At 37.8% G+C, this 71,344-nt stretch overlaps 5 protein-coding genes across 19 annotated transcripts; 3 read left to right on the forward strand and 2 right to left on the reverse strand.

Moving 5' to 3' along the window:
• Window positions 1-843: 843 nt before the first annotated feature.
• LOC116251032 (uncharacterized) lies at window positions 844-3,733 on the reverse strand. Of its 2 annotated transcripts, none has more exons than XM_031625085.2 (2): window positions 3,504-3,733; window positions 844-3,246 (listed from the first exon to the last, which is right to left on the reverse strand). In XM_031625085.2, exon 2 carries the CDS (start codon window positions 3,216-3,218, stop codon window positions 1,149-1,151), a length of 2,070 nt encoding a protein of 689 aa, XP_031480945.1. In that variant the 5' UTR covers window positions 3,219-3,246; window positions 3,504-3,733; the 3' UTR covers window positions 844-1,148. The 2 variants fall into 2 exon arrangements, with proteins under 2 accessions (XP_031480945.1, XP_031480944.1); XM_031625084.2 differs by having other exon boundaries at window positions 844-3,312.
• A 4,613-nt stretch (window positions 3,734-8,346) lies between these two features.
• Window positions 8,347-16,064, reverse strand: LOC116250510 (nuclear intron maturase 4, mitochondrial). Of its 6 annotated transcripts, none has more exons than XM_050076922.1 (4): window positions 15,738-15,750; window positions 15,131-15,257; window positions 11,945-12,259; window positions 8,347-11,112 (listed from the first exon to the last, which is right to left on the reverse strand). In XM_050076922.1, the coding sequence occupies exons 3-4, from the start codon at window positions 11,955-11,957 to the stop codon at window positions 8,582-8,584; spliced, it is 2,544 nt and encodes an 847-aa protein (XP_049932879.1). In that variant the 5' UTR covers window positions 11,958-12,259; window positions 15,131-15,257; window positions 15,738-15,750; the 3' UTR covers window positions 8,347-8,581. The 6 variants fall into 6 exon arrangements, with proteins under 6 accessions (XP_049932879.1, XP_049932877.1, XP_031480028.1 ...); XM_050076920.1 differs by lacking the exon at window positions 11,945-12,259 and adding an exon at window positions 13,240-13,421 and having other exon boundaries at window positions 15,738-15,749; XM_031624168.2 differs by lacking the exon at window positions 11,945-12,259 and having other exon boundaries at window positions 15,738-16,064.
• Window positions 16,065-33,227: 17,163 nt separating this feature from the next.
• On the forward strand, window positions 33,228-42,595 carry LOC116250574 (inactive beta-amylase 4, chloroplastic). 8 transcript variants are annotated; one of them, XM_031624292.2, is made up of 11 exons: window positions 33,228-33,539; window positions 34,369-34,497; window positions 34,694-34,943; window positions 35,504-35,724; window positions 38,063-38,140; window positions 38,218-38,377; window positions 38,648-38,901; window positions 39,016-39,124; window positions 40,226-40,357; window positions 41,970-42,118; window positions 42,228-42,595. In XM_031624292.2, exons 1-11 carry the CDS (start codon window positions 33,421-33,423, stop codon window positions 42,229-42,231), a joined length of 1,605 nt encoding a protein of 534 aa, XP_031480152.1. In that variant the 5' UTR covers window positions 33,228-33,420; the 3' UTR covers window positions 42,232-42,595. The 8 variants fall into 8 exon arrangements, 6 of the variants coding, with proteins under 6 accessions (XP_031480152.1, XP_031480153.1, XP_031480154.1 ...); XM_031624293.2 differs by having other exon boundaries at window positions 39,016-39,085; XM_031624295.2 differs by having other exon boundaries at window positions 33,229-33,539; window positions 39,016-39,085; window positions 40,289-40,357.
• A 1,364-nt stretch (window positions 42,596-43,959) lies between these two features.
• LOC116251194 (mitochondrial pyruvate carrier 1) lies at window positions 43,960-49,757 on the forward strand. 2 transcript variants are annotated; one of them, XM_031625309.2, is made up of 5 exons: window positions 43,960-44,200; window positions 46,414-46,538; window positions 47,717-47,771; window positions 47,862-47,997; window positions 49,399-49,757. In XM_031625309.2, exons 2-5 carry the CDS (start codon window positions 46,446-46,448, stop codon window positions 49,433-49,435), a joined length of 321 nt encoding a protein of 106 aa, XP_031481169.1. In that variant the 5' UTR covers window positions 43,960-44,200; window positions 46,414-46,445; the 3' UTR covers window positions 49,436-49,757. The 2 variants fall into 2 exon arrangements, with proteins under 2 accessions (XP_031481169.1, XP_031481168.1); XM_031625308.2 differs by having other exon boundaries at window positions 43,960-44,170.
• A 12,016-nt stretch (window positions 49,758-61,773) lies between these two features.
• On the forward strand, window positions 61,774-65,736 carry LOC116250776 (eukaryotic translation initiation factor 5-like). Its single transcript, XM_031624709.2, is given in 3 exon segments — window positions 61,774-61,891; window positions 63,821-64,568; window positions 64,571-65,736. Coding segments are annotated over 2 exon segments (1,326 nt in total). The 5' UTR covers window positions 61,774-61,891; window positions 63,821-64,126; the 3' UTR covers window positions 65,455-65,736.
• Window positions 65,737-71,344: the final 5,608 nt, after the last annotated feature.

A 71,344-nucleotide genomic window follows, 5' to 3' on the forward strand; every position in this document is an offset into this window, starting at 1 on the left:
CTCAGTAGAAGCCTGGAACTTGAGGTAGAATCAATTTCTATGAATTGCAGTAGCAGCTTCTCCAAATCCCTTTGAGTAGAAGCAAGTTATTCCCCTTTTGAAAGTTAATTTCTGTGCAAAAATGAGCATGCGTACTCAAGATAGAGATGGAGTTCAGATCCCCACCTAAATATTTAAGTCGTTTGTCATAGCAGCAGCATCACGTAGGAAGTAGGTCGAGGAACCAATTGGTAGAAATCCATCACACAGGCAGAAAATGTGGCAAAGGTGGAGAATGCAAAACCAAGAAATTTGTTACAGCAATACGCAGAAGCTTAAGATCAGCAAAAGCATGGGCATTTTCACATAAAACTGCTCAGCCAATATGTTCAACACTTACAGCATCAGTTTACAGGATTAATGGCTCAAAGTACAATTCACATGCCTATTACAAGATACTATCTTTGATGCTTGAGAGCTGGAATTTGGGATCTCATGGCAAAATGTTAGCGTACAAAAGATGAGTCTGAGAAACTCGAACAATTCGCATGCATGAAACAACATACTATTATACCAACAATAGAAAATTATGACAGAGATTCTCTAAATTTTAAAATGAGAATAAACCATATTTAAATTAATGCAACCACAGAAGAATGAACACCATGTATCCATGTGCACATAAAGCAGTATCTCCAACAAGAAGCAAATTTATTCAAGAAAGGAGAAAAATAGTAACATCGTGCACATGTACAAAAATCACCTCCAAAATGAATAATTTTCCATCATAGGGTCAGGTAACCTTCAGAGATGGTCATATAGCAAAACATCAATATGCAAACAGATACACCACATTCCCGAACATAAATAACTCAAATTTACTTGATTCCAATGCTGCCTTAATCAAACAACAAATGTTTCAGTTCTACAGTTATGAGTTTGAACAACAAAGAAGGGGAAACAAAGGAAAGAAGAAAATATGGAAAAAAAAAAAGTTAACTAGTTAAGGAAACAAAACATAGGCTTTAGCTGTCATACAAAGAGCACTAAACTTCACCAATTTAGCCAGATGTCAATTTTCTGCAAGCAAATTCAACAAATCCTAGCATGTTAGAATGCCAAGATGAAGTTCTACAACTAGAGAACGTGGACAGAAGAACACGAATTCATCATTCTCTACGTCTCTTCCCATAGTCAGCATCGCGTGGCCTAGATCGCTGCTCTTCCTCTTGCAACAGGCGTGACCTGCTATGAGATCTTGAAGACCGTCCTCTGTCCCAGTCCTCTTCATTCTCCCATTCACGATCCCTGTGCTTATGATGGTCTGCATACTTTTCTCTTTCATCTTTGTACCGGTCACGTTCCCTTTCCCTTTCTCGTTCTCTCTCTCGTTCCCTATCCCGATCACGATCTCTATCTCGATCCCGATCCCTGTCCCTATCATCATGATGTCTTCTCTCTGCCCATTCTTGATCGCGCCCAGCCTCTTTTTCCCTTTGCCATCCTGCATCTCTGTCATCTCGGTACCTTCTTTCAGAACTTCCAGCATAATCCCTGTCGGAACTCCTGTCTTTCTCCCGCACCCCACTGGACCTTGCAGCTCTTTCATGGCTTACATTGTCACCATAACCATGATCCGATGCAGCATCTTCTCCATAGCTTGTTTCCCCTGTCCTACCTCCATATTCGTCTCCTCCCCATCCAGCCATATTTGGATCTGGCCAAAGCCCAGTGGCATTTCCATCTACAGCACCTGTGGGCATCATTCCCATTCCATTAGTCGACATCCCTCGACCAAAGAAAGCAGGATTCACATGTGCAGCAACTCCTGGAAGAGGCATCGACCCAACAGGTGGAAAGGAGGGCAAAATCCCAGTGTATGGAGGTGCAGCTCCAGGATACCCGCCATAACCACCTACTCTTCCCATAGGTGCTCCGTAGGTGGGATCAAAACCTTGACCCATCATTGCTTGTGGATGCATCAGCGGAGGGGTCGCAAGGCCCTGACCAAAGAGACCTGCCCCACCATTGTTACCCATTCCACCATTCGAAAGCACACCTCTCCCCCCAGCACCAACCCTACTCTTCATAGGTCCGCTTTGTCCTCTACCCATCATCCCCTGACCACCCCTTCCCCATCCCATCTTCCCAACGTTTCTTCCACTGTCACCTCCCTGGTAATTCGCATTACCAGCAATGCCCCCAGCACCCCTACCACCGGCATCTCCTGGCCCCCTCCTCCCCTGTGCCTGCTGGAACCCTTGGTTTGCCTGATTCTTGTTCATCTGAGCTTCTCCCATCCTCCTCACGTTATTCGGAGAAGTAATGGCCACAACACATGGCCGCCCATTGAACACATGGCCGTTCATCCCCTCCTGGCAAGCAACTAAAGCAGCGGGGTCGTAGAACTCAGCCTGAGCAAACCCCTTTGATTTGCCGCTTGCCTTCTCCTCGTAGAACTTGACTTCCTTCACCTGCCCATACTTAGACATCTCACTCTCTAGATCAGCATCTGTAGTCCACCAATGCAGGTCGCCAATAAAGAGAACCATCCCACTATACGCAGAAGCAGCAGAAGCATTACTGCTGCCGCCACCAAGAACGCCCATACCACCACCTGCAGCAGGAGGGCCACCACCACCACCAACAACAATTGCGCCAGTGTTACCCCTACCAAAGCCACCAGCTTGCCTGACCGAAGTATCAACTCTGTTCACCTCATCAGGATTACCAGCAACCTGCCCACCCATCCCCGACTGCCTGAAATCGACTCCGATGCCACCGACGACAGCTGAGCCCTTCGACGGCGCATCCCCACCACCTCTAAACCCTAAGCTCCCGACCTGCGCATCCGGCCTATCCAACCTAGGCTCCGTGTACTGCCCGAACTTATCAGGAGGCCTAGAAGAAGCAGAGGTGTTCAATCCACTCCTTGCCTCCTCCATCCCAATCCCACCACCGCCACCCATCTGAACTAAGCCCGGCGGCACGATGACCTCCTCCTCCTTCTTCCGGGATTCGGCCACCACCTCCATCTTCTTCCCCTCGTTCTCATTATTGAACCCCAACTCGCTCCTCTGCAGGGTCTGATGAAATCCCTCACCAACGTTTACATCGTTGTAGAGGTCGTCGTACTCATCATCTTCATCCCCTAAGAACCCTTCGTCGGCGACTGCCGATATCGCCTCCTGCCTGTGGAATTGCTTCCGCTGCGCCCCTCCAAACTCATCCTCCTCCATTTCTTTCTGTCCCCACCAAAAGAAAGACCTTTGGGAAGGGGGGTTTGAGTCAAAGGATTTATTGGGTCTATGCTATTTGGCACCTGTTCGTGCTCTTGTGGGTGTTCCAGTGCAGACAAAATTTGAAACAGAAGCAAAAAGAAAACCCAAAACCAATCGAAAGAGACAGGAAACCCTAGAATGAAGGAGGACCAACTTCCTCAAAGAAAGAAGAGATGGGGAGAGACAGAAGCCTAGAAATAACATGAACCCCAATAAAATAAAAGGGATGAGATTCTCACTTACCAAAGCAGGAAGACGAAGACGAAGATGAGAGGGCAAACCCTCCATCCAAAACTCTCCTTTTCTCTCACTACGAGTGGGAGGAAAAAAGTTCACCCTTTCTATCTCTAGAATTTTGTCTTACAGACAAAAAGTTCTAGCATGTCCGGATTTTCCCAAATGCCCGTCTCCATGAACTGAAATGCCCGAGTTTGAAGTCCTCCTCCAATCCTTTCTCTGCTTCTCGTATCATCGGATGGTCAGACATAGCTAGCAGTACGTTGTACTTATATGATATTATAATTTTTAGAGTTATATAATATAAGTGTGTAGATGTACAAATTTTTCTTCTTAAGTTATGCATTTTTTACATTTTTGTAAATGTATAAATTTGTGCACCATTATTATTCATGTGTGATTTTTCATATCTTACCTGTAAACTGTAAATGTGCAACTTTCATGCCATAAATGTATATTAGATTTCCAAAACTTATGTATCGATTTTTACGTGTAGACTTTTGTAATTATTTACAACTTAAAATCCAAAAACTTTTCTCCTTTGAGGTAAACAGTGGATTTTTGTGGACGGTGAAAGTTGTCATGCGCTTGCTTTGGATGCTAGATGGGTATAACCATCGGGTTTTTTATTAGTGTTATAAAAGTCGAGAAGTGGATCGAATCGGCTAGTTGTCGGTTCAGTGGATCATTCAATTTTTGAACCTGCAAAAAATGACATTGTATTCATTTTACTAAAATTGTAAATAATTTTATATTACTTAAATGAAAAACGTGTGACATGTCGCCCTTCTGTATCGGTCGATGAATCGGATCAGCTTTTTAGAAACCGTTTTTTACAAAATCAGTTTCGATGGTGTAAATTTTGTCCAAGTTTGGAGGTCACGATTTTGTAACCTGAGATCTGTTTTGAGATTCGTATAACAGATTTTTTTTATCTTGTCAATGTGGAACTAGAAGCTGCAGAATTTTTCTTTCTGACTAACGTCAAACGTGAAATCTTTTTCTTAGTACAGACCTGTATGGGTAGCGAAATCTTGTCATTTTAGATCCTCCTATTCAAGGTCCCAGTCTCCCGAAGGCACCACCTTAAAGAATCTAGTGGAACTTTTTTTTTATTCTGGAGAAGTGATCAAAGTAGAGAAATAAAATGAAGAATGGTAATCCTCTTCTTAAATCATAATTAAGAAAGTGTTTTAGCAAGATGACGCGTATTTCAGAAAATTTTCTTTTTTTTTTTATCACGTTCTATCGAAGAAGAACTGCTTGGAATTTATTTGCAAAAATGGTGCTTCTTTTAGAGTTTTTCTAATGGCCAAACCCATTATATTAGTAAGCAAACAGATGTACACAACTAAAAATTAAAGGATTGTTGTTTTTTTTTTTCATTATGGTCATAATACCGTAACCTTTCTCGTAAAAAAAAAGAAAACATAAAATTGTTTCTTAAATCTGGAAAAACATAAACCCAAAAAAGGCCAAACCAGAAAAGCAATCCTGACGAGGTTCTTGAATCTTCAATATCATGTGCTAGTTTAAACATAAAATTTTATTTTTAAAATGGGATGCTTTAAATAGTTTTAGATATACTAATACAGGTAAGATATTTTTTCTTCTATTGGGTAGGCGTAAAATATATATTATAATTAAATTTGGATACCCGTTAGATTTTTTTAATATTTAAATCCAAATCATTAAGTAAAGCCTACGGCTAGCTTCTTAAATCCGCTTTAATGCTACCCTTAAGGGGGGGTACTGAGACATCAAGATCTTAAATTTCAAGATTTCAAATTCTTGAATTTTTACAGGGATTTTAAATCTATTATTTGAGACATAGATATATTATATTATGAATTTGTAATTTTTGCATCTTAAAGTCTATGCGTCTCAAAGTCAGAACCCTCTGTCCTCCTACTTGAGATCAGTGGGTTCTAATAAGAACCTTAAACCTATACTTCTCCTTCTCATATATCAGTTCTCGAATCATTGTGCCAGGCAGGGGGCAACTTAGATCTGTAGTTCTAAAAAATACAAATTGCTAAAGGAATGGTTGGCCCCACACAAAATCAAAGCCTCAAATTTAGGATCCATGAAAAGAAATGTCTTCTATCCTCTGATTTAGTTCAATATTATGATCCAACATTCTTATATGATCAAACTTTCCTTCACTTGATTTTAAATTAAACCTTTTGTTAGTTTAAGCAAAATGGAAATTTAAATTGTAAATCTTAAGTTAGATGGAAGATCCTTAGTTTGATTGATTTAAGAACTACAAAACAATCAAATGCCCCGGTGTCCACATTAGTCCAATCCAAATTTGGTTAGGATGAAATCTAGAAAAAGCTTCCTCAAGTAATTTTAGATTTCCATGGCAGCTATTGGGGCATTCAGTCCCTTGGATCTAAGATCTATAGTTTTTTTTTATCAGATCTGAGACTCATGGCTTCATGTTAACCTCGTAGGGTCGGATTATAAATTCGATTATTTTCCATTGTATCGTTGACCTCAGATTCAATATCAGACAAATGCGGGAAGTAAAGGGAGTAGGATGTGGACTCGGAATTTGCTTGTCTTGGCTGGCTAAATCCAATTTAAACCCAACTTCTTATGTTTGCAATCACCTCACAAAATCAGTTTAACGGACAATCAAGTACCTCATTAGGGGATTAAGAATATGAATATTAAAGAATGAGAACAATGTGCCTAATGAGCGTTAGACGACCTACATTTAAGGCTGGGCATCGGCCCAAGCCTAGGCCAGGCCCGAAAAATTGGTTCAATAACTTACTTTTAAAAATTTTATATATATATATATATAATGACTAATTATATTTAGATATTATTTTATATTAAAAATGTTTTTAAATTTTAACTGGACTGAGACAGGCAAGCCCGGGCTCGGGTAGTCAGACTGGGTCTGGGCCGTAGTAACGGGCTGTAGCCTCGCCTGAGCCCACCTCCTTATCCGGCTAGCCCGATGCCCACACGTACCTGCATTACTCCATGTATTTGGAAAAATACGATCATTCTCTGTGGTGGTTCAGAAAAATCACTTGTTCTGTTCTTATTTATTTCAAGAATCCAGATTTCTAATGTCTTGGAAAAGCCCAATGTTGAAGAACTTTGAAAATCTAAAAGAAACCCAAGTTCGATTTTTCCATGCACACAAATACACAGATTGACTTGTGTTGCTTTGGCTGTTCACAAGCAGCAACTAAAGAACTTGTGCATGCTAAAGATTAACATCTTTTTGCCCCCTTTTGAGGAAAAGGGGTCAATCCCAGGAAAGCCAATTGAGGAGTCCATGTGCAAGCAATCCGGAACAGGACAAGTCCAGCATCGGTACGTAACAAAGAATTTATACATAAACTGGCATTCCTCACAAATTGCAACGATGGTGTTATAGTGTGCAGATTGTAGCTTCTAAAAATTTATAGAAAAATATCCCCAAAGAGGCTTTATATTTGTAGAAGGAAAATCAAAAGTTAGCGAAAAAGGAGCACAAAGAACATAAAGTAAATCGACAAATGTCAGCTGATTAGATTGTCGAGTGCAGGATAAGAAACAACCGCATTAACAGACTCCTCAAGAGGTTTTATCACGGCCAACAAAAACACAAAAAGCACTTTTTATGAAAACAAATAATAAAGACCCAAATAGACAGTTCACCACCATGACCTTGCAAAGTGAAGTTCAGACTATAATCACAAGCTGAAAAGAGAAGCAGGGAAAAAGGTTGTGGCTCAGGACTCCTTTGCATATTTGAAGCTTCATATCGCAGCACTGCCTCTCAACAGATTCCTCATAGGATGTCATTACTCCTAGAAATAAATTTGAAAACTGCCAACATCCTATATTAATCAACAAGAAGTTTGATTTAAATGAAATCATTCGATTAGAGAACATCTCTGGCTTTCGTGGCCGTACTGTTTATTGCATCATTAACAGACATAATGTAAAATATCATGTTTGTCATTGTAATATGGAAGCTCAGTGACCTTCAGTATCTCATTAGATCCTAGTTCACCTGATCGTGTGGCCCTCAAAAGAGTCAAGAGTATGCTGAATGTGAGGTCCAAGACAATCTTCCTGTTGTAGTCATCACAAATCAGTTTGGCTGAGAAACGAGAAATGAGATATGAGAACCTTGATGAATAAAATTTTTATCCTCAACATATCCCCAGTTAGCAAATTGACCAACCAATCTGTCAATAAAGAAAATTGGGTCTTTCGGTTTAAGGTCAAGCAGATGAATGCACAAAAGCAGAGACGTGGGTTCACACAGCTTGGAAAAGAACATGGTAAATTAGGTACCAAGGCGAGGGCTCGAGCGGAGGCTGCCAAAAGCTTTGGAATAAGTGAATAAACATATCTAGACTACTGAATCCATGAAAGGATATAATTTTTATAAACGATTGGCTTCAAAAAAGTAATTGAAAAATCAAACGCAAGATGTTTAAGAAAATTAAGGGTAAACTTGCAAAGGCAACAAGGGGTTCATTTTAACTTTGTCACCTCTCACTTCTCTTGTTCACAACACGAAAGGACCTGTAGGCAAAATGTGACGGTACAAGCTAATCCTTACCACATCATTGAGAACAGGAAAGCCATCCAAAAATAAAGATTCAATTGTATGGTTCAGGAATATGAGCCATAGAAGTCAAGGGACTGAAAAGATGTAGTCCAAGTCACCTTCTAAGAGGCAGAAGTACCCGCGTCAAAGCAACCTGCCATGGTGCAGGTATTGGATACTGCTTGTCCTAATTTTTGTGTTTTCTTTGGCATATTTTAGTAGTTTTTTATCTTATCAGATATTTTTTTATTTTTGTTCAGTAGTATATATTTTTGTAAATATGACCCATGGTCACAGAAAATGTGTTTTATTAAGAAAAACAGGTTAAAAAATGGAAAAAGGAAAAAAAAAAGCCAAGATGAAAAAGAGAGAAAAACACACATTTAATTCTGACATGGTTTGGCCGAGTTCAAGTAGATGTATCCAAACTTTCAAGAAATTCCTTTGTCAATAAGACCACATGCTATAAGAATTGACAAAAAGGAAGCAAGTAAAAGGTGAAATAATAGAGAACTCATCTTCTCAAAGCTCCAAAGTCAACAGTTTGAAGAGAGATGTAACCCAGATACAGATCCCTTAGATGCTGCCTGCACAAGGATATCCGCTTCCCATTTAAGGCAGGATGAATTGCTGTGGCAAACCCAGTCCTCCATGCTGGATGTTTCCCCTGTTCCTTGACATGCAGGGTGTATAGACCAGATCCTACGGCTGAACAACATGCAACGTGACAAATAGAAGAACTTGACCTAGTCCCAACGGTAGCAAGAGAGAGCAAACAAAGTCCACTATTTGCACTTCCGTACATAACAGCCTCCTCACCTTCCTCGAACTGGAATTCTTTCAACATGATTACGTCTCCAGACTCTAGTTCCTGAGCTGATGGTATACTGCTGAGTTCTGTCTCAAACCTTTTCTCAATCTCCGTCTCTATTATCCGGTGCTTCACTGCTAGAGTTCTTACACAAGATTTTCTGATGCAATCACCTACAATGTTCATTACGTCTCCAAAATTTCTGCTGTCATTAAACCATCTATGCCACCGCCTCACTAATCCTGCAAACCAAGTTACTATCTGATGGTCATCTTGCAGGACAAGGGCCCTGACACCTTGAGGAAATCCTGCCTTGTTGACTATTCCATAACGCAAAAGACTCTTTGCTATCACATCAACTGGAGCAAATGAAGTTAACCTGCAATTTTTTGTATCTGCAGTGGTTGGTAATAGTGAACAAATAGCAGAGGTTTCTGATGAGATATACTCTTGGGCCTTCTGCTGAAAATTGTAAAATGAAATAATCAATTCTTCTGGTATTGCTGGTTCAACAATATATTTTGACAACACCTCTTCCTCATTGATTTCTGCTTTAGGAGACACGTCTTGAATCCAAACCTTGAGTAGGTATTTAAACCAATGGTCAGTTTTCATCCCAGGCTTCCGGAACTGAGAAAATTTTCCCATCAACATACTGCTGTTGTTTTCTTGAACACCCTTGCTTTCTTTGATTTGTCTCAAAGAATGACCCAGCCACTTTTTCCCAATTCTATAAATCCAATCATCCCACTGGTCTTGTTTCTGTGAAGCATATAAGTGGACTTTATCCTTTAGCTTGTGCACAGCGTGTAACGAACTACCTTCACTTGTACAATTTTGAACTATTAAACCAAGAAATTGCAGCTTCCACGTGTCAGATTTTGAAAATACTTCTGTTGCATCCACATCCAAGTGCAGTGATCCTTTAAGATAGCTCAGAATTTCATCCTTTATGCAAAAAGCAATTTCTCTACTACCATGAATGCAAACAAAAATCTCATCCATGTACCTGCACGCATGGATTCTTGGGAGAGTTTCTTCTCCTGCAACCACCTTGTCATGTCTCAGCTGTCGCCTGAACCACTCTCGCAACTTTGAGTGCTGGTTCACTTGAATGGTATTAGGATTCACATCCAAGCACTCATATTTCAGGCACATTTTAAAAAATTCTTGGTCAAAAAGATCAAGATATATGTTCATTAATAATGGTGAGAGTGCTCCTTCTTGAGGAAGCCCTTGGCCTTTTGGATAACCACCAAATTCAAGGTTCAGAACTTGAGCTTCAAACATCGAGCAGAGCATACAAAAGAGAAGATCATCATTGATCTTTTCTTTCATTGAAGAAATAATTTTCTGCAAGATACATGAATCAACTGTTTTCTTTGTGAACAACATAAAACACCAATCTGGATCCCTGATCTCTTTGCATATGTATCTCATTGCTGATTTTTGCCCCCTTCCATTTCTGTAACCATGTGAAATTTTATGAAAATGACGCCTGTATACAACCTCCACAACCATCCGAATTGCCTCCAGTACAATTTTCAACTCTAGATTGGGAAGCACCAAATATTCTTGATTTGCTGTTCTTCGTGAAATCCTATATGTGTTAGCTTGCACATCAAATACCCCAGATGCAAGTTGTTCCGCAATGGAGGCAAAACAGATACCGCTATCATTTGATGTTAACTGAATGTTTGAATTAAGTTTTATAGAATTATATGCATCTTCAAGGGTTTTTGGTTCTGCAATCACTTTTGCTATAAGGTCATAAAACTTCCCATCCAAGTATTGCTCTTTCACCCTCTTTTTTATGCGCTTCTCAATCAACCTTTTGAGTTCCACCTGAGTTTGGTTTTTCCTTTCCACAGAAATTGAGCACTCTTCAGTGAGAGAGGCTAAGCTCTTTGCCAGGGATACAGGTGAAACCTCTGTTCCACTAACATTTGTTTGATTTTTCCTTTCCACAGAAAATGAGCACTCTTCAGTCAGAGAGGCTAAGCTCTTCGCCAGGGATACAGGTGAAACCTCTGTTCCACTAACATTTGTTTGATTTTTCCTTTCCACAGAAAATGAGCACTCTTCAGTCAGAGAGGCTAAGCTCTTCGCCAGGGATACAGGTGAAACCTCTGTTGCACTAACATTTGTATTACTAACACTTTTAACATTGTCCCTGGATGCTCCAGCGGTAGAATAATAACCCACACTGATCTGGATACATTTGCAAGATCTTACTGTAGGAAAAAAGAAGGTTAAAAACTTTAAAATTTTAATAGACTAAAGCAAGAATTTTAGAAAAAAGAACAAAGAGGATAGTTTGCACTCTTGCAAAGGTAATACGTGAAGCACAAATATAACACTATTTACCAAAAAATATTACTTTCCTACATCATTCATGAGTATTGGGATACATCCGGAGAAGTCAATTAACATGATGAAAATTGCAGCTCCACAAAGAGCAATATATTATTAGATAGGGAGATTTAGCTAGAGATGCAGAGTGAATTACATCACAAGGTGTTCAATTTACGACGATCCATAACACATGTATCACTTCTAAAAATAACTAGGCATCATTGCAAATACTGTTCTCGGGCATTTATTCGTGAGATTTTTCTTAGGTAATAATCATTCTTTTTCTTACAGGAAAATATTGGAAACTCAAAAAAAATAAAAAAATAAAAAAATAATAATAATAATAATAGAAGATTTATGAAATTTGAATTTTTCTTCTAATTTTCTTATAAAAATTTTACAAAATTCAAAGCAGTTGTTAAAATGTTAAAAGAAACCTCAAAGAATCAAAATATCTTAAAATTCTGAAAGAAAACTAAAACACACAGAAAACAACGTGATATTTCCATTTTGGTGTTCTTTTGAAGTATCCTAGTTTCTTATCTTTTTTATCTTTTTTTTTTTCATTCTTTTGAAACAAACTACCGATACTTATGATAATGTAACCAAGATATCCAGTAAATATAGTGAGAAAAAGGCATAAGGCAGAGACTAATTTGCAACTGATATAATTCGAGAACACATAGAAGATGCAGGAGAAAGGAATTTTACCACATGATATCATAAAGTGTGTCTTTTAAGAGATTAAGCAGGTTATCAGTGTGCTCCTGTTACTCTGCTGACTGCAACCATAATTTTATTTCAGTAACCCCAGAATGGAGGCTAACAATCTGTTGCCCATCTGTCAAGACTATAGCAGCTAAGGAAATAGTCATCTGCTGGAGACGTAATTTGTTTCCAACTACACTTTTTCATAGTATCATTCAAAATTTTATGTTTTTCAGGATTTCCCTTGTAATCACATCCACGTGAATAGATAAGCATGCATAGCTTTCACATGAAAAGTTTACAGGATCTGCCCATATCCTGCAACAGAAAGACTATCATGTTCCTGTAGTTTAAGGGTGAGCATTATTAATAAGTTCTCATGCTTGATAGAGAACACGAACTATTAGTTAAACAAATGGAACAAAAGTAAAAAGGATAGGTAATGCACCTAGAGTTAAGAAAGAATAAAAGTGCAGCCTGTCTAAGTGACAGGCCTTGATCAAGTAGTTCATGGAAGGCTATTTTGACAATTTTAGAATTTCTTATTTTGCATTTGATTTTGGTGTGGTTATTGACCCTTACAATCAAGTCTACAGATGATATAGCAGCTGGAATTATGGAGCAACTAAGACAAAAATCCATGGATAAGGGAGCAGCGTTTAACAATATTTTCGCCGCCAAATTTCAAGAATTATCCACATGCATTGCCGGGGGAAAAAATAAAAAGGGCCTAGTAACAGAAAACAGCTAACAGAATAAAATAACAGACCCACTACTAAATCATGATACTTGTGTTTATAAACTTGGTAAATGATGGTGGGGGGAGGGGGGTGGTGTTAGTGGAGACGTCACGTTCTGGCAACTTCAAATGAAAGGGGAAAGGAGGTGTCTGTGAGTGTGAATGGATGCATACCTACAAATTCCACAAAAATGACTTTGTCAGCTAGTGTTCATGCATGTCACTTTAAAGAATGTGATTAAAAAGCTAATTTTGGTATCCACTGCCCTTATGATAGTTAAGGTAGAAGCCAAAGAAAGATTACATGAAGTAAACTAAGTGTTAACTCAGAAGAGAAGACAATGTTATGCAAGTTGCAGATGTTCTTTGGTTCATACACCTGAAAAGAGGTGGAGTTACTTGCCAAACCCTGTTACAAACTAATAATAAAGAAAAGTGTGAGAACATATTGCAGAATGTATGGGAGAAATAACTCCTACAAGTGGACTTTTATATGAAGATGACAGTTTTATCATCAAACAGCCTAGAAATAAGCAATGAAACTGAAACTACATCTCACAATGGGCCTCATGGTTGGGAATGCGATCATTTTTCAACAAGTTGCACTCAATGCTAACCGTAGGAAGCAAGTGAAAATCTCCTGCTGAGTGGTATCCCGTAGTGATCATCATGTTATATCCCAGAGTAATCTGGAAAAGCAGTAAGTCAACTTTTTGAGGAAGTTCTGCATCTCGAATTTATCTGATAACAAAGCCACCGTTGGCAGTGAGGGTGCAGCCCTTCGCAAGAAAGAACCTTATGCACGATGTGTTCCATAATTATACCAATACTTCTATCCATCAGCAAGTACACAAGAGTTCAGTACTATATAGTTGCACACATGCAGAATGGCCAAAGAGAATTCAAAGTCTATGGAACTATGAGCAAAATTTATCCACTCCAGAATCTCATGAAAGTACCTTGCCTTTTCATGATCCATGATAACAGATACAAACTGAACTCCGACTCCCACTTGTAATTGGTCTAAACATATTGAAAACAAGACGCACTTGATCTAGTGTTTGAATGGGCACGACTGGTCATCCCATACATGTTTAACTCACCCAAGTGCTACAAGTCATCCTTTACCATCTGCTCGTTGAAAGGCTAACTCTTGATTCATTCCTTAATAGAAGCCTAGTTGTAAGCCCAGTGCACCCATAAATATAAAAGATGGTTTGTATGAAAATCAAAATTTTATTTAAGAACAATCTGACTGCAGTACTTAAACCGATAGTTTTGTGGAACATCTGCAAAAATACTGGTATGACACATAGTTTGGAATGAAAATGGGCAGCTTGAGCCACTTTTGTTGGCCGTACCTCAGGAAAGGCATGTAGTCAATAATATGCATTCAAAATTTTTGAGCTTCCTGAATCATGGAAAGAACTAACCAGACAACAAGAGACTAGAGAAATTTGAATCGCAGATTAAAACTTTTGCAGCATAGGAATCCGACCACTTGTTCAAGATTCCTTCTAATCATTGGTCACTCTTCACAGCCGCCTTAGAGGAACTTGCATAGAACACATATCGTTGCATTATACTGGTGAAGGCCGCTTCAACAGCCAGAGTAAAAACGAACAGTTCATCTACTTTGAATCTATGTCATCTGGGTGCTTCTAAATGGCTGCCACACCCGTGTCGCACCCGTGTCGATGTTGGTGCTGGTGCTTCTCCAACACAAAATATTTATATGTAAATATAGATAAATAAGGCTACTAGATGTCCATAGCTACGTAACAAAGGACTTATCTACATATAGACACACACATATATATACATCCTCACTGCACCCGCACCTGAATTTTTTTGAAAATTGCGCATCTACACCTGCACCAGCACCCATGCCCGCACCCATGTGACATAGCTTTGAATATGATAATCATCTCTCAAAGCTTTTTGCATAATTCCATTTCATGTAGTCTTGCATGTATTCAAGAGACGCAGCACACAATCAAACAGATGTTAACGCATCAATAGGAGAAACAGTTACGAGACAAGCAAAAACGTGAAACGAAAGTGGTTCAGGATGTAGTTAACGGTTGTAATGTGCATTGTAAAGAAAACCCACAATATATGGGTAGAAACGATTGTACACAACCTCCTTAAAAAGAATGATAAAACAATAACTCCTCTCTCTCAGACATTTGTAGAGAGAGAGACTAGAGAGTTTGTCGTGGATGTAGGCAAGATTCAGCCATACCATGTTAAATCCCTGTGCAATCTTTTTCTGATTTTGTTTTACTACTGAAATTTGAAAATAAAATGGAAAGAAAGAACAGGAAGCTAACTGTCACCAATCAAGAACCACAGAAAGTGCAGTCTACACATAATATCATGTGCTGAGGTTGCCTCAGAAGTCAAAAGACAGAAATAAAACCAGAGCCATACCACAAAACAAATCATACCGCTTAGACGTGCCAATCTGAAGGAACTATCCCATAATGATGCAAAACAGCCAGAAAAGCTCCCAAGGAATGGCGTGCGCATCACAAAGAGTGCAAACTCAGTTCTGGAAGCACCACCGCGAACATACTACGCCACGACGAAGCAGGCTAAAGTCAGTGAATTAGTGAACCAACAAATATGAATAAAAACCCCATCTTACTAGGCCAGTCAGTACATTCAAAGGCAAAATTAGGAATCGATTAAACGTTTCCCACGATTAAGAAGAAAGGTACGCCAAAAGAAGTGTAAAATAAGGCTCACCAAGTACCAAGTAAAAATATCAAGAGGAATGACAAATGCAGAAGAAATAAATGTTAGTGGACGAAGGCTATCGGGTAATGATGGAAGGAAGAGGACCCACTTTGAGGTTTTGACAGTTTGAGGACTAAATGCGTTGAAATTAGATAAAAAAAAAAGTTAAAAAAAAAACATCGCGAGGAAATCGAAGTATTTCGTCAACTCGATTCAAATGGGTGGTTTAATCGAGTTTCGAGCTTCAGATGGAAAGGTGAAAACTCCCACGGATTCAACAGGGAGAGCTTGGGGATATGGATTGACGAATGGTACCTAAAGGCTAGAACGAATTTCAACTGAGCCTTCTAATTATATCCTCGAAAGGTCAGCTCACAATCACGGCCCAGTTCTCGCGACTGCAGGTGATGAAAGATCAAACGAGGAAAAGAACGGGAATGAGCTTCGAAGCCTTGAGGTCAAGGAGCGTCTATCGGCACATTCAGATCTCGACGACCACAGTGGATGATTCTCGTAGTCGATTCTTGCAACAATCACGGGGAAGACGATGAAGAGAAATGGGGCCGTGGCGGAGAAGAAGAACAAAGGATTTCGCGGGAGTTCGCGTGCGCGCGTTTTAGTTCGACTGCTTCCGTTTCTCCCTTTCGACGGCGGCGGTAGACTTGCCTTACCTTCCCTATTTTATATTAATTGGCATATTCATACCTATCTTGTAGCTACATGCAATAAGTGCACATTTTTAGCGAGCCATTTTAATTATCTTTTACTGATCAAATTCATTCGTAAAACATTTTCCTTTCATTGGCACTGCATGAGGGAAAAAGAGTAGGAGTAGGTGCAACCGAGCCGAGTCGAGCCCAAGCTTGCCCAGCTTGAGTTCGACTTAGCTCAAAGAGTTCAAGCTCGAACTTGAACTCGAGTCGAGTTCCCTAACACGAACTCGAGCTCGACTCGACTATACATAGTCGAGCTCGAGCGTTAAGTCTTATTTAACTCGTTTAGCTTGTTTAGCTCGTTTACGTGTAATTTAACTCATTTAGCTCGTTTAGTCATAATTTAACTCGTTTAACACGTTTAGACAGGAGGCCCATGAAACAAGTCATATAATATGAACTCAAGGAGCGGTATTGCACATCCTATAGATCTGTTAGTCATTACGCCTCTTCTTGTGATGATGTTGGAGGCAAATAGGCTGCTAAGGAGGATGGACATGGAGGCAATAAATGGTCCTAGGTGAAGTTAAGAAAGAGAAGGATGAAGCCTCAACAAGGTTTCAAAGATGAAGTGTTAGAAAGCAACATGTTCCAAGCACTTGGAAGCGAGAAGACACACATAGAGGCCGTTTGGAAATAGTAACTTATTATTATTGTTTCATGAATATGTCCAAAAAATTGAAGTATATTCATGGAACACTTGTCCTGGTGTTCTATGAATTTGCCCTATTTTTTAAGACAGGTTCCTAGGATAGTAACAAAGTGTAACTGTAGCCAATAATGACACATCAACTGATTCCACCCAAGGTCAAGATGCACCAATTCATACTCCCCTTTGTGTCTAGGGTGGGCCAGCATTCAAAAGCAGCTATAGGGGAAACAAAGTCATCTATGGAGAAAGTCACCAGCTCACACAAATGTTCTTAGAAAGACCAGAATGAAGGAATTGGGAAGCAATCACCAGCTTTGATGGCAAGGTCCAGTCTCATAAAGGAACTCAACCCTTTGCCAAGCTTTGACAAGATGTGCACACACAAAGCTGATAGCCCTCCAACAGCCCCAACATTACATCCTCAATCGAAGCCTAACCAAGAGAAAACAAAAGATCGTGCAAGAGAATAAATGTGGATGAAAAGCGAGGCAATGAGTTTGTAGAAAAATGCATGAACACCAATAAAGAATCTGAGCCCCCAATTGAAACTCAATGCACTATGGGCACCTTGGAACATAGACCACTAAGAAGAGAGCAGGGGAGGCAAAGAAGATGTGTTGCTAGTCGACTTAGCGGATGATCCAAGGGACAAGAGTTTGATGGAGCAAATGAGTCTAACAAATCCATGGCAATCAATGACTTGACCAAATAAAACAAGCCCATCATGGAGTCGAGAATGGATGAACCAGTATGCTATGATGCTTAAATCTCACAATCCCTCGTGCAAGTCATAAGCTAGAAGGCCCAAGGCTTATTGAACAAAACTTCACAACAAGAACTACATATGATTCTTCAAAAGCTCAACCTTGAAGTAGTGGTGGTGGATACTCCTCTCAATGAAGTAACACTAGAATGGTTTGCGCTTAAATTCTCCAACATAAGATTACTATCAAATTTAGGAGCCGAATGTATTTGGGCTTGAATTATTGAACTTTGGAACTAGACTAAAGTGGTGCTGATTGAGGTCAAGGTCACTTGAAATGGATCAATTGCTACGTTCATCAATGAAAGCGGCATGACTAAAATTCCAAACTTGAGTCGTTCCTAGTCTAACCACCACCAAGACAAGAAGAATGTAATTAGTTTTGTTGATAGATGTTTCATTAATAATCTCTGGATGGAGAACTTCCCAATCTGTAGTAAATCACTTCTCACTACCCTGTCCATTGTGCTTCTCTTTTAGTCCAAAGGCAAGTCTTATCACTCGCGTGCTCAGAGACTCATGATGCTACCCTTTAATAGAGGAAGCTTGTAGGAAGGAGGCAGTGGAATGCCTCATGATTCAAATAATGGAGAAGCTTGAAGCAGTTAATCAAGCGTTGCCCATGGAACCTGCATATAGGGTGAACACCTTGACTCAATAGATTGAACATATCAAAAAGGAGCTATCTATGTGTCAATCTAACATAGAGAGAGGCGATGTATACATCTCTGCTAGAGAGACAATGTTGAGATTGGCTACTTATGATGAAGAAGGAGTATTGAAAACAAAAGTTTTACCAAAAATAGTTATAATCTAACAATGCAAATACAATTTATTTCCTGAACAAATCCAAAGTTATGAGAGAAAAAACAAAATAAGATCACTAGACTTAATGGGCATTGATGTGAGGATGCCAATCAAGAGATGTGCACCAAGTACTTTGAGGACTTCTAGGGTAATAAATAGGGCACTAGCTCCCTTCCTACCAACATGGCAGATGACCCACTCATCTCACTAGAAGATAATGATCAGCCCCTAAAGCCAATAATAGATGAGGAGATTTACTAGTCGGTCACAGTGACCAATCCTGAATTGGTGTCATGACTAGATGGCCTTCCAAACCGATCCTACCAAAAGTGTAGGGAATGGATAAAGAAGACATTTTGAAGGCATCCAAAGCTTCTTTGCTATAGGCAAGTCGCTTTGGAAAGCTAATAGGACCCACTTGGTCATTGTTCCTAAAGCTCTTAATGAATGAGGATCTAAACCTTCAGGCTCCTCTCCTTTGCAACAACAACCTCAAATTCTTCAACCAAATCATGGTTAGATGCATGTAGCCAATCCTCTATTGAGTTATATCCTACAACCAACATATTTTCTTGCCAAAAAGAAATATTCAGGAAAGCTTCCCCCTTGCCATGAAGCACTGCACTCTATGAAGTCCAAAAGAGCAATTACTATGCCTAAGAGCAAATTTAAGCAAAGCGTACAACTCAATAAATTGGGGATTTCTTTATAATGCACTTAGAGTTCTTGGTTTTTGTTGGAGAATAAGATTTAAAAATCATGATTGACATCGCCTTAGTCTCTACAACGATCATTTTAAACGGGTGGGAATCAAGATGGTTTTTTCCAAAAAAGGGGGGATTTGGCAAAGGTGACCTCCTTTCCCTCTATCCTAGTAGTGGTAAAAATGTTTTCAAGAGACATTCAAAAAGACATAATGTGGTGCAGTGATGATTCACTCAATCTTGTATGCAAATGACTTATTATTGCTTTTAAGCTTTAAAAACAGTTTATCATGCGCATAAAGAAAAGACTAATGGAACTTAAAGCCTGTGCAGATTTGAAAATTAATCAACAAAAAAAGTGTGATTATTCCCTTTCATATGAGCAATGAAGAGGTTTAATATTTAGCTAGAAACCAAAGAATTGAAGTGTTGGGAGCCTGCCTTTTCAAGTACTTAGGATCATCCCATCATATTGATGATTTTTAATAAATCCACTACATGACACTAGCCATTAAAACAGAGAAAAGACCTGCCTTTACAAACATATTTTATCTTTTGCAAGATGCATATGCCTCCTCAAGTATGAGTTGTATAGCATTTCAATATATTACACCATGTTAGTAAAACTCCCTAACGGTATGGTAAAAACTATAATCTCTCTCTAATCAATTTCTATGGGGAGACAATGAATAGACATGTCATCTTCAACTATTAAAATGGGATACAGTATGCCTTTCAAAAGAGGAATGAGGTCTTGGAAAGCACATTGTTCAAAAAATCAATGAAGCTTCTCTAGCTTTCCTAGCTAGTGGAGTCCCTTGCTTAGATTCAATACGGGCCAAGTTGATAAAATTTAAGTATCTCTCCAAGCAAAGTTTATAGATTGTAGAGCCTAAGAGTAGGAACTCCCATTGTTGAAAGGTGAGCCATACTTGTAACCAAATTCATGACTGCATATCATAAAAAATTAATGATGGTAGTTTAGCTAAACTTTAGATGGATCAATGGAATGGCTCACCACTTATCCATGAGTTAACCATAAAAGAGTACTCTAAAGTCCATTGTTTCCTAAAACTGTCATTTGTTGATATGCTATGCGACAGAACTTCTCCCCTGAGGCCTAGCAAATTCTGATTGATAAAAAGATATAAAATTCTTTTAATCTCTAATGCCATACAAGGTGTAAACATTTAGAGCTTCATCGATCTCATAGTAAGGAAATTTCTTGTAAAACCATGTGGGAAGCCTTGAGGGCTCAAGGCTCTCATCAACGTTAGCATTAACTTATTTGGTAATCCTTAGGCTACCCTAGAGCTTGTTGTACATTGCATGTGGGTTGCAAAGATCACCTCATCACAAATGACAGACTAAAGACAATCAGATTTGCATGGCTTCTAAATATTTGTTATGTCACTAGAATATGAAAAATGTCTGCCACCTATTTATAGATTGAAAGGTGTCCCAATGAATATGACAATATGTGGCCAACAAATTTGGCAAAACCTCGATGGTCAAGTTGAACTTCATCTCTAACCTTAAATGGTGTGATAATCAAATTTAGTGTAAAGTAATTAACTAGATATTTGTGTTTGTGCTATCATTTAGTTGTTTGGTGGATTGGCAGAAGAGAAACAAAGCCAAAAAAACATAAGAAATAAGTGATTTGGAAAAGAGCATGATTTGATGTATGGAGGATACGTGTGAAACGCTTTTTAAATCTTGAATATAATAAAAGATCTAAAATTGCTATAGAACTGCACTGGCTGCAAAAATTGGGTCTATGACCCTAGAATAAGAACATTCATCCAAATTAGTTACCGTAGGCATGATTTGATCAATGGAGATGTAGTCATTGTTTAGAATCAGTCTAGGAAAATTTTGTTAAAATTTATTAAATGAAGCATGAATCCAACTTGCAATCTTCCTCTATGAGCCAATGGCAAAAGTCTTTTAGCAATAAAGGATGACAACATGTCAATTTCGATTCAATCCAACTCATCCTTATGTTGTTTTGGCTCTCTAAAACAAATTTCAGTCACGATCACCTACCATCTTGCATGTTCATAGACAGCCGCTTCATAGGATAGCAATTTCAAAGAGACACCTCTCATATGAGACAACTGACCTCCTTGTGACTAAACTTGAAAGAGACTCTTATCACGAATGAGGTGATACAAATGAAGAATATTTGTAGCTTTTTTTTATGCCTATCTATTTTTTTTTATTGTTTATAGTCTATTATTCATTTCAAGATCATATTCAATTTTGCAGTTATCATTTTTTTCATTAAATCAATCTCTGTGCAGTGGTTTCCTTAATATGAAATTTGGTAGGATAAAATGACTTCATGTGGCAGGCTTTTGTTAGGGAAGCCTCCATCCAATGGTAGACTTTGCATGAATTTGTATTGATGTTTCTTTGAATTTTGCTTTCAAACCAGAGGTGGAGGTAGTAATGGAGAAGAATCATCTCAAGTAACATGTGGTGTATGAGAGTTCTATTGAGATATTACGCTTGAAAGATCACATCTAACAAGTAACTGCAGGTGGAGAGCGGGTGTTGGAGCATCATGTAAGCATAATCTAGTTTCATCAGATGGCTAGAAAGAGTTGATGATTACTATGTTTAAAGTAGTTTCTACTTAGTTTTGAATGATCTGTTGAGAAACAATGAGATGAGAGAATTGTTTTTAAGGTGTCTTGTTCGGATATGAGATATTGATCTAGTATGAAGGATGCACAAAAACATCTTCTATACACTAGATAGTCCCATGTGAAGGCAGGTAGAGATAAGGACCTTATCAAGACTGGCCTCCTAAAAGGAAGGATCTATTGTTAAAGACATTTTGAATAAGGAAAAAGACAAGATAAGACATGAGAGTGATTCACTAATGCCTATTGATAACAAGACTTCTATTGGTGTGATTACTGTAACCAGTTTAGGGTAGACTTATTTTGATAATGAGTCAAAAGCATACATGGGGAAAGATCAGAAGCAAACTCTCACCATGGTAAGGAAAATCTTGACCTTAGGATTAGAGTTAGTGATGTATGAAACTGTAATCACCCCAAATTTTTCTAAAGGACTATGATGTTTTATCCAAGTGCGAAATTCAAATTTAGGCACAAGATTTCCAAAATACAACTTTCAGATCCAAATTAAATCCAAAATACTACTCTTAGATGCAAAGTAAATCCAAAATACTACTTTCAGATCCAAATTAAATCCAAAATACTACTCTCAGATCCAAATTAAATCCAAAATAGAACTTTCAGATCCAAATTAAATCCAAAATACTACTTTTAGATCCAAAACCCAAGTTCAGATCCAAATCAATCATTTAAGTCTAATTTGCCTTTTCTTTTGACCAAAAACCTTCTTTTAGAGGGTGATTTTAGTCTTTTTGGGCAAACAAGACCGATTCCTCCTTTTGACCAAAAACCTCCTTTTAGAGGGTGATTTTAGTCTTTTTTTAAACAAGACCGATTTGCCCCTCCTTTTGACCAAAAAACCTCCTTTTAGAGGGTGATTTTAGTCTTTTTTTAAACAAGACCGATTTGCCCCTCCTTTTGACCAAAAAAACCTCCTTTTAGAGGGTGATTTTAGTCTTTTTGGTAAACAAGACCAATTTACCCCTCCTTTTGACCAAAAAACATCCTTTTAGAGGGTGATTTTAGTCTTTTTGGTAAACAAGACCAATTTACCCCTCTTTTTGACCAAAAAACATCCTTTTAGAGGGTAGTTTTAGTCTTTTTGGGTGGACAAGACTCATTTGCCCTTCCTTTTGGCCAAAAAAATCTCCTTTTAAAGGGTGATTTTAGTCTTTTTAGGTCAAAAAATTCAAATTTTGGGTTTTGGCTCCAAAATCCTCTGTAAATACCCCCCATATCCTTCCTCTTGGGCAAGATTGGGTCCTTGGAAGAAACTCTAGTGTATTCTCACTTGAAGACTTAGAGTTTCTCTTGAGCTCTCTCTCTCTCCCTCTCCCTCTTTCCATTTCCTTCTCCAACTTAGAGCAAGCACTCTTGGAGCTTCATTCAAAAGCTTCAAGTGAAGGTGTTCATCTTTCTTAGGTAATTTCCCATTAGAGGTATGTAATCTTCATCCCTCTCATTTCTCTCTTCTTTCTTTTCATTAATATTCTTATTATTATGTTATTTCTTTTTCTTAAATATAGTCTTGTTGTTGTTTTCATTTTCTCTTCACATCTTCATCTCCCCATGGCCAAAGGAGATAGTACTCAACCTCTTTTTAGAGACAAGAGGCTATGCTCAAATGCACCAGGAGCATGAGAAGATGAGATGATATTTTATTTTATGATTAAATCATGCTCTTTCAAGTATTCTTGTTGTTCTTGTTCTTTCTCTTTATCAATATCTTCTTGCTCTTTCTTCTCTTCAATATATACTTGTTGTTGTTATTCTTTTCCTTAATGAATATATTTTTTGTTGTTATTGTTATTTCATTTCTTCTTGTTGTTGTTATTCTTTTCCTTAATGAATATATTTTTGTTGTTATTGTTATTTCATTTCTTCAATATAGTCTTGTTCTTGTTACTTTTTTTTTTTTTTCTTCTTTTTCTTTCCATGACCAAAGGAGATAGCCATCAATCTCTTTTTACAGACAAGAGGCTATGCTCAAGTACACCGGGAACATGGAAAGATGAGATGATCTTTCATTTTAATCATGTTCTTTCTTTTCATGAATACATTCTTATTGTTCTTTTGTTTCCTCTTATTTTCCTCTCTTCCTCATTTCTCCATGGCCAAAAGAGATAGCCCTCAATCTCTATTTTAGAGTCAAGAGGCTATACTCAAGTGCACCGGGAACATGAGAAGATGAGGTGGTATATCAATTCATAGTTACATCATGTCTTCCCTTCTAATTGAACTTTGTTTTTTTTTTCGTCATCCTCTTTATTTCTTTCCTTCCTTGAAAGTTATCTATATATTATGCATGCATAGTTGCTTGGTTCTTTACTTACATGTGAATGCATGTCGGGAATGAGAGTGTGGTTTGGGGACTCTTTATTTTCATATTAATCTTTGAGGTTGGGACTTGTCCAACCCGGGATAAACCCTCACGAAAATGTACATGTTAATATGCATTTCCATATCATTTTGCGCTAGTTTCCTTCTTAATCATCACATTATGAACCCTAACGAGTGTCTCGTTATGTTGCTTGTTTTCTTCCATACCCAACGGTGGAAGAAATATATCCCTTACAACAAACCAAATAATAACATTCTATGCTTATATAAATCATATTTTCTAAAACATTTTCAAAAAGAACCTTCTAACATGGCCTTAAGGACTTAGCTTAGACTCTTGCATGAGTCCAAACTCCCCTCCGGCCCACATTAAATTTGAAGTTGGTAATTTTAAGTTGTTCCTTGATTTTTCTAATCTTGTGAAGGTATGGATGTATACACATGTTACATACATTTATGCCAACATGATGACCCACATATTTCTCTCTTTATGCTTTCACTTTCTATTTTATAAATTTTCATATGTGCATGAATACGTATGTACATGTGCTCCATCTCTTCTCTTTCAAATATTTATTCCTCTTTTCAAGACAAATATCTTCTCTTATAACATTTCTCATACCCATATATGCGTATGATATTTTTCTTTTCCTCTAAAATCTCTATTTCTCTTCGAATCAATACATCTTTTTCTCTTAAACTTTCATATATGTGTATATGTGATGGTATGTACACATGTATGCATGTCTTTCTTTATATCTCTCTTTCCTTTCATAAGAGTGTTTTATCTCTTGTATTCTTTTTAACATTCTCACCTCATGAACTTTCTATTTACCAACTTCAATAAGACCACAAACCAAGTAATGACCCAATATTGGAATCATGCTTGATGGTCTACAATCTCTATCCCTTTTCAAAAACTTTTCCTTCTTATATACAATAATTATAATAACGAAATCTTAGATATATGTTGTGGTAGGAATGACATTAGATGAATGTTGTGGTAGAAATGTTTTACATTTTTTTCAATCATATAGGGTAAATGCATCCATGCATTCTCACCCACTTTATTTCATTTATGATCACAAGCACCTCTCCAAAGAAACTTAAGCAAGAAGGGATGAAACTCTAGCTAGGTGGTAACCGAATTAGAGCAAAATCTCAAACCTACTTAAAGTCTTAAGAGAACACTAAAGTGATTTCAAAATGTTTTCACAAGTTTTTCAAATGATATTTACTAGTTTCACTTTTTCCTCAAAACATTTCACATTTTCAAGCAATTCTTCAAGAACCCTTTCAAAAGTTTGAAACTCCAAACTTTCAATATTTTCTACACCGCATATAGAATCAAAAAGATGTTTAAGTTAAAACGAAATGCATCAATGATAAACATAGTCTTTGGGTTGATTACCCCCGGTAAAGGCGCCGGGAACGGTCGATCCTCGTACCGACGGGCGAGTCCCTTTCTTTCCTCTTTCAAAACAAAAACCTTATTTTTCTAGAGCACTCCAAAACCAATGAAAATTTTGGGATGCAAACAGAAACAAAGAGCTAAAAATGAAGATTACATCATAGAATGTAAGAGGATTCGTGAGACAATTAGTTCATAGGGAATAAAATCATTATTTACAGTAATTTTATCCAAGCTTGTTCTCTATTTGTTTCCATGTTAAATGAGATAAATTTTAAACTTGAAAGTTGATGCACAAGAAATTTTCTTTTCACTTGAGTATTTTGCTAAAGAAGGACACACTCGAATTATTGTTGCCTTGAAACTAAAGGTTGTTATAGGGAGTGCATTGAACTATTCTCACTACTGAATTCAGATAAAATACGTTGATATAATTGACATAAGTTTGAATTTTAGGTGTGTTGCTTTTAGGGTGCATTTGCACTCTAGTAGGTGAGTTGGAATGAGTCTTTTAGCATTCTACCTAATTTTATTAATAACTATGATTGTTCTATTGTTACTTAAAAAGGGATTTCAACTTTATGCACGGTAGTGAAGAAAAGATAGCTAAACCTCTAAGCACATGTGCCTATTGTGAGCTTTCAAAATTTTATTACATATTGCACATTAGGTTAAGGATCCTTTAATTGTTTTATATGATCCAATAATCATGCAGTAGACGAGAATGTTCTCTATTATTTAGACTATGCATTGATAAATAGAATTTGATAGCATTATCAATCTTTTAACATTCATTAAAGATTTATCATAGTGCTCGAATTTTTTCATGTAATAAAAATGAAGTAGCTGAATGATTAAGGTACATAAGAGAGTGCCTTGGGTTGCAGGAATGATTAAAGTGCATAAAAAGGGTGCCTTATATTGCAGCTTCTATAAAAGCTTAATATTTTTAGGAGAAACTTGGCCCACTAGAATAGATTTTGTTATGGTAATACGAAGAGTAGAATTAAAAGTTTCAAAGCACAATTGAACTTAGTTTAGATCTATGTTTATGTTTTTTATTTATATTATGAGATTATACTTAAAAAGGAGCTAAAACAATCTTTGTTGGAAGAAGAATATTTCTATAAACAAAAGTTGATAGTTCATTTGCATGAATAAGAGAGTACACATGAAGTTTTTTTTTATCATGTAATGGTTAAGAAGCATGAATCTAAAAGATGACTACGGGCTATTGTAGTTAATGAGCTAGTGAGAAAAATCAAAAAGAAATTGTGGAGACTTATAGCAACCTATTTGTAGAGTCTTTTAATGGTGAGATAGGTGATGACAAAATCTTGCAAGACTTGAGGGAAGAACAAAATGTGTCTGACACTAAAATTGAATGAGTGTCGGAACTTATAAGTAGGACATAAGTAAGAGTGGTTCTTAAAATGAAGAGTGGGAAAACACCTAGCTAAATTGGTTTGATATTGAGTTCTTTTAAAATTATTCACATATTGTAGGAGATGACTTGACTTTAACTATAAGTGATTTTTCAAGATTGGCAAGCTGGTAACAAGGACAAATAAATTTTATTTATTCTTTATTTCTAAGATGGAGGGTCTCTTAACATTAAAGATTATAGTCCAATTACATTATGTGACAAGTGTACATGTACATAACGTAATTATAGAGATAATTGCTCAAAGGGTAAAAACATATTTAATAGGAGACATTGGTGAAGAACAAAGTGTATTTTTGCTGGCAGTAATTAGTCAAAACCAATTCTTTGTAAGTTCATGAAATTGCCAACCTAGGGCCATTATGTGTTGCTCAAGGTAGAAAGTTTTAAAGCATATGATAGAGTGGAGAGGTCTTTCTTGGCAAATGTCTTATTGTACTAGTGTTTTTGAACCATGGGTTAGTAGGGTGATGGAAAACTCTCATTTGTGATAGTAATTAATAAGATGGAGAGACAAATTTTAATAGTCATAAGGAGGGTTAGAAGTAAGGTGACCTAATATCTGATTCTAATTGTAGTTGATTTTCCATGAAGATTGAAGTCAGATGCTAGTTTTGTCAAGATTCAGATCTTACATTTAGATGGCTTCAAATTTTAATTCTTGGTATATTGCAAATGACATGATTATTTTAGCACAATAAGATGCACATATATTCTTAATGTCATGCTTTGAAGGAGTTCAGGTAAATCCTACAAATTCTTCTATTATTTCTTTCAAAATGTAGAATAGTGAATGTGATGGAATTATGGCCGTTTTGAGTGGAAACATGGGTTTCTACCTCTAAAATACAAACAAATGCTTTGTTCAGAGGTAATATATATATATATATATATATATATATATATATATATATATATATATATATATATATATATATATATATATATATATATATATAATGAGTAAGAGATTCATCACCAAGAAAGAGTAATATTGCGTTTAAAGGACAAGTCTATCTAATAAAACATGACCTTAATCAAATTCTAGGTTTCTAGTTAATGGTTTTGGAATCCCAAATCAATTTTGAGTGCTACCTAAAAGATCTAAAGCCCCTTTTTAAAATACTCTGATAATTGCAGGAAATTTCATGTAATAAATTGGGAGAAGTTGCGTAACCTATTGATGGCTGAAGTCTAGGGCTTGATAGGCTGGAAACATATAATAGAAAGACATGTTATTTATGACAGCTAAAGCTAGGAACTGCTATTTATTTAGCAGAGGGCTTAGCTTTACATATAAAATATTTGTATGAGCATTGTCTTTAGACATGTAAGTCTCTAAACCATGTATGTCGCAGTTTTGGATAGGTACTCTACGGGAGTGTGAGGAATCCAATCACATGATTTACTAGAGGACAGATAATGGGTGAAGAGTTTGGTATCGTTGGATGATTGGTATGGGGTCTTTTGCAGAATTTAATTAAGGATGTTAATGTAAGAAGTTTTATTTAGATTGAATCTCAAACTATGCATGACACTGTAGTTATGGGATCGTTTGAGGAGTTGTAGGGTTACTGTGTGTGGCTATCTCAGTTGTTAGATTCATTGTCTTTAAGAAATGCGAAAGACTCTTTAGGATAAAACATGTAATAATATGAATAAGCTTAGTAGAAAGGAGATTTACTAAAAAATTAGTGATTAATTTCTTGATAATCCAGTTAGAAAATGGTTTGGCAAAATAATGAATGCCACATGCCCAATGATGTCCTTTTATGGCTCTAAAAATCTTCTGTTTAAGTTGGATAGGTTGTAGAGAATGCACTTGCTAGCAAATTTTACCTACAGGGCCAAATGGAGGAGTAATCAATTCATGTTTTCATTCAATGTAAAGTGGTAAGTGTAGTCTAGAAATTTTATAAGTCAAAGCTGGAGTAAGAGTCCAATGGCAACATCTGTCGGGGCATTGTTTGTTAGTGGTGTTGGAGGCATAAATCTAATGAACAAAAAGGGTATGCAGAGCTCTAATCATGCTTATGTAGTCCTATGGCGTTATGGAATATGTGGAAATCAAGGAATTGGCTGATGCATGAAGGAAGAGAGGGAGTAGTCCAGAAATTGATGAAATTGGTATGGGATGATTGTAAGCATATTTTGATGACTTCAAATTAAGTGATACGATAATGTGAAGGAAGAAGTGTTGAGTCAGCTTTCCACTCGTCAGTGATGAGTATTCCATTGCCTATTGTTGGATGGGAAATTATGAAAAGATGGTTTATGTCTTTAGGCTAGCTAAAGTAATAAGAAATTTGTTGGGGAGAGATACTATATTGCAAGTCAAAAATGGGAGGTGGTGGATTTATTGAGGGGTTTTAAAATGCTTTATAGACTTTGATGGGAATATTGATGTTGTGGAAGGTCCAGCAAACTGGAGATTTTGCATGGAGCAATGTCATTAGAGATGTTTTGGGAGCTGACAAGTTGCTGAAGGGGTTTTAATGGATTTGAAGATGTCTTTTGAGCTCTTGGCTGTCTTGAGAGAGTAGGGTTTGGCATAGAAACAAGCCAGGCCAGCCGAAGGCTCGACAAAGCCAGTTTCTGATAGGTTTGAAGCCCTTACTAGCCTATCCGTTTAATTATCAAATCGGGATCCACTCACAACTTCTTGTCCGTCACTTTCCCACTCAAATGTCTACCTTTATTTAAAATCATCAGCATTTTCTTTTCTATTTTCTCCGAAACTCTCAATGACATATATTAGGAGCTTCTATTTTGAGAGAGAGAGAGAGACGTTATGTTCCTGTGACGACTGTTTTGCAGTAAATTTCTAAATTTTAGCCATATCGAAAATTATGTATATATATATGAGATCACGTGGTACCTTTGATTGCTAGACATTAATTTTTGCCTTTTATTCAAAGTGCAAATAGGGCATAAAGATGTGGCTTTTAAGTGTGTGACTAAGATTTTACAAAAGATTAATAATAATCAGAGGTTAAAATTTTGTCATTTTATAAGCCAAAAAATTGTATTTTTTAATGTTGCTTCTCAAATAAAAATCAAAATTCTTGTTATGAAAAGTGTTTTTTTGTTTTTTGACAAGCTTCTCCCTTCTCTCTCTCAAAGAAAGAGAGAAAACTGAAGCCCCTCGTTCAATCACAACTGCTCAATGCATTGCATCGCACTTGAGTGATTAGACATACTGCAATACATTTGAAGCAGGTGGTGTCCTGTGAGAGGCTGGAGGATTTCTCCATCCAAACCTAACCAAATAAATTTACAAATATGATTTAAAAAATATGGCATATATATAAAGATCTTCTACCACTTGGACATGTGTAGGCACAGCCAGCACTATGGTGCTTGTCATTTCATGCGCTTGTGTGTATGCATGCATGTGCGTTCATGCACCTTTTCTCTCTAAATTAAAGATAATCATATTATTATTGTTGGGTTAAGAAACTATGATCGAAAGTTGTTTTCAAACCTTTAAAATAAGTATTTGAAAAGTTTTCGTTGTTGTTGTTAGTAACAATATTATTATTAATTATTTTCGAAACTATGGAAAATAACACATTGGATCCCCATTTCCCTTTTTATGTTGCCTGGAGATCGTTTCTGATCAAATTCCTTATAGACAAGATACCACGATCAATGTCTCGCCAACTTGGTTGTGAAATGCATGCATATCCACATGTATGTAACATTCAGCCGTTGTGGATAAGCACATCAAATGCATACAAACAACAAACTTTCGTGGCCAGTGACTCATCTGAAATCTAGACGTTGACACCAAAATATATCTAACGTACGGAAAGATTCAGACACCCCATTCTTGTAATTCTAGCCAAATTTTATTTGATGAATGTGTTCAAGTTTATATACATATATATACATGCATACATATATATATATATAAGTCACATAACTCACTTTGAGCCGTCTAGTAATAGACGGTTGAAAAAAAAATAATGAAAAAAGTATGAGTATTTTCATTTAATATTAGTTTATACTTTTTTCTTCTTGATTATATTTATATATATATGCTGACCATGTTTTGGCCAAATGATGCCCATGATTAAGTAAGTGAAGGGGACTTGTTCGATGTAAGAGGGGATTCAAACTAAATATATTGGGCAACAGAATATTGAATGTTGTCGAATGACTAAAAATTAAAAGTTTGTCACTAATGGTTTATGATGCAACAATAGTTTGCTGTGCTTTAGAAAGTTTATGGAGAATCATATGCTAAATTTTTTAGTCATTCCACATGCATGTGCGCACACACATATACCAAATATTAATTACACAAGAAAAAGTTGTTTCCCCTAAGATTCCTCCTTTTGAATGAGTTTTCACTCAACTCTGAAAAAACATATATGGCCATGATGCCTCTCTCTCTCTCTCTCTCTCACCAAAGACCTCCTCTCAGGTATTCCAGAGAGAGAGGGGGAGAAAGAGAGAGATGGGAGATCTTTTCATTATTCAATATGTTGTATAATTGTGAGAGAGAGAGAGAGATTGGAGATCTTTTCATTATTCAATACGTTGTATAATTGTGAAGACATGGATCATCTTTATCTTGGTAAGATATGTACCGAGGTTAGCTGACGCGGACTCAAGATCCCATAACATATATCCACAATAAACCCCCCCACACCAAAACAAAACTTCCCACCCATGCGCTCAGATATGAGGAAATTAATTTCAGTTATTTTTCTTGGGAATTGACCAAATTGCCCATGGAACAACGAAATAGGGCTGAGAATTTAAAAAAAAATGATAAGTTATTAAACTGAATGCAACATTTACGTGTATTCAAACTTATATACACGGGCCAGGTTCACATCAGGTGACACGATGCACCTAAACCTAAGGATCCTCAACAAGTATTATATCCACACATTTCCTATTTTGTTTGCATATCTTATATTTTATACGTGTATATAAAATATTGCATATGCTTTACGCTTTTGTCAGGTGATCAATATGTTACGTTATCTACATATTCTAGCATTATAGAAGAAGCAGATTGACAATGTTTTCAATATCATAAAGATAAAACTTGCTTTGAGCCTAGGCTGAGCTTATGGTAATGAATTTGTAACCTTTTTTTGCACTTGTTGGCATTTTAATGCAAATCTCATATATATACATATATATATACATGGATTATATATTTTCTACACAAGACTTTTGCGTTCATAATGTTTTTTAGAGAATATCTTTTGTTATTTTGTTTGGTTTGAATCCGACGTATATCTCATCCAGATTGTCAAGATCCATAAAGAGGAACCTACATCTCTACAACTGGATCTAAGTACATCCATATCTATTAAACTTTGCCCAAATTCATAGATAATTTTTCTTTCTATTTAAAAAAGACATACAGCCCATGTTGAATTCGTATTTGATAGCGGTTTCTTGCATTTGCTCCAGAACTTTTAGATTTCAGCCTGTTATTTCCTTGAATTTTCTCTTTATTTTCCTTAATTGTAGGTGATTGTGGGGCTTAAGATTTGAAAATCCTACTTATTGAGTCAAATATGTGAATTAGATTAAACCTGTATTTGGAAAACATGAAGTTCAACATAAATTATGAAGTTGAAGAAGGGCATTAGTGATCATATTTAAAATCTTAGACAATCAAACGCCTCTTTAGGGCATTTTGAAACAAATAACAATTTGTTACTGATTGATGAATCTGCATTAAAGATTAAAGCAAATTCATATAACACTATAGTATAATGCTTTAGAAATCTGTTTCAATATTTAGAGCAAATCCATCAAACAATAATATACCAGCCCCACAGTAAATCTAACTTGCTTCTTTCTTTGTATTATCTATGATGCCTCTTGTGTATTTGAGAACTTATGGAGAACATTATATTTATATTTGTTCTTACCAGCAAAAACAAGAATAAAAAGTTGTTTTTTTGCAGTTAATATAATATTTTACGAGTAGGTATGAGATATCGTATTTTTCAAGTTACACTATTTTCATTTCTAAGCATGCATTCCTTTCAACTTAAAAAAGTGTCTTTCTGTAAAAGCCATGAAATAAAAAGTTTGAAGTGAGAAAAAATGTTTTCCATGTCCAAATTACATTTGGTTTTATTTATTTGTCAAATTAATGAACGGTTTTTTGCATGAAAAGTACGTCCTCATTAAAATTTATATTTTTAAAATTATAAAAAAAAACTAAAAATAATATTTAGGAAATACGGCCATTATCCATGACGACATTTCTAAAAAAGAGCAGGATATAAAGGTAATTCAAACTACAGTGTGCCGATCTAACGAGAAGATGACGGACCTACCATTTTGCGATGGCAAGGGGGAAAAAATGCAGACCCCACGTCATGATGAGTTGAGGAAACGCTCCATGGCTCTCTGCTTCGCCAGCTTCTCCGCCGTCTCCCTCCTCCTCTTCCTCGAACTGCTCTTCTGAAACCCTCTATTGCTCCTTCTTCTCCATCCACTCTTTATGAAGAACTTATCTTTGGTCCTCGGAAGATGTACGACTGTCGTGGCTTGGTGGCCCTCAATGAATCGACTTCTTGGTCCTTCCCGGGCGCTAAATGGAGGAGGAGCAGAAGCATCTCTCTCGCCAAAAGGGGTTTCTGCATTCTCAGGTAGCTTTACCTCCGGTACTTTGCTCCACAACTCGGATGTCAACCATCTGTTTTATCGTTTGATTTGAAGAACTCGCGGCCATTCTCCTTTCTAGTCAAGATGGTGCTTCAGTTGGCACCTTTGCGATTATCACCCATGGCGTTTTAGTCTGTGCGTTGTGTTCCTTCCCCTCGTCGTTCTCAATTACTAAAAGAGAAAATTCATGGTGTCTCTCAACTTCGGCATATTCTTTTCAACCAATCTTTATGTCCGGAGATCTTTCAAACAAGTAACAAAATTTTCTTTACGTAGATAATACAAGAAAATTGCTTATGGGATTGGGGCCAACTGTTTATATATAAAATTTGCTGCAATATCGGAATGAACTCCTTGGTCACTTTGTGTTTGTAAGTGGACAATTTCTGTTTCAGCCTCCAGCAGATGCAATCTGCTCTGTCTTATGCACCAACCTCGATAACGATACACGTGGATTTTAAGTTTGCCTTTTCCTCCTGGAATGTTAATTCAAGTTTCCTTTTTCCTTTATCTTTGAGATGTATTGGTGTCAGGATGGCCATCGTTCTTATGCTTAAGAAATCACTTCAGGCTATGTAATGTAATGAGAATGTTCTGTAAGACGTAGAGGAAAAAAGTGATTTTGGAATGACATTAGGCAATTCGATTCGGTTTTGGCGGTTGAAACTTTGTCAATGCATACTCTTAAGTGTTATGATTGTCTTCATCAAAATGGACCCATGCCAGCTTAGGTCATTTATGTTCTGTTCATCTGTGCACGGGCAGTTGCTAAGTCTCCCTTGGCTTGACTTGTTGATTTTTTCCATCTTGTAGCATGGGAAATCATACACAACCAAGATATGTTGTTTATGGATCTTCAAGAGGCCGGGATATACCGATCTTTGTGATGATGCCAAAAGATACGTTTGGGATAGATTCATCAGGAACACCAAGGATTAGAAGGTAATGACTTTTCTATGCTTCAGGGTTTGTGCACTTGGGTGCGTGATTCCTTTGTCTGATATCTATTTCTAGGAAGGAAGCTTACACAAATGTTTTGAGGCATATTTGTCTTGAAAAATGATAAGGCTCAATTCGTGTTTACTATCTGAATTCTGAATATTGGCATGAAATCTCATTCCTTTCTTCTTTATTGCAGAATCAAAGCTTTGACTATGTCTCTGAAAGCGCTGAAGTTGGCCGGTGTACATGGCATTGCAGTTGAAGTTTGGTGGGGACTTGTTGAGCGGTCCTCCCCTTTTTCATATAATTGGTTTATGTATGAAGAGCTGTTTAAACTTATCCTTGAATTGGGATTAAAGTTACATGTTGCCCTGGCATTCCATTCAAGCGTTCACACATCATGTGGCACAAAAAATCACATTAGCCTTCCGCCATGGGTTTTAAAGGTGAGTGCTGCAGTTACACTCGATGATTTGAGAGATGTAAGCATAGTTATCAATATTACAACATTTTGTAAATATTATAATTTTATTATCAGAAGAGCTCTGACTGAAAAAGAGGGGAAAATTTCACAATATTTTTGAAATATGCCAAAAATAGTTGTATCTTTGCAATAGTATCATGGTATTTTGCATGTATTTTTTGGAAAATTCGTTATATAAATAAATATATAAGTATGTATTTATGTATGAGTTCTTTATTAATTTTTTTGTAGCTTAAACATTAAACTTTTACAGGGTTTGCTTTACAATTTTACAAGAAAATGTGAGACAATTCATTAGCTTGTAACCTTTTTCTTGTTCTCTGTGCTTCTTTCAATTTTAAAATTTCTGTGAATTCCTTCAGATTTTTTCAATAACGACCACATTTTGCAAAAAGCTAGCAAGAAAGAAACCTCCCAAGTATTTGTTGAAACTTGAAAGCAATGTTGCTTTTCATGGATGATGGATGTACATTTGAACTTTGAAGTCAGCCTTAAGCCCTTGTATATTGTAAAACATTGCAGATTGGTGGCATTAATAAAGATGTTTATTATCGGGATCAGCATGGAATTTGCAGTAATGACTATCTTACCCTTGGGGTAGACCATGTTCCATTGTTTTGTGGCCGCACTGCTCTTCAATGTTATGAGGATTTCATGTTAAGTTTTGTAACTAACTTCAGATCTCTTATGGGAAGCACAATAGAAGAAGTGAGTATTGGTCTTGGACCTTCTGGTGAATTAAGGTACATTACATTTGATTACCATAACCAGTAGTTTTAATTATTATCTGCAAGAATTACAGGAAATAGTTAAGCAATTCTTCCTTGTTGGGTTATTAGTTATATGTCACCTTTCTCCAACTTTTCTTTTAATTTCAAATTCCCATACATCTGTCTTTACTCCCTTTTGCCTTAGTTTTTTTTTCTGTTTTGTGCTTCGGCAATGGTATCAGTGATAATTACCATGTCATGGCAGTTATAAAAATCATGTATCCTCATATTTATTGATACAGTAGAACTGTCGAAGTGATAAGTACACAACTGCTCCTTTTCTTTCTTTTGTGGGCTCTATGGGACCCTAACCATGGTCCCAAATATCACCAATATTTTCAAAATATTGCAATAATATCACCAATTTTCCGAAGATCATAATCATATCACCAAAAGAGAATAAAATGAAAAGGGAAATTTAGTGCAATATTTTGAAAAATGTCAGCAATTTCCGAAGATCACAATCATATCACCAAAAGCGAATAAAATGAAAAGGGAAATTTAGTGCAATATTTTGAAAAATGTCAGCAATTTCTTCTCACAAAAATGTTGTGTTATATTCATGATATTTTGAAATATTTATTTTGAGATATAACTTGTTTGTTTCTTTTAACATTTAACGATTATGTTAAATAAATTTTAAGTAATTTGTACATAATTTCATAAATTTTCTATTAAATTTTGTATATTTAAAAAATTTTGATTTCCTGAGATTTTCCCAAGAAAAATAACTTTTGGATTAGTACCTGAGAAAAACCTTGCAGTAAAAATTCGGAACCTACATCTGTGACTGTAAGTCTAAGGTTACACAACCAAAATGCTTCAGATGCATTATTTGGGCAGATAAAGACAAAGATCATATTCTTATCTACCTTTAGTATCAATTGGATAAGCTGATAAAGACACTACATTTTGTCTGAAGATTTGCTTCTTCAATCAGTACTTAAAAAATATCCAAAGCGGAGGGTCTTCCTTAGTTATAAGAAATTGACATGTGCTGCTTGTATGCCTTAGTCATGTAACATGATACTTTATGCTCCTGCATGACTTTTTTTTTTGGCTAGTAAGAGATATGTGCATAACCATAGTAGTTTGAAGAAGAATTTGTTTTTTGAAGCAGCAATTTATGTAGAGGAAGGATTTAAAAGTGGCATCGTTTTTGTAGTATATTGGAATTGTATCGAAATTACATTACAATGTCAGCACTTACATTTGCTGTATTACATACCTGCCGTCATGGAAAGCAGTTAAACAAATCATCCCCATGTGCAAAAGATTATTACATTTCTTTATACAACAGTTGAAAATTTCAGCCTTCCAAAAACAATACTGTTTATATTTTTACTTATGCCTCAAATGTGCTGTATTTTCTCAAGTGCAATTAAGTCATCATCTTGTAACACGTTGGTGTGCTTTTGTGAAAACATCTGCCATGAACATTACGGAGTTCACTAGCTTTCATAGTTGACTACCAAATGCATGTATATGAAGAATCTTTGGCTATGGACTAGCTGACATCTTTAATAGAAAAAAGAAAAATAGCCAATGTTGGTGCGAGGTGAGCCAAGATTCCCTGTAGTCTTGGGAGTATGAGGAGCTTCTTCACTAGCTGGCCTAAAAATTAATAATTTTGAGTAGTCCACGCATGTACATGGTTGCTGGCAGTACATCTGCACTCTCTACGGAAGGTTATATGCAGTCAAGTGTTTCAACAAAGATGGTACTATAAACATCTAAAGGATCAAAAGTAAATTTGTTAAGTTAACCATGATTCATAGCATTGTTTGGGGCTTTGGGACTTGATCAAGGTTAATTGGGAACATTCTATCCTTAGGTACTCTAGTGAAACTCTCTCTCTCTCTCTCTCTCTCTCTCTCTCTCTCTCACACACACACACACACACACACACATACACACACCAAGTGATGGGTGGTGCAACTGGTCGGGTTGGCCATGTCCTCAATTTGATTCCTGGAGGGTGCTATCCTGATAGTATTGAGGAGTAGTGTTGATCTTTAGATTAAGGGTTCTATTATGAGGCCAAGTGGACCAGTTCTTGTCCCCCCTCTTCTCCTCTCTCTCTCTCTCTCTCTCTCTCTCTCTCTGTGTGTGTGTGTGTGTGTGTGTGTGTGTGTGTGTGTGTGTGTGTGTGTGTGTGTGTGTGTGTGTGTGTGTGTGGAAGTAAAATGTTTTAGGCATGGATGCATGCCTATGTATGTTTTCTGGCGCTCATACTTTTCTATTGCAGTAATAGGCCTTTGTCAAATGTCTATAGTACATTTACAGAAAACGTAATTGAATGTGGCTGCAGGTATCCTGCTCATCCTGTACATGATGGCAGGTGGAGATTTCCCGGTATTGGTGAATTTCAGTGCTATGATAAGTATATGTTAGTACAACATTTTTTGTGTTTCTGATGATCAAATATGTATAGGAAAGTTTGCTTATGAGTTAATCCTTCAACAGGATGGAAGACTTGAGACAAGCTGCATATCAGCTAGGAAAACCTGAGTGGGCAGAGAAAAAGCCTGAAAGTGCTCATTATTATAACAGTCATCCTTCAGAAGTTCCATTTTTCGAAGATGGGGAGGAAAATTTTCTCTCTGATTATGGGCATTTTTTCCTTGTACGTGCCACAATACCAATGTCACTCATGGATATACCAAGCATGCTGTTCTTGAATAAGATATAAATGACTGAATTTACCATTTAAATGAATTAACCTCTTGTTACAGGAACAATATATTGCCTTATAAGAAATGTGTCCATTCAAATGCAAAAGCATAAAGCATGGCTGATGCAGGATTCTTTTATCACTGTACATGCTTTTAATATATGGAAAAAAAAATTGGGAAAATGAAGAAAAGGAACATAAACCTCCTCTCTTTGTTTGCAGGATTGGTATAGTGCAAAGCTAATTCAGCATGCCGATGCTGTTCTTGCAAGTGCGACAAGTGTGTTTAAAAATAATCAAGATGGGCAGCTAAATTCTGTGCTATTAGTTGCAAAAGTAGGTGGTGTACATTGGTGGTACCGTACACCTTCACATGCTGCAGAACTTACTGCAGGGTACTATAACACTGCCACAAGGGATGGTTATGATCCCCTAGGTACTGTTTTGTCAAGACATAGAGCAGCACTGCATATTCCGTAAGTTTCTATCCAGAGGTACAATTAAAATAATGGTCCATGTATAATTTTTAACTTAAGCAGTATCATTTTCTGATATTTGCCAGTTTCTATGTTCTATTTCTGCCTTTGCAGCTGTTTGGAAATGCTTGACAATGAAACACCTAGAGCCTGTTGTTGCAGTCCAGAAGGTTTACTTGAACAGGTCTGCAGGATTCAGTTCCCATCAACTTTATTCTCATTGGTGATCAATTTTCTCTTTACTCAGGTTGCATATTCATGAATCATGTGCACGGAAATATGTCATTGATGGATTATGCATGGTGTTGAAACAAAATTTTAAAGTATTCAGGCAAAAATTGATCCAACTCAGCCTGGTAAAAGCTGAGATTTGGCAGTATGAACTGAAGCTGGTGTAAAGTTGTAAACATGGATTTGGAATAAAACATGCACATAATTGTGGATCTAAAGCTCTGGATGGCAAATTTATGAGTTCGATATGGTATCATAAGCCACTGACTTTTTCAAGACTTGTCAAGTAGAGAATCCTTAGGACAGCAGGTATACGTTTTTAGAGTGAGAAAACAATTGATGGCTCAGACTACATTAAAGCTGATTACAAGCTTTTCGTATTTAATGTACACAGTCCATAGCATGTTCTTCAGAAAACAGAAAACGATGATTGCAGTTTTATAGTTCTCATGGAGGCCGATTATCTAAGACACCATAGATATATCCCTGAGCAAGTTGGATAAGGCTCTTTTTTGAGTTACTCAGCCAGTCAACTATGTTTAAGCTCATTGTTAATCAGACAGGGTTTGTGTCATGTAGCTAGAGACTTAGAGCCATTTCTATGCTAAAGACAGTCTAACCTAATCTGCCAAAATGTTTTTCTAATCGAATCTGAGCAAAAATGTGCCAGATTGGCCTGACTAAGTCAGACAATTAGAGCCTAAACTGATGCTTTTATCAGCTGATTCTATAGATTCAAAAAGATATCAGGCAAAGATCTCAGACTTATTTGTTGACTCCTGGATCCAAAACAGCTCTAATAAGCCAAGGGTTCCACCAGCATGCAGTAGGACCCAAACTTGTGATGTGGACCCAGTTGTTTAAATTTTGATCTAGATATGGACATATCTCTGTGTTTGTGAGAGAGTGTGTGTGTATGAGCGAGCGCACGGGCGAGAGAGAGAGAGCATTGTATTAGCATGCAAACTGTTGCATATCTGCAAAATATTAGATTGGATTCAAAATTACTTCATTAAACCAGTGACAAGCTCACTCAAACTGAATCATTTAGAGCATATTTTATGACTTTTAGTGAAGGAGGTGGTAGTTTCAGGCTTTCAGCATGCTACTGATGTCCCTTTTGGCATTTCCTGGGAAACATTTTCTGATGTCAAAGATGCAGAATGTGGCAAGGAAAAAAATTTTATTTGTGACGGGAAGAAATGCAACAGAAAGACTTGACAAGGTATATCTTTTTATACTTGGTGAGCTCTCTAGCTTATATGCTGTGATATTTGAAACAAAATGTGTCATGTAGTTGTTTCCATGCCAAAGCATCTTGTACAGGCTAAAATGTTGGGTACTGAATGTCTGTGGAGAAGTTCTCAAGTTTAGAATCTCAGATGGAGCCCTTTGTTGGAACACATAAAAAAATATTTATCAGAAGTTCATGTTGCTTTCATAGTTATTTATGAGAAAATTGTTAAATATCTCAAATTTTTATTTTAAAATTTTGTTTTGAGGTTTTCTATTGTTTTATGAAAAGAAAAACACCATTGTTTCAGTTTTTCCTGAAAATCTGTTGTCTATCTTTTGCCAATGTAAAAATTTTGTGGTAGGAGTTTTGCTAAGTTCTTTCCGTCCATGTTTGAAGGATGTAGGTAATTCTTTCATGGGAACTGAGCATATGTTTGAGCAAAGTGTGTGTCCAGTGTTATCTAGTGAAAAAGATGAAAGATCGTTATAATAGGACAATCTTTATTTTATTAAGTAGAACTTGTTGGTCTAATTATTCTGGAAAAGTAATAGTGCATATACATACAAAAGAAAGGCAAGTAATTTCTTTTCTCTCTTGACCTAGCTGTGAGTGAATTTGGGACCTTTTCAACTAAGAATCACAAGACACTTTTTTATTTTCACTAGGCACTTTTTCAAGGTTCAAACTTCAAACATCGGTTAACTTTCATTTTCTGAGGATTTTGTTAAAATGATCACATTTCTTAATTTTCTGTTGAAAAGTTTTGTTTGCCACTTTCCAACTTCTAGCAGATCTTTGGTTTTGTGAGCAGTTGGCTGCTATGACATAAGAATATGATGGTGCTAAGTTGATTTATCTGAGTTCATTTATCAGATTGAGATCATTGTCAAAACTTCCTAAAAACTTTCAAGATCTATTTTTATGACCTCTTACCTGATAAATTTCATGTTTTCTGCTTTAAAAAATGTGACTGTTCACATGTTCTCTATAGACCTGCCTTGCAGGCCAGATTATTGAAAACTCTCACCTTCCTTGCATGAACCATGCATGTCAAAGGTCATGTTAAGGCAAAATTTGCTAAAAAGAAGACTATATTTGGAGTGCATAAACCCCAGAACAAGAGAAAGAAAACCTTTTTTAAGTCTTGGAGTACAATTTGTGAGTCCTTGAACCACAGATGTAAGTGACAGGTTAATTTATACGGGTGTGGGTTCAATCTCGAAATATAGTATAATACTGTGTCTTATGTGGTATGATATACAGTACAGTGTCATAAATAGATGGTGTTATATGGTGTATCTTGACGCTATATGTGCATTACAAATATGGTATTTACCACTGATTGTGCACGAAATTGGGCTTTTCCAGTGTTATCACTTATCACCTTTCTTTGTTAATTGTAGTGCTTTTTTGTCAATGATGTCAAGAGACATCGGCTTCTTGTGGTTGAATTAGGTCTCTGGTCTCTTGTTTGAGATGAGGCCCAGTTATGTCAGCTGAACCTACTAGATGTGGAGGATCTCCTAGCTGATGTCCCTGTCCGGCTTTATTTTCTGCATCAAATCAGGGCACCTACTCTCTTTTTGTTTTCACTTGTCAGGATGGCCTATGTCGAATTATCACAAACTCTCGTTACTCAGAGGCAGACTGCATAAGATCTTTTACTTATTGGAGCATGAATGAAAAGATTTTCCAGTTTGATAACTGGAACAATTTTGTTCTTTTTGTCAAGAAAATGAGCAACAGAAGGTAGCTCTTTGGCTGCATTCAATAAATGAAACTTTTCTAGCTCTTAAACTTTTCTATGTTGTGAATGGGCTTTGCCAGGAACCATTAATTTGCCTTTCTTTTTTGACAGGTGATTGATTTTAACCCTTGATATGGGTGTTTGCATTAAAGGACGTGCAGTATTCTTTTTGTGGATAGCATATTGTTGGGTAGCTCTCAAAGCAATGACACAATCAGCACTTTGAGGAGTCATTAGGAAGAAGGCTCAGATGTGCTTGATATTGGGTACTTAATAGCACTGTCCTCCTTGTCATATTGTACATATAGACGTTTCTTTCTCTTTGATACCAGTGTAAGCCTGTCATTGGAGGTGAGTTGCTGTCATATGATATGACCTTCATATGTCCTGTTGCAATATGCTATGGTTCCATCCAATACGGAAAGGGTTTTCCCTTTCACAGAAATTTGTTTATGTATGAAGCTGATGTTTCCACTCAAGCTTCAGGTTCTGAGGAGGGAGTATTCCGCTGATCATATTTTAAAAAAAGACTACTCCAAATAGAGACTGGATTTCCACTAGATGGGGTTGTAGATTGCAACGTTATCAAAATTGGCTCGACTGCCCCAATTCAAATCCAGTCAGTGGGATGGATTTGACGTGCCATATAGTGGGCTCAACCCATGCATGTATTGTGCCATATAAATGAACAAGATTTTTATGCTTTCAGACAAACTTAAGTTTTTACTAAAATATAAAGATCTGTATCATCTGGCAACAATGAGAAACACGTCTGATCATATGTGAGTGTAATTGATGAGCATGAGCCGTGTGTGTGTGTGTGTGTGTGTGCGCCGGGCTCGCACTCCACGGTAATGACTAGCATGCTGCGGTTGGTGCAAGTCCCGTCGGACTTCAGAACACCGAACCACTGGTATCGGATCTGGATCCAGGTTCATTCAAGCCTGATACAAGATATCATACCTGGATCAGTTCCCTCTTACGTTAGACAGCCCCGTGTCGCATTTGATAAAGTTGCGCTTTTAAAAACGTGTTTTGGCATTTGAACATTCTATTGTTAATTGGAATTTGAGGACATGGTGTAGATCAAAACAGGGATTTTGAGGACGAGGTTGATCTAATATTCATCATAAATCGCAACCCGGCTACATAAACTAACCCAAACGCTACGAATCAAATACAAACTTTAAAGGGTGTGAAATTTGGTAGCTGAGCGTGTTTGATGTACGGAAGTTCTTCCCACATTTTGAAGTTCAAAAGATTGTATGATGATATAAAAATTTGGGACCTTTTCATTAGGTGTTTGATTGCACTCCATGCATTAAGGGGGCGTTTGGCAATTAGAACAGCAACAACATGTATATACATAGAACAATTTATTATTGTTCTCATTGCCAAACAATTATTACGTTTACATGAAGAAAAGGTTATTCATGCAACAAAAGAATAAATTTCTAATTTCAAAGCCTAAAATCACATACTTAGAACGAGATTCATTTTCACATTGCATAACTTGTATCAAAATTCCAAATTTTGAAGAACATAATGTCATCATGTTTGTCAAGTTCTGAATCAAGTAAATCACATTTATATGGTGATAACTCGAAGAAAAGAACTTTTTCTGCCAAAGGAAGATGAAAAATATCCACTTTTGTTGGTTTCAAAGTTTTAAACCATTATCAGTCGAGCATTATGAAGTTGAACTACGTGCCCATGTGGTGGCAGTTTTAGCTCACCTTCCCTTTTTAATTGGTTTCAATTAGTAGATAAAGTTTAATTAGTAGATAAAGTTTTGACGAGCAGCCTGAGCGGAACCCATATATAAATATATATGAGGTTAGGTGGGGCGGAGAATAAATGGGAGACGTCCTGGAAGAGGGGTAGTGAGAGAGGCCCCAGAGAAGGCCGCCCCAAAAGAAGCGGAGGTAGGCGTCTGCCCGGCTGCTCTTCTCCCACCAAGCTCAGAGGGACAGGCGTCTCTGTTCTTCGGAGGTCTCTCTCTATCCTCACCTATCTGTTCTGTAGGAGGGCGTGAAATCTTCCGATTCTTGCAGGTCAACCACTGAACCGTCATCTCCCGTCGTGTATATTTCGTGCCCCAACTTCAATTTTGCTGTTTAATTGATTTGGTCATCTTGGTCATCGTCCTTTCTTGAATTATGTGCTTGGGATTGATCGTCTTCTCTTGCAAAGGCCTTGAGTTCAAGTTTTGTTGATTGGTCTAGTGTGTTGATCTTTAAAGCTTTTTATGTCATCTTTATTTGTTGCGTGAATTGTTCTATTATGTGTTTCGGCGGTCTCATACGTTAGTTTTTTTGTTTTTCCGAACAAATTAATGTTAGCTATCCGTGGAATCTAGTTCGTGGTTACGGTTTATGAAAGATGACGTTTATTTATTGGGAATGATTTGTCGCGTTCTGTCGCCAACAGGATTTGGCTGCCGAGATTTCTAATGCACTTTCTTTGTAGAGTTCCGGTTGCACTTATCTTCTTCGGATTATCATTAGGAAAGGGCATGGTATTGATGCTAAGAAAGTCGACCGTCAGCGTGGGGGAACCTGCGCAATTATAGGTGGCCCTTTTTCTGGCTTCCCCCGCCTTGTGTGCTCTGGGTGACCTGATTCTGACACCATGCTGGTCTTACATTAAGGAGCTTCTACCTGATACGTCGATAAAGAGAGGAGCTTCTACTCATTTCTTTCATTTATTTTGTTTACTAATATAGATCTGAAGTAAGTCCACTAACTTCGCAGTGGGTGCAGCAGCTTTTGTGATTTTTTTTTAATGTATCTTAGTAACCACTTGATCGGTTAACCAAGAGCGGGAGTGGAAACGTTTTGTCGTCAAGAAGAGGTGTATTGATAACAAATTCTTCTCGTAGGAGAATCCAACTCTTACATTTTATTCCTGTCACTTAAGAAGGCAAGGTTTTGTTGAAGCAGATTGGACCATTGGAGTAATGCTCCAGTCAGATCAGAATGTGTTCGGTTCTGCCAATTGTATTCCCAAATTAGTCCTATGGCTTTGCATGTGGGTTCTTGCCCATTCCTTTGGCATGAACTTGTCTTGGGATAAACAGTGACAGTTTCTACCTCACCTCTGAGTGACATTTGCTTAATAGGTGTAGGCAGAGAATACTAATATGTTTACTCCGATTTTGTTGCAAGACTAGATATGTTCTTGGAGATTATATGTGTATGCTTACAATTTTGTCCCTGAAATATTTTGCTGCATAAGCGGTAGTTTACTGATCATGTAGTTTTTCTATCACTGGGTACGCGACCATTGTTTTTCTAGCTTTTCTTTCACCGAAAGCATTTTTGAGTTCTTTCTTGAGATGGCATTTGTAAGCCATTGTCACAAATATCATTCTCGGGAAAATGTCAGCAAGGTTCTTCTTTGGTATTTTTCGATGAACTTGTTTTCTCGGGAAAATTTTGGAAAAATCTCAGCAAATTTGGGAAAAAAATAAAATATCCTAAAAGTTAGAAAAAATAAAAATAAACGACAAACTAATAAAAAAGTGAAAAACCATCAAAAATTGCAAAAAAGTTGTGAAAATTTCCCAATATTTTTGTTTTACTTGTTTCTCTTGTAAATATTGTGAGACTTTCGAAAAACTCCAGATATCTGTGACAATGATTTGCTGTTGCAGACTAGCTTTTATGTTTGTTGTAGTGATGCTTTCATATAGTAGAACACCCAACTATGTTTTACATGATTTGTGTGTTCATCAGTGCACACTTTAATAACTGTTGAGTGCTGTCCCCTTCCTGCGTATTTGTCATGTTATATCTTCGTCCAAAGACGGATCCTTGTCTAGGAGAGGGAGCCACTATCTTGCTAGAATTCCAGCTATTCTTCTCGTTCTTCATTCACTTTCAATCTTGAAGATGATGACTTTGCAGTTTACAGTACCTTGTCTAAGAAACTTCAGTTGATGTATTGTGTAGTGTGATTATTACTCACAGTCGTTGTATACTTGGACCACAATGGTGAAACCAGAATGGTGCATAAAATTACTGAGATATGATGGAATTTGGTCAGATCTCATTTGGTACCATATTTGAACTTCTGTAGTGCTTTTAGATATATGTGTTATATGTCCCTTGATGGCGTATGCTGTATATTTGGCATGTCTAGACATATGCAATCACGTATCCTTGCTGAATGCATTGCAAGTTTGACTTTTCAAATGATTTTACAGGTAGGAAATTATGAATATCCGACATGTTTATGTTTCAAGAATGTGCGCTTAATTACAAGTACTCATCCATTATGATGTTCTTTTATTCAGACACCAGGAGGATCATACTTGAGGGGTCATACATGGCAGCCTTAAGAGCCTTTTGGAACAGTCCTGTGGGACCCAAGACCACTCATTTTTGGGGCCCTGTGGCCAACTGGGGTTTTGTTTTAGCGGTATGGTGTAATTTTTTTTTCTTATCTCTTGTTCAAGTGACTAGATTTTATATGTGCATATTTTTTTCAATGCCTTCTACATTGTAATTTCGGATTGATTATGGAACTGCCCTTCATTTTCCCTTTTTTCAGACGGAAATATGATTCTGCTTTATTTCAGATGCATTTAGGAATTGAAGTGCTTTGCATTTTCATCAGCTACTCTACGAGTGGATTCCGTTGCAAAAACAAAAGTAGATTTCAAAATCTTTTCTTCCTCCTAGAGATCCATTTGAACACGTGCTTGTTAGCCTCATCACTTTCTACACAATGTGTAAAATACACCAGTAGATCTTGTAGTAGGATGATGTAAGAGAGAGATACTTGTAGCTGAAAATGTTGAACTTCTAATTTTTATTCACAAATAGAATTCAAGGGCCTGCATAATTTGTTGCATAAATCAAATTGGGGAAGAGGTCTTCCTTTTGCTCACTATGCTCTTGTGTCTTGATTTTTTATGTATATGTAATTGTTTCTGCTTCTCTCTCTCTCTCTCTGTCTCTCTCTCTCCCTGGCAACTTTTGTAGGTTAATTTATGTTTCCACCTAGTTGGATGATTTATTTTATTGTTGATAGTGATACCATGATTAATCTTCTACAAATTTCCGTACGCTCATCTTGCAGTTTGTGTTATCCTGTGAGCTGTATAAGCCTTCTTTTAGCTTGCGTGTGGTTCTTATTTATGCAGGATGATCTAGTTTGATGAGTTATTTTATTGTTGATAGCATGATTAATCTTCTACTAAAATTGATGTACGCTTAACTTGCATTTTGTGTTACCATGTGAGTTGTATAAGCGTTCTTTTCGCTTGCGTGTGGTTCTCATTTATGCATGACGATCAGGGGCTTTCTTGAATTTGAACTCCTGTTAACATGACATAAGTGCTTCTTGGTCAATGTGTTCAGCAGTCTATGTGCATATTTTAAGAGTTCACTATTAGAATAGGCTACCTCATTAAATTCTTCGTGGTCAATCTGTTTAACAGTCTGCACATATTTTAAGATTTCATTATTAGGTTAACTCACTCACAACCATTTTGAGGTATCAGACTATTTGATGATAAAACCTTATATTATTGGTCCTCCAACATAATACACAGATCACTCATCTGATTGACAGAATTTGTAATGGCTATACAGGGATTGGTGGATATGCAAAAACCCCCAGAGATGATCTCTGGAAACATGACTGCAGGTGAAAATATTTCTGTTTGAAAACCTTCAACTTTTAAGAAATTTGTTAAAAAAACGTATCAAACCTTACCTCTATTTCCTGTTTTTTCAGCAATGTGTGTTTATTCTGGTCTGTTTATGAGGTTTGCCTGGATGGTGCAACCCCGCAATTATCTTCTTCTTGCATGCCACGCCTCTAATGAAACAGTCCAGCTGTACCAGCTTTCTCGTTGGGCAAGGGCTCAAGGGTATGGAAGCATTACAGACTTGATTGCCTTTAAAGTTTTAATTCCTCTGACACACATATGGAGACAATTTGTCTTATTCTGGTGGATGTCTCCTTCCTTTGCAGCCTCTTGATATCCTTGCTTCTTGCTTAGCCTAGCATTTTCTTTTCAGCCTTTTATGAAGTTATGTACTTAGCACGTATATGACGTGAAGATTATACAGTAGTTGCGGAATTTACTGTAGTATACAACTCTTATTTATGACATCAAAGGGATTATGAAATATGTGATGGTCGAGCATTTATTATTCATGTTCTAGCGTGTAGCTGTAATGTGTAATCATCTGCCATTGCTTGCCTTAGTCTCTGTATGCAAATACTGTCAATTCTTTGATTTTAAAATTAAATTTCTTTTTTAGATCTCTCTCTCTTTTTTTCTGTGTGAAAAGGAGGGCGTATGTCATTGTTTACCTATATGGATATGACTGAAGGTACACGAGATATTCACTTTTAACCAGTTTCTAATATAATTTCTACATAAAAGTATATGGATAGGGGCCAAAATGGAATATCCCTGTGGCAAGTTTATTGTCTTAAATATTTTCAGGAACTGCCTAGTTACAGATGCGTCTGCATCATTGTAGTATTCAGTTTGATATGATCTATGTAAATGAACACGGAGACGAAATGATCTCCAAATTGGAGAAAATCCTTTCTTCCTGGTTCATTTGATGTAAATGCAATCTGTGCACTTTCATGTGGGATTAAAGCGTTAGTGCTCACCAAGTCATCAAAATTGTTCATGTCCTTTGGTACACATGAAGATGTATGACATGGCACATACATCTTTGCAAGGGATGATTCTTTATTTCTGAACATTCAGATTGTCTATTTTGTTTCAATATGTGCTTTTCATGTTCCAATGATGCTTAAACTGGGTATTTAACTTTTCTTCTCCAAGCATCTCAAGTTTCTTATGAACTATGCCTGGCAAGAAAGCTACTTTACATAATTTAATTTGGTTAACGTATACTATGTCCAACATGTATGGTTTGGCACCGTTGAGTACAAAAAATTCATCCTTCAATGTACGAGTGCTTTACTTCAGAATATCTCAAAAAGTAAGAGTGATGAATAGGAGTAATGTCAAAAAGCAAGAAACTAAAAAATAATTGGAAAAGTAACAATGATGGTCGCTCGAGAACACTAAGCAGATGAATGCTCAATGGACAACGATGTTCTTATCTAGAGGAACCCACATTGGGAAAGTATCAAAGGATGATGGATGTTTTTTTGTGTGTGTGTGAGAGAGTGAGAGAGAGAGAGATTATATGTTTGGAGTTCTGTCGATGCTGCCTTGTGTTTCTTTTGCCTTCTTTTCTGCAGTCTTTCTGATGTCTATTCCCATTTGTCCGTGTGACAGATATCTCGAGAAGAAGGAAGAAGCTGACAAGAAATAGCTCTTGAGAAAGGTAGTTGCAGTTGGTGACTTGTTCAGCGGATTCAATCAATATTTAGATTTTGATGTGCCTCTTGCACAGGGAACTTCAGCTAAGAACACTTGGCCATTTAGAACATGTCTTGATTTATGCTCTTATGGTCAAAGTATGGAAGTTTGTGGCTTTAAGGTTTCATCGAAGAAAAGTCGCTTTGTTTCAATAAAAGGCATCGTTTTGAAGAACCATTTTCAGTATCGATTGTGGCTTATGTTCAGAACGTGTGTTATTGTTTTCTAACTGCCAACTGTTTAAGTTTGGAAATAAAAATGTAACATTAATAGCAGTGTCATTCTTGCAGAAAGTAATGCAAACCTGATCCACCATTAAGTTAATTTGGTGCATATCTACATTTCATCTAAATGTTGCAGCCACCGAGAGAAGTCGATATGGCAGGAAGTTAGACCTTCCCGCTTGACCCATGTCTAGTGTGTCATAAGCATGGACTGTCATTCACAACAACCGTGCGGGGGAAAGGCCCCTTAACCTTTTATTTTATTCCAACTCCAACAGCAAAATATATATACAGCAAAAATTGGCCATCACTCTAATTTAGGAGCTAAAATGAGCCCAGGGAAGAAACAAAGCAAAAGCAAGATAAAACCAAAAGTTGAAAGAACCAAATTTACATAGCTTGGGTTACAAGAAACAAAATATCATGAGCAAGTTGTTGCAGAATTTGCACTCTGTGAAAGAAGTTGCCATAGATGCTTTGCCATCTCTGAAAAAATGGTTGACGCCCTTTGAACCTGACCCAAAGTCTTCTAAGCCAAGACTTGTTGATAGAAATCAGTAGTATCTTCTGAAACCTGTCAAGCGTTGCCAAAGAATGGTGTCTTAAGGTATGTCATTGATGTCTTACCACCATTGTACTCTCTGGTCAAGACGCAGTCTTTTCGAGTCTATAAATAGAAAGGCGACCAGCTTTCTGCCACTAGAAGTTATGGAGGCAACTTGTAGACAAGCTTGACCTGTCAATAAAAGGGGGGACTTGTCAGGAATAATTCCCGTAGCCAGCCAAACCTGAAGGTTTTTCCTGTGGAGTCCCTTAAGGTAGCATAGAAGCCATCGACACAAACCCGCGAGATGGCATCAGAGTCTTGTTGAAGAGACATGGTTTCTTCATTATGGATTGTGGAATTGCGTCTACACCATATTCTCCAAAGTATAATGTGAAAACATATTTTCTAGCATTTCATAATCCACCCTCTTTTGAAACTACAAGAGAACCAATGTTTTAATTCCATGACAATGGTGCATTGGGGGAAGATGCTTCTCTTGAATTTAGAAGCAACGAACTCCCAAATTTAAGAAGAATGCAGACAGGAAAGAAGAACGTGGTGAGCAGACTCTTCATTTTTGAAGCAAAGAACACATCTATTGGCCAAAGAAATGCCACTTTTCTTATATCTATCGAAGGTAGGGAGACGATCATTGCAAGCCAACCAAACATACCACTGCGCTCTAAGATGAGCTTAGGGGAACCAAATCAACCTCCTCCAAGCCTCTTCGTCATATTTCTTTCTCACCACCTCCCACACGTCGAATGTTTTGATGTTGGATGCGAGAGAATTTTGCCAAAGAAGGAGGTCTTGCTGTGGTTTTAAATTAGGTCGCTCCATACCCAGACGAAAGAGGAAATCTTTGAAGTTGTCAATAATAGGCAGGTCAGAGTCAAGGATCTGCTTAATGGAAAATTTCAACGAGAATTCAAAAGCAGATCTTTCCAAAAGATTCAACTGGGAGATGAGAGGAGAGCCACCCCAGTTGTCCGTCTAGAACCAAATGGAGCCATTACCAATAAACCACCTGACATGTTCTTGAATTTGAGTCCAGCTCTTTCTAACACCTTTGAAAAACCAAGGCTCCTTCTTGGGGCGCTTTAAGGTCCAGAGGCTATAGAAAGAGAGATATTTCTTCTTGATAAAATTCACCCAAGGAGCATCATCCTGGCAGATGCGTAACGTGATGCGACCAATACAAGCTTTATTCCAATCATCAAGACGCTTTAACCCAACACCCCCGTCTAACATAGGGCGACAAATAGTCTTCCAAGCAACCATGTGCATTCCTTTCCTACCTTCTAGGCTGCCCCAAAGGAAGTTAGCCATAGTAGCTTCAAGTTTATGTTAAATAGTCTTAAGAAGCATGAAGACAGAGCACCAGTAGTCCATGAGGCTAAAGAGAACATACCCAATCAAACAAAGATGCCCTGCATAAGAGAGGAGCTTAGAAGACCAAAGCGAATGCTTTTTTTCCACCTTCAAGACTAGAGAGACACATAAGTTGTCCTGCATATTACCTGCAAAGAGGGGAGTGCCCAAATAAAGAAGAGGCAGAGAACCTTGCCGCCAATCAAAGTTGTTGATGAAGGAGAGGAGAGCTCTTTGTTCCCCCAAGGATATAGCATGAGATTTATGTGGGTTAACACATAACCCAGAAGAAAGCTTCAGGGCGTCAAGAGCTTGCATAACCTCGTTGTAAGAGTGTTGGTCCCATCTAGAAAAAATGATAAGATCATCAGCAAATGTGAGAAGCGAGGGACAGGCCCATACCCGGGGGATGTACGGAGGGGTAAGGGACCCATTCCAGCGTCTGAACTCTAAATTTCTAGAGAGCTCTTTCATAACAACAAGGAAAAGATACAGAGACATGGGGTCTCCCTGCCTCAGACCTATGCGCATATGATGAAAGTCACATGGGATCCCATCAATGAGAATAGCAAAAGAAGGAGAAGAAACACACATCATAACTCTATCAACCCAAGCCATGCTAAAACCCAAGTCGAGAAGAGCATTCTTGAGAAAGGCCCAGCTAACCCTGCCATAAGCTTTAGAGAAGTCAATTTTAAAACATATATTACTCTGTCGCAGACCCTCAAGCGAGTGGATACATTTATGAGCGAAGATGATATTCTCTTTGATTGATCGCCCAGGGAGGAATGCACCTTGGTCATTGCTGATGACTTTCTGCAAACATCTTTTCATATGGTAAGAGAGGAATTTAGATATAATCTTATACAGCATGTTGCACAAAGCAATAGGTCGGAGGTCATCAACTCTACAGAGACCCTCCTTCTTGAGGATGAGGGCAATATAGTTACGAATAATTTTCTTAACCAATCTCCCGGTGGATAGAAAGCTATTGATAACTTGCAATAAGTCATGACCAACAACACTCCAATGGTGTTGATAAAAGGAAGCTGGGAAGTCATCCGGTCCTAGTGCACTGTTCCCATCCATGGAGAAAACCACATGCTTCACCTCATCGAGAGTGGCCGGGAGAAGCAGGTGGCATTATCCTCATCCAGCAGACGAGGCCCATCATCCTTCTTAGTTAGACAACAACCAGAGCCCTCTTCAAAACCAAGAAGGTCACAGAAGAAATCCTCGCAGATAGATCTAATGTGATTCACATCGTTGATTATAGCCCCCTCATACTCCAAGGCACATAAAGATTTTTTTGTTCTACGTCCTTTGACTATTGCTTGGTAGTAAGCCGTATTACAATCTCCCTCAGCCATCCACTTGACACGAGCTCTTTGCCTCCTGTCTCCGTCTTCAAGGGAAGCCTGCAATTCTTTTCTAATCAGAATCCCATGATTTTTGTCATTGTCAGTAGAAGCCAATTCAAGGGATTGGACTTTGTCAAGTTCAACCCTCAGAGCTTTGATACGAAGAGAAATGTCACCCACACAATTCCTAGCCCAACTAGGGAGGTTAGAACGAGTGAATTCCAATTTCTTAATCATCCTCATAAGGGGACAACCAAAAACTCGCAAGCTCCAAGCCTCTTGTACCAGATACTTGCACTGTGGTCTACTGGCCCAGAAATGGAAATATCTGAACTGAACAAAACGTTTAAGAGAGATAAGAATGAACCGAGTGGACACTTTGAGAGCAGAGTGGTCAGAAGTCATTCTGGGAAGAATTTGTAGATTAGTAAAACTGTCCCATTGAGCCTTTCAGACATTATTAATAAACGCCCAGTCTAGCCTGCACAAAATTTCACTCGCACCATGCCTGTTGTTGCTCCAATTGAACCTGCGATTAGGGTCAGACAAAGGAAACAAGTGGCAATTCGAAGCAAACCTATTAAAGGAAGAACAAAAATTAAGATTAGGTTGGCGACCGGTTTTATCTGATCTATCAAGCATAGCATTGAAATCCCCTACTAATAACATCGGGCGTTGGAAATCAGATAAAATGTTCTACAAAATTATGAGAACCCAAGCTCTTTCAGCATCATGTGGAGGAAGATAAATACCTCCGACAAGAAAGTTGACATGAGACTGTTTATCAGTGACATCCAGAGGAATCCAATACCTATGCATATTAAGTACCGCCATAAAGTATCTTTGAGGTTTCCACCCATAGAGGATACGTACCACACCATCGCACATATCAGCATTAGACATAGTAGCATAAGAGCAAAGTAAACCAGAGTTAATGTGGAGTCGATCAACATTTATAAGAGTATCAAAAATGAAAAAGCTATCAATGTTCTCATGCTGCACAGTGAAAAGCAAGTCGTTACCTGGTCAGAAACAATACCTTTACTTGTTTGGGATTGTGTGGAGGTGTCTGCAAGGGCTTCATCCCTGCCAAGGCTAATGCACTTACGCTTTCCTGCTGGCCCCGTTGGTTCTGAATTGGCAAAACTGAGATTTGAGGTATCCTGTGCAAATTTTCTATGGCCAGACAATCTGCTGCCCCTTCCACGGTCGTGAGTGATTCCCCCTGTTGAGAACAAAACTTTAAAGTTACCCGCTTGTGGATCAGCGGTATGAACCTCCGGTTGGACATCACATGGAGATTTAGTTAGGGGATGAGATTTGTGGTTAGAGGGCGATTTGAATGAAAATCTGGGGGGTATTTCAGTAGGCAAACTTCTACTCCGATAGAAGAGATTAACCATGTTAGTCTGGTTCTCTGTCGCGTCCCTGATGATAGCTTTGTTTTTAGCTCTCCTTGTGGTATTCACATGAATTTAATTAGTTTTATCCTCAAGAGGCTTGACGTCGTTGATGGTTAAAGGGCTCCTCGTTGATTCTTCATGAGATTCATCTAAGTCCATTAGAGCAGAGAATTAATTCTTGGGTGTAGATACACTCTTTTGCCCTTGTGCTATAAGCCCTTTGCTTGAACTGGATGCCTTCAATGAGTTTTTGCCTTTTGCCGCTTCAAGCTGGAAGTTCCCCTGTCTATGGGAGTCACGCTTGGGGCACTTGTCAGGTGGGTGAGAGTTGACGCCGCAAATCCTGCAAAACCGTAATCTCCCCTCATAGACTAAGGGTTGGGCAAGGGTGTAGCTATCCTTTAGCACAAACTGAAATTCAGGGGGTAGTGGGGCACTCAGTGGAAGTTCAACTCTGATGCGGGCAAAACCCCCTCTATTAATATCCCTAGTTTGAGTATCTATTTCCAAAAGTTCACCTTGAAGACCCTTGGCTATACTGTTAAAGATATGCTCGGTCCACATGTTCAGAGGTAAATTTGGGAGGCGAATCCATAGTGGGGCAGAGGTCACAGGCGGCATGTTGAGAACGGCAAGTAACAACAGTCCTGCCCCCAACCCTCCAAGCTTGCTTCTGAGTGATGCAGTGTAGTTGCTGTTCATCCTCAACCCGAATGAGGAAAGTGCCACCAGCGTCCTATGGTGAACTTCGGGTTGGCTTTCCCTGCCCATTGTCTGGTGAGTTCCTGAAAGACAAAAGAGAAGTTGGTGCACCCATTTGGGGAAGAGCCTTGTAACCGAGCCAACGTTGCCCATTGGAATGGGCGATTCATCTCATCATAGGCTTTTTTAGGAATGAAAATTTTGAATCTGCCATCTTGAATCTCCACCTCCAGAGGAAGCTCTGGTTGGCTGCCAGCAGAAGTCCCTCCAGAAAGCAATGAAGCCCATGAACGAATACCATGGCCCTGATCCGTTGGAATACAAGGGGAAGACGTTGATGGGGAGGCACGACCTGGGATTTTCCCTTTTTCAGAAGGAGAAGAAACCGGTCCTTGCAAAGGCGGGAACTCCTTGTCAGATGGCATAGGGGTCTCCATGGCCCACGGTCTCCACGGTGCCTCCCCCACCCAACGCGAGGGAAGGGGAACACTCAGTATGCCTAATCCCTGCGTCCAGCCAAACCCTAGCAGAGACTCTCTCTCCTCAACGGTCGTAGAAGCTTTTCTCTCTCTCTCTCTCTCTCTCTCTATATATATATATATATATATATATATATATATATATATATATATATATATATATATATATATATATATATATATATATATATATATATATATATATATATATATTGAATAATGACTGTCTTTTTAGAATTACCAACTATATAATCAGACTGTCTAATTCAACATGATGGATAATTAAGACTAATTCAACATGATGGATAATTAAGAGGAAAATAGAAAAAAAAGGGTAATGGGTATTTTTGTTATTTAATATTAATTCATATATTTCTTTTTATTTTTTCTTAACTATTCATTTATTTCAAAGATCTTGGTTAGATGGATGGATGAAAAGTCATAAACATTTACTTCATATATATACATGGAGAGGAAAAGAGAGAATATTATGAAAGGGAACACGAACAGATTATGTAGGTATACCTGGCCAGTTTATCTTGGAAGACTTCATTGATAATATTGTAGGGCAATTATGATCGAGCCGAGTACTGGGCACCTACGGGGTATCCAGCCTAGTATTCAACCCTAGTTTTAGTTTGAATCTAGGTTAAGAAAGAACATGAAGACCTGTTTTGCAGATTGACTTGTTTGAAAAATATTTTAAATTATAAAAGTCAACTGTTTCAACATTCTTTATTAAACATATATTTGAAAAGTTCTGAGTTCATTAATGAAGTCGGATTTTGAAGAGCAGCTGGAATTTAGCCGAACCAACCAAAACCCAAAAATAGTATAATGTGCATGAAATCGTAATATATATATATATATATACACACACACCCCTCTTCTCACACACCCCTCTTCTTATTTGTCTTGACCTAAGCAAAATTTTTTTCCTGCTGCATTACCTCGATTGGGGTTATTTTACGTCATATAAAAGAAAAGATAATATAAACAACGTTGAGTAAGGTGTTTTGCTCAGTTTTTTTTGGACATGTCATCCCATGCTTAATGTGGACTATTGTATCGATATTGATGTGTTCGACAACAGATAAGGCAGATTCCTTCATATCCAAGCAAACCTTTTTATCTTTTCTTGCCTTGTCGTCTTCCCTCTTACTGCTATCAATTTTTCATTCATAGAGCAAGTTTTTTTTATCAATTATTTTATAAACTTAAGTAGTTTTTACCTCCTGTGGTTGTCCATTATCCTTTGGCAGTAAAAAGGTCCGGGACCGGGAGCTAAGGATTGACATCCATCGGACTGCTTAAAAAATCATTATCAGATATGAGAAAAAATAAATTAAATTCAGTTAAGAAATCGGATTGAATTTAAATTTAAGAAATGACATATTTTTAAGCCTAAATTTGAATTTGGTCTTAAATAAACATTCGTCAGGATTTAGATTCGGTTTCAAATAAATATTCTATAAATAAAAGCAGCACCTGGATTGATGTGAAAATAAAAGTTTAATTTGGATTCTGAATTCTAAAACCGAATTTGGATATGGTTTTTTTTTTTTTATTCCTACCTAAATCCTAATTCGAATATGAATATTTGACAAATCAGGTACGATAAAGCGTACATCCAATTTGTATCTAATCTGTAGACATCTCTACCCTATCTTTCCTAGGTTGCATTAGAAGCAGTTATTTGTAATTTTGAAAATATTAAACCATGTAAATGAATACATCATAAGTTCAACTGTTTTTTTCTCTCCCTCATTTCACTTGAATGTGGCAAGCAGCCCCATACACTCTCCTGTTTCACTCATTGCCCATATAAACTTGATTTAAAATTCACCCTCCCCTTCCTTTTCCTTAGTTCTAAACCAGTGTTATCAGAATCAATCCAAGCCTGTGCCAAGTGTCATGCTTTCATTAATTTTGCAGTTATATATTTGAAATTGATTATTGTAATTTTATTTTCTATTTATCTTTTAAAAGTAGCTCTAAGGGGTCGTTATCTAAAATCCTCATTATTTGAGAATAATTGATTTAAGATCAGACCCCCTTCCCATTATAAATCCGACATTTCCTCAATACAAAAAGGTCAAATAGTGATTTCAAGTATGGATCTACGTTTAAGTTTAATTTACATGTAAATTTTAGAAAATTTTACTTGTCATATATAAAAATTTTGAAAAATGATATTTCAACTCCTGTTAAAATTTATAAACTTTGGTTCGGCCCCTCGTCGTGAAAAATTTCTGGCTCTGCCCCTCAGATGAACAGTTATGCTGAGCTGAATGTTTTTAAAGAGAGAGAGAATCTGTTTCTCTCTCTCTCTCTCTCTCTTTTGGACAACCAGACTTAGAAGTTTGGATGGGTTTGCTTCCCTTACCCTTTCTTTTTCTACATGTAAAAGTCATGCTGCTAAAGAAATTCCACGGTCAAACAATGCACAATTTGCACTGAGTTCTACTTTCCCCTATTCAGATCCAATTAATTCTTTTCTCATTTGATGGCTTGCCAGGTAACCAATAATTTGAATGGTAGATCGATTTAATTTTGTCCACTGACACAAAGGCGCCATGTGTCATATACTATTCATTTTTATTGTCCTTTACATATTTTAAACGTTTTTGCTTTTAATTATTTACATATATTGAATTTTAACATAAGTATATATTTTTCATTTTCTTTAAGCCAATTCACTAGCGATTTAGCTGAATCGGTTGATACATCGGGTTAATAATATGGTTTGGATAATTTTTGGTAATTCGTTTGCAAATCCAATGTTTAATTTGTTCAAGCCATCTGAATCTGGATCGGCAGATCTAGAATCTGATGTAAGGGGCGGAGAGAATCTGAGATTCATACTCTCATGCAGTATGAATCTTATATGTATATATATATATATAAGTCCCAAATCTGAGATCTAATGCTATCAAACACATGGAGGAGAATTTAAGATATTCGAGTTGAAGAAAGTTGAGAGTTCAATACCCAAAATGGGTCAGATCCGATAATCGGCCGCCGCCTGCCGAAATCTAACTTGCCCATATATGAAAATTGCTAGGGAAGAAGATGGTGAATATTTTGTAATGCTTTGCTTACAAGGAAAGGTTTTTGCTTCCCCTTCTCATGCTTTCTGATTTGGCTTTTGCCTACTTCTTTGTCATGGTTTGCTTTACAGACAGGGTGCCTTGACTGGATGGATGTAGGTAGAGGTGCCTCCTTATTTTAGGCACTTGACATTTTTATAGAATATTTTGCTATTACATGAGGTGGGCAGAAAGTATATAGATTCCATTCCTTTATAATGGGCCAATTTGCAGTCCAAACACTAGTGGCCTGGTTTTTATAATTCAGAAACATATCAAGAGATTAGGCCTTAGAAAAGAAGGAAATGGAAGTTGAAGACACTCAATCAAGTCCCTACCATGCTCTTCTATTGCCCCAACTTTTTCGTATATGTTTCTCTGTTAAGGGGCTCATTCATTTTTTATATGAACAAACATTAGGCTTGGTGCATATGCTTCTTGCAATAAGGTGACATTTCAACCCTTAAATTAATCGATTTGCAGCCTTCTAAAAGTATAGGATTTCTTTCATATTGTTTAATGTGCCATAGAGCATGTAATTCTTAATATAAACCAATATGGACGGCGTATTTTATTTTGCATTCTCAAGATCTAGTTTGTTTTTTGTTTGTTTTTGTTTAAAAAAGTGAGTGGTTCATTTCATCGCCCCTATAAGAGAAGCCACTGGCCCCTCTGTGCCCACCTCTTAGTTTGAGGGTAGGGTTTTTTACAACCCAGAAGTAATGCGCACTGGGACGTGAGAGTAACCCCTTCAATATTTGAACACGAATTTTTAGAGGAGGTAGACCATCTTGCCACCCAAGGAGGTAATATGCTAACCTAAAACAAAAGATTGCTCAAGTCAACCAATGCCTCAGTTGGAAGAAGAATGTCTCGTTTTGTTCCAAATGCGTCGCGATGAAATATAAAAGAGTGAAAAGTAATACTCGAAAAGCGTCGGGAAATGACGTTTGACAAGAAAAACATACTCTTGGAACATATATTCATAGAAAACATTATTTAAGAACACCATATATTTTGTTTTTAGATTCAACCATCAAATACTACGTATAATCATATCATATACCTGTTTTGACAAGAATATAGAGTGATATGAACACAATGTTCTTCTTATCAAACGCCTCATAAGGGACAAAAATGAGTTGTTAAAAGGTGTAAACGACATCCCTTCTTTGCATGCACTTGTGGGCCGATCATGATCGTCGACACCACATGTTTTGGAACATTTAAACAGCTTCATACAATGACTCAATCTAAAACTGACCTGATACCAACACTAATTCCTTGCAAATTTGGTGATGTGAAAGCATTCAGATTCATTTAAATGCATAAAACCATGTGGCTTCTTAACCAAGGACACTACAATTAAGTGAAGGAAGCTATAAATAAGGTCTACGGTAATGTTTTCTCCAAATTATGTGAGAAATATGCAGAAATTTATTTAGTTGGAAATGGGATTATTTTTCTCCTAATGACAAGGAATCCTGCACGGACCAAACAATATAATGGATTTATGGTAAGCCTTAACCACTAAGCCTTGCAAAAATAGGAGCAGTGGCGGAGCTAGAAATGTTTATTTGAGGGGCAAAAAATACATAGCATCCAAGTCTATTGACCTTTGGGGATGTGAGAGATGGGAAGGCTCCAAGGGGCACCGCGTAAAAACTAGGACTGGGGCGACTGTTATAAATGGGTGGGTCCGTGTGGGCAAGTTGCCTGCACATGCCGGCACCTAGTTTGATGACGGAGCACCAAGAATGAGTTTGAACCTTGATATTTTAAAAATTTCGCGATAATTTCAAATATGATTAGTTGCATGTTACTTGTAGGTGCATAATTTATCCAATATATGCAACCTATATAACGAAGTATCAGTGACATATGTTCTTGCTGGCCCAATGTGATATTTTGGCTGATATGCATAGGAAAATTTTATCGGGTATCAAGTTATTCATCAATTTTCAATTTTGGAGTATTATTAAATAGTTAATAATAATAATAATAATAATAATAACTTTACTTTTCAATCCTATATCAGCCAGCGCGCGGTTTGTTTTGCAGCCAAACTAATTAGAGATGTAAATGGAATGGATATCTCTGATTATGGATTCAATTTGATATCCATTTATTTAGTCAGGTCAGGTATCAGATTCAAATTCGACGAGCAGATTCATCACCAAATTTAGGTCCAAGTAAGATCCGACTTGATTTGGTACAAATCATGTGGTGATTGAATTCAAACTCTAAAAAAGAACTCGGGTCCGAATCTGAGTTCAAATTCAGATTCAATTAAATACGATCCCATTAAGCCGAATTTGGTAAAGGTAGGCCTGACTTGAATTCCAACCATTTACATGACTTCATATGATGCTGGCATTGCCCTTTATGCAGTAGATACTAGCAACGCTTCTCTTAATTAAACCCAGGGGAGTAAATGAATAATCTAAACCTAGTCAGACAATGGATAGGAAACAAATAAAGCTCATCAAATTGCTAAAAAAGAATACGTCTGGATTTGGTCCGAATCCAAATCCAAATCCAATCCGGAGTGTTGAGGCAGTGTGAAATCACATGAAAATAAATTTACACCTTTGGTTTTTTGGAATATAGTTGTGAACAATACCGTTATTTTAATTTCTAGAATTGCCAATTAGTTCCTAACCCTGCTTGGATTCAGCATCTAGCAATGATCTAGACAGTGTTTAGAGCTGTTAGTGGGTTGAATACCTCAATTATAAACTGAAAAACTTGAAATCATCTCATTGGACTTGGAAAAGAAAATTGAACCCAATAATTGATCATATTCAAATTCAAAATGCAGATACATTCAAAAACGTAGAAGTTTCAACCCAAGTGAGGTTGAAATTTGCGTAAAAGCTAGACTGGATCAAAATCCAAATTCAAGCACTTTTACATCCATAATTTGCATCATATTGGAGTGAGATCCAGATCAGAGAAAACGGGTCTGGGCCTGATATACCTGCCCGTGACTGTGGACTGGTTCGAAACGAGGCAGATTGGGTCCGAAGGCTTGCAATGACGAAAATGACCACAAATCTATTGGCTCGAGCAGGCCATTCTAAGGGATAGTTAAGCCATTTAGACCACCCAAGACCTAACCCTCGTTCTATAAATAGCACCCTTTCCGGGAGAGAGAGCTGAGGCAACCGAAGCGATCGGCGTCGTTCGTTCTCGAAGACAGAGATCTCTTTCCCTTCTCGTTCTTCCCTTCGGTGAGATTTTCTCATCCTTTGTGGAACCCTAATTTTCGCTTGTCGTTCCTTCTTTTCCTTGCCTATTGAATCATCGGCCGATTCCTGGTGGCCGAAGATTGATACCCGATGTTTTTGGTTTTCTTTTGGCGATGAATGGCTGTGGGATGGTCTTTAGTTTGCTGCGTTTGGGTCGTTTTGCGTTGAACGATTGATTGTTTTTTAGATCAGTTCTTAATTATTTGGCGACGATGTTGCGGAAAACCGCTCGGTTGATGTGGTTTATTTATTTGTTTTGTTTTTTTGAACTTTTGACCGATGCTTTTGATCGGCTCTGAATTGTATGGTGATGATGTTACAAAAGCAACTCGATTCATTAGCTTTTCTTTTACGCCGATTGGTCATCGGTTTGGTATATAGAGTTTCTAGGGTTTAATTTTTAACGAGGAATTAGAATTGTTTAGCTTGTTCGGGCGATTCTCTTTCCTTTTACCCTTTCGGGATTGGTTCGGCTCGCTGTCCTAATCGTCTTTTGCTGATTGATAATATCGTTTGGGTGCCATCTGTGATTTTGGTGAATAATTTGATCATCATCGTCTGAGTTCTTTCCCCTTTTGGATCCATTTGTTTGTAGTTGATACGTAATTTCACCCTAATTCATCAGACTAGGTCTTGAGCGATCGTATAGTTTTATTCCGTCTCTGTAGCTCGTATATTGACATACGGACGCCCACACGCAAACGTGAGATTGGTTTTTCTTATAAAGACAACTCCGTGGTCCAGAGTTTTAGCTTTTAAATCTATAGATTTTCACAAGGTTCAAAGTTGGACGTATAAAGTACTTCGGAATACCCTTAACACATATCTTTTTTTATTCCGGATTGTGTTTTTTATCATCACGATGAATCGAAGATTTGAAGTTTTAAACCTTAAAAAGGTTTTGTAGTATATTTCAAAACCAAAGATTCTTTCTCTTTATGGATATATTTCATAAGTTTAATTTGTAACTGGCCATTCAGGATTCAAGTTTTATTTCATGAGCTTATTGCAAGTCAATAGCATGCCCCGTAGGATATCGTTGAACAGAAACTACGTATAAGTGCTCCTTAAGTGTCCACGATATGGTGAAAGAAACCACGTTATATGCATCATAGTTTACAATCATGCAAAGGATCTTCATTTATGCACTCGATGCTCTTTTTGAAACTTATTTTGGTATGTTTGATTAACTGGTTAATATGGATGCCCTTGTATACTGAATTTGACCCTTATACCATGATGTTGCTTTCTCTAACTAATGGGTGGCATATAATGCAATGGATGGAAAGAGACCGTATTATGAGTCTGTTTATTGAAGTTCATCTGTTTTTATGTTCCATTATGTGTTCCATCTCTATATTTTTATCTATATTTTGTGTGATATCATATTCACATCGTGAAAATGAGCATTTAATGTCGTATGATCTCTTTAGAGATTTAATGTTGAGGGTGTATACTAGGTTAAGTCCAAGTCCGAGAGAAGGCATATCATGGTTTAAAAATAGAGTGACGGAGTTTGCATAGTTTGATTCTTTGTTGTTTTCTCTGGTCTTTATAGATATATATATTTTTTGATGGTGAACAAAATTGATATTCATTTCTTTGATTCCTAAATGAAATTTCTTTGTGGTTTATCAGCGCTGGACATGAGGTTTCATGATTCGAATTAGAGACTTAGTTTGATACGTTGATTCTTTGTTGCCTTCGCTGTTTTGTATCCTTTTTTTTGATGATGAACAAACTTTATATTCTTGTTTGTCAAGGAAAGTGAACTTCAAGCATTGTTGTAATGTTTGGTAGTGGTGCATGTTTGGCAGGCTTCTTTATCTCTAAATGAAATTTCTTTGTGCTTTGTGAGCACTGCACATGAGGTACTAATTTGTTTCTGAACCATCATGTTGATGTTTGCAGGAGTATAGTCGGTTGGACGACTTACTTTCCTTTTCTGCCCCGTCAAGTATATAAAGTGTTAAGCTTCCAGCTACTTTTATGTCTGAGGACGTTCTTTCCTATCTGGAATCAACTGGGTTGCCAAAGTTGAGGGAAAAGTACAAGCGCCCTCATCGACTTTTGTTTAGAGAACCTCGGTGGTTATTGTGTCGCACTCAGTTGCCCCCTCTTTTCGACGGTGATCCACTGAAAGTTGCTGGATGAAATTGCCCGTCTACTGATTTCTGGCTTGTAGTAGACATCTTTGGCAGATTTAAGTAGGCAAAAATGGCTTTACAGAACATTGGTGCGGGGAACAGAGATGATGCTTTCTACCGTTACAAGATGCCAAAGATGATTACCAAGATTGAAGGCCGGGGAAATGGCATCAAGACCAACGTCGTCAACATGGTGGATATAGCCAAGGCACTTGCCAGACCCGCCTCTTACACCACCAAGTACTTTGGGTGTGAGCTTGGGGCGCAATCCAGATTTGATGAGAAGACGGGGGTTTCCCTTGTCAATGGTGCACACGATACTGCAAAACTCGCAGGACTTCTTGAGAATTTTATCAAGAAATATGTTCAGTGTTATGGTTGTGGGAATCCAGAAACCGAGATCATCATCACCAAGACGCAGCTGATCAATTTGAAATGCGCTGCTTGTGGGTTTGTGTCGGATGTTGACATGAGAGACAAGCTCACCACCTTCATTCTGAAGAACCCCCCGAGACAAAGAAGGGAGGGAAGGACAAGAAAGCAATGAGGAGGGCGGAGAAGGAGCGGCTGAAGGAAGGGGAGGCTGCAGATGAGGAGCAGAAGGCAAAAAAAGAGGTTAAGAAAAAGGTGGCGGCAGCGACTAAGGCCTCTGTTGCAAAGAAGAAGGCTGCTAGTTCTGACGAGGATCACGGTTCTCCTGCCGGAAGTAATGCTGATGAAGAGAATGGGGATGATGATGACGACGTTCAGTGGCAGACTGATACCTCCCTGGAGGCTGCACGGCAGCGGATCCAGGAGCAGCTTAGTGCTGTAACTGCTGAAATGGTGATGCTGAACACCGAGGAGTCAAAGAAGGAAAAACCGAAGCATGCCAAGAAATCCGAGGCACAGGCGGTATCACCGGACAAAGGAAGTGATAATGGGAATGGCACTGCAACTGCTCGTGAATCATTGGCTTCCCAGATAAAGAGCAAGCTGAAGAAGGGCTGCACTTCAAGTCAGTTGAGCTCCTTCCTTGCATCCCTTGCTGGCGACCAGCAGCAGATCATGAACGCTCTGTTCGAGGCCTTGTTCGAAGGTGCAGGCAAGGGTTTCGCCAAGGCAGTGAGCACGAAGAAGGCATACCTTGCTGCTGTGACTGGAGAGGGTGGCTCGCAGCAGCTGATGCTCCTCCGAGCAGTGGAGGAGTTCTGCAACAAATTCAGCCCAGACGCGATGAGGGAAGTAGCTCTGGTTCTGAAGGCGCTCTACGATGACGATGTGGTGGAGGAGGAGTGCTTCCTGCAGTGGTACGAGCAAGGCCTGAAGGGTGGCAGCAACAAGTCAGAGATATGGAAAAAGGTGAAGCCGTTCGTAGAATGGCTTCAGAGTGCGGAGTCTGAATCTGATGATGAATAGAAAGCTCCTCGCTGTTTTTGTCTCAAGGTCTGGCGAAGGGAAACCCCTCTTCCTCTTTAGTACTGTCTCGTGTGTGCCTGGGCTTCCTTCTCCGACCTACTTTCGTTCATGTGTTTGTGGGACTGGTCGCTTTGCTTCTACTACATGCTTTGTTTCTGAGTCATTATGTTGGTGTTTGGTTGTCAGAAAACTAGTCCGGCGGTGGTTGGTTCTTTGTCTCGGCAACCGCCGATAGTTCCTGTGGTGTGGTGTCTCTAGAAATAAACAAAAAGCCTTATTTCATGTCGGCCGCTCTCTCTGTGGCTGTGCAGCTACATCGTGTACTTGGCCGGCTGCATCCGGAAGACATGGTCCCTGGAAAGTTTTTTTATTTTTCGTTATTTGTCCAACAGGTCTGGGTCGGCTGCGTTGTTGGCTTAAACTCAGACACACTTTTGTTGCATGGTCGATCATTTTGGGAATCTTCGGCGGGAAGATAAGTTTTGCAAAATGCGTCAAGCTTTTACGCCATATGGCGTTGGCTTTTCGTTTACCTGATGGATCATGGAACTGCAATTTTTAAGGTAAACCCGGACTATGAAGCTAAAAGAAATCAAATGAGTGAAAGCAATTTCACCTCATTAGCAAAGAGAACGTCCTAACTCTTATAAAAGAGCTACGTGTGGAAATTTTTACAAAAACGATCTCGACTGTTGCCTCAGTTTTGTGTGTTAGCAACTCCAACTCTTAGTGAGAGAGGACGACGTATCAAAGAATTGCAGAAGCCACTTGAAAAAGGGGCTGGAGCCGGCGTCAAAGACTGTTTTGATTGCCACCGTTTGCATTTTAGAAAAGTATGCTCACAAAATCGAGCAGAGCTTTCATTGATCTGCCAACCCAACTAACGCTCTAGGAAGCAAAAAAAAAACGTAGCTAATACTTAGCATCTTTCAGATCAACGAAAGATTGTTTGAAGCCTTCGTTTGAAAGTTTGCATGTTAAAACTGTACTTTTATTTGAAAAATGATCTTGCAAGTATAGGTAAAGGTTAGTAAGAAAAATGTACCCAAAAAAAGGTTAGTAAGAAAAAAGAAAAACAATTTTTGCACGAAAGAAGAGGTAAAGCAAAGTGGTACGCCAATGGAAACATCGCACATTTGGCGCTTCAGTTTTTTCTGCTCAGGATAATCGTGATGTTGATGCATTTTTTTTCCTTGAGTTAGCGCAACGTTGTCTTAGCTTGAAGCAATTGAAACTAAAAAGAGGCCAATCACAATGACAGTTTTTTAATTTTTAACCATTGGATAGTATACATGCAAATTATATATATATATATATATATATATATATATATATATAAAGATTAATGTTGCAAAACTTGTATCATACTTTTTTGTAATTTCAAATGTAAAACGTACTTTCAAAACATCATACACAAATTTAAAAAGTGATAATAATTAAGATATCGTTTGGATGACAAACTCAAAAAATTGGTTTTGTGAAAACTAGTTTTTTGAATTATTGAATTTTTAATCAGTTATGAAAACTAGTATGTGCTTAATTAATAGGACTAAAACATTTTTTTTTTGTAAAAGTAACGTAATGCTAGGTTGTTCAAAAGTATTCTTTTTTACTAAAAAAGAGTTCTCAAATCATCCAAAGGAAATGACGTTTTGAAAGAAAAATCACTTAAAACATAGTTTTGAGGTGTCATCAAAAAAACCTCTGAAACTCAAAACCAATATTATGATAAAAATAGATGAAAAAAATTGGTTGAATAGCAACCTTATTAAGTAAAGTAAACCTCTTAATTGCCTTTGATTACAGACTTGTACTTTAAAATTCTAAAAAGCATACTTTTATGCGTTTCCCAACCTAAGCATTGAGGTTTTCTTACACAGACGCGGAGCCATGGCCCTTGGAAAAATTTACTGCTGTACAGAAACAAAGAAAATTTCATTGCGAAAAGCTCAAGCTGTTTTACCATCGTGATTTAGAGTAATAAACTGCTTATTTCCACATGGATGATCCACGCTTCAACTTAGTGGACGCTAAAAGTAAACCTTCCGTCGACTTTCTTCCAGTGAAAATTGAAGCCAAAGTAACAACGGACCCCTCTACTTAAAATCATATCATTGCGTAAATTGATTCACCCAGAAGAAACTTTTTAACATTTCATATGTATTTATACACTGAAATCCAAGTCAGGAAGAGCAGAATCTCAGATGCAACAGGACAAAATGTGTCACATGATTGGTCCTTGGATGCTGCACAAGATAAGATGGAAAAATTAAGAAAGAACGAACGAAAACTCTCTTGAACGGAGAGCCATGAAGCTGTCCATTCCCTTAGATATATAAAAGGGCCGTTGTTAGGATTTGTACGTTTCTTTCGTTGTTTCGGTTTTATACAAATCAGTAATATTAACTTTTCCAACAACTAACTCAGACATTAAACATGGAACTCAGATTTCCATTCAAAGTAAATTGTAGTTCAGTAGAAAAATGAGTAGAATATAACGAAAGTAAACCTTTTCTGCCTACCATCCAAGCAGAAAATCAAGATTGAGCAACGAACAAGGAAAAAACTTTACTAAGTCAGACATGGTAAAAGTCACAGAATCTGAGGCGGAGCCGGAGAAATCTAGTCCTCAAGTGGAAAGGCCGATTTTAGTATCGTATAAATCATGGCTCTACATCGACAATGGAGTTTTCAGGTCAATAACCAAGCTAATGCATTGTTCGAAGGGTGCAGACTTAGTGACAGAAAGAACAGTTTAAATGGACAGTTTAAGGATTTCATTCTCATAGATGTGATGTGAAGTAAAGATCGTCTTTAAGAGAGAGAGAGAGAGAGAGAGACACCAGTCAAATCATTGTCAAAGAAAAGGCAGAACGCCATTGTCAAAGAAACACAGAACGCCACAAAACCAGGTTCCTAAAACATAGAAAAGAACAAAAGAACACTCATTCACCGGTCCAGCAGTATACTCTGCTTGGAGAAGAGTAGAGATTGTTAGGAAAGAGATGATCAGACTACGTAGATGGTGATCACAGTGGTGGCGATTTGTTCAGACAAATGGCGCCTACAGATGGTAGCTGAGTCTGTATATCGGAGCAGAGGAAGTAGCGAGAGCTTCCTCTTCCTCTTCCCCTTTCGTCATCTAACTCAGCAATGCGGTTTCAGTACCATCTTCTCCTACCAATTCTATGACATACTTTTAGGGGCATTTCATTACCAAACAGAGTTTTACGTGTCTCGAGAATCATGGTTTCTCCTTCCCGGCGGCTTCACTGAGTTTGTCCTTGGCAGAGGCCACAGCGTCATTGGCTCTTTTCCATAACGTCTCCTTCACGCCCTCCTCCGCCGACGCCTCTGTCTTCTCCGCCGCGATCCTCGAGAACTCCTCTGCCGTAGACCTCGCCTTCGTTCCGATCTCGCCACCACCACCAGCTCCTGCCGCCGCCTCTCCCTTTGCTGTTTGCCCGTACATCTGCAGCCATTCCTCCTCCATGAGAGAGAGAGAGAGAGAGAGAGAGAGAGAGAGAGAGAGAGAGAGAGAGAGAGAGCGAAGAATACCTTGATGGCACCGCCTAGACGTGGCTGGGAGGTGGTCAGACGGCGGGGGCGAATGAAGGAGGAGCGCATGGTGGCGATTGATGATGTTGGTGGTAGTAGATGAAGGATTTTCTGTCTTCAACAAGGAGCAGCAGTTCCGCTGCACAAGAGGAAGGAAAGGAAACAAAGAAACAGACGGACAGAGGGGAATCAGGAGGCAGCGAGGATAAGGACGAAGCGGAGGGAAGGGGAGGAAGCAGCAGTTAAAAAGCGAGAAAGAGAGGGGATGAGGGGTGAAGGTGGCCAAAGGTCGGGGTATTAGGAGGCTTTTATAGTCGTTCCCTGGTGTCGATCCAACAAACAGCCACGAACCGCGAGGCCATGCGAAGACACATAGTTTGAGACGGGCAGGCGGACAGAGCAGGACGGCGGCCGCAGATTTCTTCTTTTTGGCGGCGCTTCTGCCCGCCTTTTGTTCTCTCTCCTGGTTTTCTCTTTCACAACCGTGGGTTTCTATCTCCATTGCATTTAATTGCTGATTTTGTGGAGCGGTATTCTTGGCGCGAGCTGGCTGTCTGTCTGTTTTCACCGTTATCCTTAACAAGGGCCAACGGCACGAGTGCCTCTGATCTTTCTTATTCTTCTCCTCCTTATTCCTTTTCTTTACTTTGGCTAAGGATAATTTTTTTTAGATTTCCTGCCCAGCGTAACTTCGTGAATGTCTGTCTCTCTCATTATCATTCTTCTTTTTTTATTTCTTGTTAGCATTTGTTACAGCCAAAATAAACTAGGAAGAAACAAGATGGCGAAAAAAGAAAACGGCCAGAGACAACATTGTCTCTATTTCATAATTCAAAAAAAGAAGAAACTACATAAGGCAACATATACATGGTAAAATTACAAGGTCATACTCAACGTCCAAAAGACAGGTTTCCTTTTTAGGGTCTGTTCCCACTCTTAAGTTGCGTTTGATAGCCTCGTATCTTAGATCCTAGGTTCTAAAATGTGAATGCCAGGTTTTACAACCTTGTGTTTGATATTATGCTTTTATTCTCCCTCTTCGTCTCTCTTTTTCACCCCCAAAGAGCATGTCCAACATCTCTCTTCCTCAACGACTCTGTGAGCAAATAAATTGGAAACCCAATAAGCATATAATAGGTTCCACTTTAGATGTTAAGAGACCCTCCATAATTTTATAAAATCTTCGATAATTCTTAACACTCTCCCTCAACCTTAAGTGTGTAGATCAGAAACATGCCGTTTACTAAGATAAGAAGGTGGTGAAAAAGCTTCTCTTGCCAATGCTATGGTAAATAAATCAGCCAGCCAAATGTAGCATATCCTAATCATTACTTGAAGAAGCTTTCCATGAACAAAGTGACAATGTGCTTTGTTTGTTTGTGAAAGGCTGGGCCTGATTGTCACAAAAAATTGTGACAGTTGATCTTGAGTTATTCTTATGTAGTAAATTCCTTAACCAAGTGATCTCGCATACCATGTTTACCATTCACCTATATTCTTCTGCTTCAACAAATGAACGAGATACAGAGAGTCTGCTCTGCTGCTGCTTTGTTTTCCAAGAGATGAGGACTGATCCAAGAAACTTGCAATAGCACGTGACAGGTCATTAAGTCTTGTGACATTCTACCCAATCTAATTCATAAAAGGGAGTCACATGCATATTATTCTGTTCGTTCACCATGATGCCTTGTCTCGTACTTGTGTTGAGATATCAAACAATGAGAAGAGCAGCTTGAAGATGTGGCACCTAGGGGGTTGTTGCATGAATCAGCTTAAGATGTGTATTGCACATTATATATTTGGGCGGGTGATGTCAATCTTTCCTACCAAACAACGATATTGTGTGGGGTCTTTAATTAGCACTCCGTGCTCTGCATCCAACCCATGTCTTTGTTCCATCAAGAATAGCACCAATTTGGTCCCAAGAAAACTGCTCGTGAATAATGTCCAAAGAATATTTTTCTTGAGATAAGGAGTTACCTTTTGAAGATAGTCTGATTTCAGTTCATAGATTTCTGAATTTCCTGCAATTATCAAATCATCAACATGCATTAAAATAGCAAGAAATGTATTTTCTTGTTTGTACGCAAACAAGGGGTGGTCGGCTTTGGATTGGATGAAACCAAATTCTTTGAGAGCCATCGTTGTCTCTCCTCTTGTTTGGTATATCGAGGTGGTGCCAACATGTGCACATCTTCATGTCCAGATTGGGTCGCGTACCCATACCGGTACCGGCCAGTACGGTGGTACGTGACGGTACATTGGATCTGGATCCGGGTCGAAACCCAATCCAAACCCCAAAAAAAAAAAAGAAAAAGTGAAAAGGCCCGAT

Source organism: Nymphaea colorata, chromosome 3 (genome assembly GCF_008831285.2).
Source record: "Nymphaea colorata isolate Beijing-Zhang1983 chromosome 3, ASM883128v2, whole genome shotgun sequence".
Taxonomy (NCBI): Eukaryota; Viridiplantae; Streptophyta; class Magnoliopsida; order Nymphaeales; family Nymphaeaceae; genus Nymphaea; species Nymphaea colorata.

Bases quoted from the DNA above. Each gene is read 5' to 3' on its own strand.
- LOC116251032 (XM_031625085.2), bottom strand. From the start codon at position 3,218: ATGGAGGAGGATGAGTTTGGAGGGGCGCAGCGGAAGCAATTCCACAGG.
- LOC116250510 (XM_050076920.1), bottom strand. From the start codon at position 13,351: ATGATGATCACTACGGGATACCACTCAGCAGGAGATTTTCACTTGCTT. The intron at 11,113-13,239 runs GTGAGATGTAGT...TTTTTCCTACAG, and splicing joins TCCCAACCATGAGGCCCATT to TAAGATCTTGCAAATGTATC.
- LOC116250574 (XM_031624292.2), top strand. From the start codon at position 33,421: ATGTACGACTGTCGTGGCTTGGTGGCCCTCAATGAATCGACTTCTTGG. The intron at 38,141-38,217 runs GTTAGTACAACA...ATCCTTCAACAG, and splicing joins CAGTGCTATGATAAGTATAT to GATGGAAGACTTGAGACAAG. The intron at 39,125-40,225 runs GTGATCAATTTT...TGGTAGTTTCAG, and splicing joins CATCAACTTTATTCTCATTG to GCTTTCAGCATGCTACTGAT.
- LOC116251194 (XM_031625309.2), top strand. From the start codon at position 46,446: ATGGCAGCCTTAAGAGCCTTTTGGAACAGTCCTGTGGGACCCAAGACC. The intron at 46,539-47,716 runs GTATGGTGTAAT...ATGGCTATACAG, and splicing joins ACTGGGGTTTTGTTTTAGCG to GGATTGGTGGATATGCAAAA. The intron at 47,998-49,398 runs GTATGGAAGCAT...TCCGTGTGACAG, and splicing joins CGTTGGGCAAGGGCTCAAGG to ATATCTCGAGAAGAAGGAAG.